At 31.2% G+C, this 72,089-nt stretch overlaps 1 protein-coding gene across 1 annotated transcript; it reads right to left on the bottom strand.

Annotated features, from left to right (window-relative positions):
• Positions 1-19,772: 19,772 nt before the first annotated feature.
• LOC130811492 (axial regulator YABBY 1-like) lies at positions 19,773-27,810 on the bottom strand. Its single transcript, XM_057677814.1, has 7 exons — positions 27,269-27,810; positions 26,895-27,113; positions 26,247-26,403; positions 24,039-24,087; positions 23,216-23,291; positions 22,855-22,935; positions 19,773-20,126 (listed from the first exon to the last, which is right to left on the bottom strand). Exons 1-7 carry the CDS (start codon positions 27,434-27,436, stop codon positions 20,043-20,045), a joined length of 834 nt encoding a protein of 277 aa, XP_057533797.1. The 5' UTR covers positions 27,437-27,810; the 3' UTR covers positions 19,773-20,042.
• Positions 27,811-72,089: the final 44,279 nt, after the last annotated feature.

Here is a 72,089-nt window from a genome sequence, read left to right as displayed (position 1 = left end):
AATAGATTGTTATGATTCATGGATATCCAAGCAAGGAACACTCATTTAATCTTGCTATGGTGTATTCTTAATTTGAGAAACACTCACTCAAATTAATCATACAAATTAGTATGTTTAGAACTCTCAAACTCACTAATTTCTTCAACGATGAGAAATTAACCTCAATATTGAGAAATCATTTAAAATACTTCACACAAATATAAGAACAAATGCATAAGACAAAGCTTTTGATTGGAATTCAGAATGATTATTTTTATTTATGAAAATAAGGCCTTTATATAGACTTACAAACATAAGAAAATTCTAGAAAAAAACCCTTCACTTGACTATAAACAATCAAGTGATTACATTAAAACCTAATCAAAAATCTAAGAAAGACCTTTCGAATTCTACTATAAGAATTATATTCTTCTTTATTAAAAGAAAACAAAACAAACATACTAATAAAAACATAATTTAAACACCTCAACTTCCAACCATTGAATGATACTAATTTGTCCCTTGTGATGCTCGAGATCCAAAAACTCTTGATTGCTCTTGGAATGCTTCAAATATTCTGATAATCCTCTTGAATTCCACCATTAAAACTGAACATAAACCAACCATGCTAAAGGGAATGAGGAGCCGAAATAATTCCACCATAATGAAGGAATAATTCAGAAAAAGACAAAGAATGGAATTAAACACTTGCCATATTTATTAACCGAATAAATGAGGAAATAATCTCCTCATGAATATTCCCTTTTTAAAGCTAATTGAAGGCTGATTTTGACTGGCTTATGTAGGTAAGAAATTCAAATAAACATCCCTTTTTATTGTATGAAAACCGTAGCTCACTTGCACCCTTAAGGACACGAATTCTGATGCTCTTTGAACTGCCTACAAAGACCTTGAGATACAAGTCAAAGCAAGACTCGTAACGAAAGGACCATGTAACCCGTAAGAATCACATGATGACTCTTCAAAGGATTTAGCTAGCATTAGATCTTTAGAATGTTCTTGGACTGATTTTACATCACCATACCACCTCTCAAACCCTAAGACCTAGTAAACTAGTGAGTAGGAAGAGTTTTGAGAAGTTGGTTAAGAGTTGGAACGCAACCTTGATCTTGTTTGTGAAGGAAGTGAGAAAAGAAGAACGTTCCACACAAAGCTAAGATAACTTTCCACAAGGGAGAAAATAGATTACTCCCTATAGCAGGCAGACCTTGGGAACATGTGACCGTGGATATATTTCATTTTTAGTTTAACTAAGACTCAAAGAGGAAAGGATGCCATCATGGTAGTTGTGGATAGATTTTCTTTAACACCCGAATTTCCTCCCTTCCTTCACGAAACCAGAATCGTGAAGGAAGGGAGGAAATTCGGGTGTTACATTTTCAAACAAGCACACTTTATTGCATGTCACAAAACAGATGGTTCTAAGCACATTGGACATTTATGCTTAATTGAGGTATTGAAACTACATGGGGTACCAAGATTAATAGTATCAGATAGGGACAACAAGCATCTGAGTTTTTGGGAAATAGTGTGGAAATTACTGGGAACAAAACTCATGTTTAGTACTGCCTACCATCCATAAGCAGATGGCCTAATAGAAGTGACTAATAAAACTTTGGGAGCCATCTTAAGGACTTTGGTTACTAACAACACTAAGGATTGGGACACATTATTGAGTCATGCAAAATTTGCTTATAATAGGAGCCCTAACACAGCCACAAAGTATCCTGCATTTGAATGTGCGTTTGGAGTTAATCCCTTACTACCTTTTACTTTGATTGATCTACCTAAATAAGAGTAAGTGCACCTTGATGCAAAGCAGCAAGTAGAAGCGTTGTGGAAGATTCACAAGCAAGTGTAGGCTAACATCATCAAAGCAAACCTGAAATACAAAGCTAAAGTTGACAAGGGCAGATCAGAGAAAAGACAACTTCAGGTTGGAGATCTTATGTGGGTGCACCTCAGGAAAGATAAGTTTCTATACAGTAGGAAAACAAATTGTTGCCTAAAGCGGAGGGATCCTTCAAAATCATTGATCAAATAGGAGCAAATGCTTTTACATTTGATATGCCTGAAGAATATGGTAGTAGAATAACCTTCAATATTGGAGATTTAGCTTCTTACCATGGACCACAAGAATTGAGGTTAATTCTTTTTTAAGAAGGGGGAATTGAGCCATGTTCAAATCCGAAACAACCTAAACAAAGTGAACAACCTTCTACTCAGTCCACACAAAAACAGGCATGCACAGACACACCAACATTCAAGTACAACAAAGAGTAACAACAAGACATATGTAAGAGCTGGGGGGAGGTTAGCCAAACTGAGAGTCAGCAACCAACCTCTACAACACCAGGGGAAACAAAGGCCATTATAGCGTGTTTAGACACATTCAAGATCCATGGACCTTTCAAGAACCATATAGACCAAGGCTCACAACCAAGGACTGATGCACAACACCCTTGATTGTTCTTCAAGCCAACAATTTGAACACAAAATAAGTCTATAACTGAATTCTTAGAATTTAGTGAATTGTGTAAGATGCAAAAACAATGGATTCACTCACCAATGTTTATGATCTTGATCATACTCTCAAAGTTCACTCCCTTAAGAAATGTAGGATAGTCTCTAAATTGCTTCACTCACAACTGAAGAGGGAGACTAAATCACTCAGGCTCACAATAAAAATAGGCTATGTTCTGTAAGAAACAACAAATGTGTTATCATAAAACTGAAATCTAAATTGTTTACAACTATGAGAATCCTTTATATAGGCCTCAACTAAAACAATAAAGGTTGCTAATGTTTTTCTTTTTTATCTTATGTAGCTTCATTGGTTTCTTTGCTTGTTCTACTACATCCTTCTAAACCCTCCCATGAATATTAGCACAATTCAAAGATAAAGGTAATAATGGATCTTCACTATAAACACACTCAAAAGGGGAGTGTTTAGTACTATAGCTAGGACTTCTTTTGTAAACAAATTCTGCATGGCATAGTTTGAGATCCCAGTCCTTAAGAATCTTGCTTATTAGTGTTCTTAAGATAGATCCCAAAGTCTTGTTTGTCACTTCAGTTTGTCCATCAGTTTGAGGATGATGGGCTGTACTGAATAAGAGTTTTGTGCCTAGAAGTCTCCATAGAGTTCCCCAAATACAACTTACGAACTTGTTGTTCCTATCAGAAACTATAGTCCTAGGTACCCCATGTAATCTCACAATCTCTATAAAGTACAATCTAGCTATGTGTTAAGCATCATCAACCTTGTTGCAGGATACAAAGTGTGCCATCTTAGAAAATCTATTAACAACTACTATGATGGAATCCCTTCCTCTTAGTGTTCTTGGTAAAGCCATAACAAAGTCCATGCTTAAGTGTTCCCAAGGTTTGTTAGCTACAAGTAAGGGAATGTATTCACCTTTGTGAAAGGTGATCTTTGCCTTAATTCAACCCTCACACCTGAGTATATGCTTACCTACAGTCCCTAACATCTTAGGCCTGTAAAAATGTATTGGCTTACCATATCTAAGGTCATCTGAATCCTAAAGTGCCCACCTAAACTACCCTCATGCACCGCTTTCACTAATAGCATTCTTAAAGGTGTCTTAGGTATGCATATTCTATTACTTTTGAAAAGAAAACCTTGTTGTGTGTAGAACAACCCTTAAGGTTCTTTCAAACAAGTTATGTAAAGGTGTTTGAAGTTAGAATCCTCTACATATTGATCTGTAATCATTTAAAATCCCAAAACTCTAACCTCAAGAATAGCTCATAAGTTGTGTCACCTACTTAAGAGCATCTGCTATCACATTAGTCTTACATGTTTTGTATTTAGCTGAAAAATTCAATGTTTGTAGAAAATCCACCTATCTAGCATGCCTAGGGTTAAGCTTTCGTTGGCCATGTATGTTTTTTAATGATTCATGGTGAATCAAGAGCAACCTCTGGTTCAAGACCAAAGAACAGCTGAGCTTCAGAACAAAAGAGATCCAATTCAAGATGTCTCGGTCACAATTGAATCTGCATATGGGCCACACTTACATGATTCTGCAGCCTACTTAGCAATCCAAGACCAACTTCATGTTCACACTTACATGGACCTATATGGCTTGCACATGAAAGGAGCACGTGTAGGAAAAATCCTAATAACCATATTGGCACTAGTGCACACCTAGAGTTACTTTAGTGCAAGACTGAAGTTATGCCAACTGTATATAAATCAAAACAACATTACATTTTGTTATTTGTATCTAAGAGTAGTTAGCTGTTGTAATGTTGATAACTAATTTCTTTATATTCATTAAGGATAGAGGCCAAGACTATATATAGAGCCTCCCTCATGCATTGTAAGATTCATTCATCATGTTCTTAAAAAAATTACTTCTTCAGTTTTAGAGTTGTGCTTTCACAAAGTACTTTCTGAATTCGGATCTCTTGCTTGAATTTGAGAGAATCGGTGTTTCAAGAAGATTTATCCTTCATCAAGATCAAAGGATTGATCATTGAGTGTTGAGTGAGGCAAAAGCCCTATGATTAGTGTCTTTATCAGGAATAGACACTCTTCAAGATTGTTTGGATTTCATCAACACTTGGGTATTCTGATCTTTGGGGCATTCTAGTGTGTGGGACTCTAAGTGTGGGCATCAAGATCTTTGAAAATCTTCATCTCCCTCTCAGTATTGGTGCAACTTGGTACCACAGCCACAGTTGGCTTGGAAAATTTCAACCAAAGAAAAGGAGACAAACGTGTAATCAGGATGAATATTTCATAACAGGTTCAAAAGAGTGCACAAAATGTATTCTGGTAAGAAGTTTTGTTTTAGAAGTGTGTGCGTGTGATTATATATCACGAAGGCATTTAGGTACCCTTCTGTCTAGATTATTTTTTTTAATCCTTGCAACAACATCATCAATCTATTTAGACATTAAACCATTCAATTCCACAGTGGTAAAATATTCTGCCATTTCAAGATTTCTTTTCTTGAAAACCCTTTTTGAATTTTGTGCATCAGTTTTGTGTTTATTCATTATTGTTTGTGTAATTTCATATAAAATGGATGTAGAGGAAAGGCTTGACGTTCTTACAAATCTTTTGCAACAATTAGCCCTGCCCATCACAGGTATACAAAATAGGGAAAGACAACACTAAGAAGCACATGGGGGAAAAGAACCAATAAGGATAAAAACCTTAGGATATTTTGAGTTTAAGGACACATGTAAAGGTCCGGTTTAAATGATCCGGAAATCCATATGAAAATACAAATTCCGGTTCACTCTTTGGACTCCAGAGAAGACTTTTCTCTAGGACCGTCAACGTTCCGTCAATAAAGAAATATAGATAAAACATAAAGCAGTACTAGCGTGAAAGATAACAAGTCAGTGGAAGCCCTAATATACAACTCGAGAGCCTATAGGATTCTAGACAACTATTTGAAATAAGCAGAAGCGAAAACAAAACTACACTATCTCCTGTTACATAAGTACAGAGTTTCTTTCTACACATAATACAATACAAAAAGATAATAGCATAGTCTTGATGATTACGGGTTCTAAGTCGAGACCTCACTCCAGACCCCACCTGCAATCAACGTACTAGTCGTCGTATGACAACACACAGTAGGTTCCAAAGAAACAAACCAATACACGTCAGAGACTTCATACAAACATCAATCAGGTTGAATACAAGCAAAATGTTCATCCTAGCATGCATACATTTATTCGATGCGTCACTGTAAACAGTATAATCCAACTTTGGGTCAGGTAAAGTAAGAACAGGGGCCGTAGTTAATCTTTCCTTCAAAGTCATGAAGGCCTGTTCACATTCATCAATCCACTCAAACTTCTTCTCTTTCTTCATCAACGAAGTCATAGGCCGAGCAATTCGTGAGAAATCTTTGACAAAACGACGGTAATACCCAGCCAAGCCTAAGAAACTTTGTACTTCGGTAACGTTCTTTGGTAACGACCAGCTTCGAACTGCCTCTAATTTCGCCGGATCCACCGAAATACCCTCTTTAGAAACAAAATGACCCAAAAATGATACCTTTTCCAGCCAGAACTCACACTTTGACAATTTTGCGTACAACGTGTTTTCTCTCAAAGTTTGCAGGACTAAACGTAGATGTTCCTCGTGTTCATCCCGGTCTTTCGAATACTAATATGTCATCAATAAAGACCTCCACGAACTTATCCTAGTACGCACTAAACACTTGGTTCATTAAACACATGAACGCAGCTAGAGCATTTGTCAACCCAAAAGGCATCACGGTGAACTCATAATGTCCATAACGTGTTCTAAAAGCTGTTTTATGTATATCCCCTTCAGCTATTCTTAGCTGATGATAACCCCATCTTATGTCAATTTTTGAAAAGATCCCGGCTCCTCTCAATTGATCAAATAAGTCATCTATCTGGGGTAACGGGTATTTATTCTTAACGGTTACCATGTTTAACTCTCTGTAGTCGATGCATAATCTCAAACTACCATCTTTCTTCCTCACAAACAAAACTGGAGCGCCCCAAGGTGAAACACTAGGTCGAACATAACCCTTATCCAATAATTCTTCAAGCTGAGACTTTAATTCCTCCATCTCCTTCGGAGCCATACTATAAGGGGCCTTAGAAATCGGTCCAGTCTCAGGTACCAAGTCTATCGTGAAGTCAATTTCCCGTTGAGGTGGCATACCGGGAATCTGGTCAGGAAAAACATCCAAAAATTCATTCACTACAGCCATATCCTTGGGATCCTCCTCCTTCTTTCCTCCTTGGCTGATATGACATAAGTACAAAGGGTGTCCTTGCCTCACGAGTCTTTGCAATTCTAATGTCGACACTAATTCATCTTGGGCCCCTTGGGAAACTTCCTATATCTAACGTTTTCTCCTCGTGGTCCTTCTAACAATACTCTCGGCTCTCTACATTCAATAGTGGCTTTATATCTTCCTAACCAATCCATCCCCAAAATTACCTCTAAGCCTTCCATATCTATTACATATAAGTCACTAGGAAAGACAACAATCCCTATCTTCAAGGGTACATCCTTATACAGTCTATCACAACTGTACAATTTTCCCGATGGAAAAGCCACCGTATAAGAAACTTTTTCAAAAGTTCCTAAATTCAATTCTTTTACTTTACTCTTTGCAAGAAAAGAACACGTAGCTCCCGAATCAAATAATACATTCATAGCTATAGAATGAATGGCGAACGTACCTGTAACCACATCCGTCGCTTGGTCAGTTTCCTTTCCGCTTACCGCAGATACTCTTCCATTAGCCGGCTGTGCATTCATTCCTCCCACTTGATTGCCCCCACGATGCATTTTCGACTCCTCAACCAGGTTCCCATCTATCCGGCCTTGCCTCCCACTAAAAGGTCTCTGAAACCTCTGACCAGCATTGCCACTATTTCTATTCTCGTACTGTCGGTTAACTTGACTGCCGGCGTTGTTTGAATTCTGTTGCCGGTGCTGCCCACCCAGCTGTTGACTTCTACCCCTTTTCTTTATGTAGCATTCATACTCTCTATGGCCTCTTTAGTGACAAAAATTACACTGAACCAGATTTCCGTCACAATATTTTCTCAGATGGTTTTTCTTGCACCTCCTACAGAAATAATTCCTCTCATTGCCATCTCGATCCAGATCCACCTTCTTGAAAACTGCCGAAATTTCTGGCTTACTTTTGATAAAAACCTGCTGGAGTCCCTGATGCCTGACCAGCACCTTCTTTTCTCTTCTCGGGGATATTACCTTTCTCTCTTTCCTTCTCCTTCCTAGAGATATTTCCTATTTGAGACGCTCGCTTGTACATCTGTTCCAGGTTGTTATAACGATCACTTTCGATATGTTTTTGAATGTCATACGACAATCCCAGCTCAAATCGCTGCAATTTTTTCTCCTTAGTGGGAACATCATCAGGACAGTACTTGAGGTACTCCATAAATTTGTGGTAATACTCATCAACAGTCATACCACCCATCTCTAACCGCGCAAACTCGTTCGAATTATCTTTCCTTACGTGCAGCTGATAGAATTTCTCTCGCATGGCCCTTTTAAACAATTCCCAACCAAAATCCCCCTCAGCCTGCTCCAACAACCCCGATCTATTGTTTGCCCACCAGTAGTCGGCCTTTCCAACCAAATAAAAATGCAGCCTGATTGACTTTCAATTCTTCTGGGCATTCTACTACATCAAAAAGTTTGTCAAATTCTCTTAACTAGAGTTCAAGCTCCGACGGTTCCCCTTTACCGTCGAAAGTCGAGGGTTTATTCTGACTAATCCGTTTGCTCATTTCAAATGCTAATTCCGACGTAGACCTCTCTCGTGGTGCACTTACACTTGTTAACGCTTTCACCAGATTTCTTAGCGTACGGTTAGCATCATTACTAGACAATCTCTTTCTTGACAAAGGAGGCATCTTCTGCAAGCAAAAAGAAGGTACTAATCACAAGAAAAACCTAAGGATTCGAAAGTTCTGGAGAAAGGACAGAATTCTGCTGAATTTACTTAACATACAACTACTTATTTACTAGTTCTTAGGTATATTTATTTCTATATGTATATAATATTAAACTTAATAAAAACATTGTAAAAGTCACTCAATATATAATGCACATCACACCTCATTGGAAGAAACCATAAACATACTATGATTTTTTATTGATATAACCTGATGCGTTTTAACTGATTCCCGCAAAGCTTTTACATTTTTCATATAGGTAATAACTTAAAAAGATATAACTAAAGGAAAATATTGAAGAAAAGAAGGAAAACATGTTAACGCCAAGCGTCCCAAGTGTCAGCACTCTCATCATAGCTTGCTAAGTCAAAGTCCTCATCATCTGCATCTTCCCCAGAATCAGAGCTGGAGTTCGAGTGCGCTTCTTCTGATTTACTATCACTATTCCTAGGGTGGCTTATTGGTACTTCCTCCACGTCTTCTTCGGGATCCTCTTCATCTGAGCAACCCCTATCAAACCCAGTCCCATAGCCATACAGATCATAGTGCGACCCCCAATTGCCACTCTCATCTTCGCTGGAAATCTCTACATAAGTAGGTGGTTCCCGCTTAGGCTCCCACATTTCGACATCACTCTCCGACTGAACCTCGGTTTCCACTAGTAGAGGGTCGGGTAGGTTCCGCTCCTTCAACGGTTCCATGACCACATCAGCGTCGTCCGATATGTGGGGCTCGCCCTCCTCCTTGGGTTTTACATTTTTCCTAGATTCGGATAAACGATGTAACTCATTTAGGTCCAAATCTAAATCATAACATGCCCTATCAGCTTTTGCCTTAACCATACGCATCCTCTCCCTATAATCTCGGATACTTTCACCATCCCTTATTCTTCATATATCAGCATTTGAGACTTCTCTCCAGGCAGTCTCTGGGTCAAACATCGGTACCTCACTAGACTCCCTGGGGGTGTGTGAGTCCAAGGGTGTTTTTCCCTTATCCATAAATCCTGATTCTACACGAAAGTACAAAACATAACATTACTATCACGAAATAACTTACAACACAAACACATTTCAACAAATTTACGTCCTAAGGACTACTCCACAACTCTCTACTAGGTTGTTTATTCCTTTATCATCTGAGGAACGTTGGCTTTGATACCAATTATAACGGTCCGGTTTAAGTGATCCGAAAATCCATATGAAAATACAAATTCCGGTTCACTTTTTGGACTCTAGAGAAGACTTTTTTCTAGGACCGTCAACGTTCCGTCGATAAAGAAATATAGATAAAACAGAAAGCAGTACCAGCGTGAACGATAATAAGTCAACGGAAGCTCTAACATACAACTCGAGAGCCTATAAGCCTCTAGACAACTAATTGAAATAAGCGGAAGCGAAAACAAAACTACACTTTCTCCTGTTACATAAGTACAGAGTTTCTTTCTACTCATAATACAATACAAAAAGATAATAGCATAGTCTTGCTGATTACGGGTTCTAAGTCGAGACCTCACTCCAGACCCCACCTGCAATCAACCTACTAGTCGTCGTATGACAACACAGAGTAGGTTCCAAAGAAACAAACCAATACACGTCAGAGACTTCATACAAATATCAATCAGGTTGAATACAAGCAAAATGTTCATCCTAGCATGCATAGGCTCTAATACATTTATTATTAATTAATCCCAACTTGTAACATTGCCCGTCCTGTTCGGGTCGTTCAAGTATACACCATTCATTATTAGATAATTCGAACTTGTAACGTTGCCCGTCCTGTTTGGGTCGTTCAAGTATAAATCCAAATCTTTTTGGAGGAATACACTTGGGAGAGCTAATCCCAAGGCAACCACCGACCTAAGATGTTGCCCGTCCTGTTCGGGTCGTCAAAGGCTAAAGTATGCATACCCCCATGGTGACCGTAATGATCCAAAACTTCCATGTGAACAATAATAATAATCCAAACCAATATGTTAACCCCTTATGTGAATTACCATGCCTCGATTGAAATGAAACAACACTACTTGCACAACCACATAAACAGTATGGTCTAAGCGTGTACCTTTAAGCGCTGCAAACAAAAATTTCGCCCTCTTATGAATCAAGGTCCTAAATAACACACACACAAAACGATCACGTATTAGGACGTGTTTACACATTTAATCCACTCCATACTCTAAAATATCACTAAGACTTGATAATTTTTAATTGTTTACATCCAATTCCCAATGGTTCCAAATTTCAAATTCTGACCAGAAATTTAAGGGTTATTTCGGACATATTAGAAAATTCAAATGAAAAATCCGACTTCACCATTGCGTTCGGAACGCGTCAATTACCTTGGGTACCAAATTTCATAATTTCTAACATCCATTTACTATTTTTAATTATTTTAAGCGTTTAACGAGTTTTTAACGCAACGGTGCATAAAACAATGGAAAACGACTAACGTTTCCGAGTCGGCACCTTTAACGAGGCAGAACAGTTGCTGCCCGAATACATATACATATTTTTTTTTAATTCATTATTATTATTATTATTATTTATATACATTATCAACCCTTTTTCTTTTAAATCTCATGACCAAAATAATTCTAGCAAGATCACATTCATAAAATCCTTCAAGAGACTTGAAATTTCATAAATTATGATAACTAAATTAAATACTTAATTCTCTTAAAAAATTAAATTTTGTAGAGAATTACAAAACCAAATCACCCTTTTAAATCAAGACACATATATATAAATATAACACAATCCTTCAAACAAATCAAATTTTGCTAAAGGATTATTAAACTCTTGGATGACTACATTACTTGTTCCATACCATCTAAATTACTACTAACTAATTGAAATTTAGTTAGAGAAATTTAAACCATAAAAGAAATTTATTTAAATATCAACATAAACTCAATTCTTATAACAAATTTAAACTTTGTTAAAGAATATAAATCAAGAAACATAACTTAATCCTTTTAACCAAAATTAAGGTTTATTAAAGGATTGTTAAAGAAAATTACATAAAAATATACTCGATCCTCCTCAAAGTCATAGGATATCATCATACATAAAATATAATTCATCTTAGAAAACCTTTTATATAAAATCTATAACTAGCAATTCAATTAAACTTACCTCTTTGATCAAAAGATTGAATGGAAAAACAAGAGAACAATTTTTTTTTCTTTCTTTGGAAATGCCAAACCAAAAGAGCACAAAGGAGAGAATTTTTTTTCTGATTTTCTTTGTTCACTTGGGAGCTTAAAAAGGGTGAAGAATTCAAATGGTGTTCACAAGGATTAATAAGCAATTAAGGAATGAGCTTAATGTGCCATTATACACACTTATGAGAGAATCAACACACCACCAGAACAGCAATACAAGTTGGCTAAAATTAAACTAACAAAATTAGCTAATGTCTGGCTTGAAGGGATTCAAAAGCAAAGCAGGAAGGAAAGGGAGAGAATCAACACCTGGGACAAATTGAAGAAACACCTATAGTGAAGATACAAACCACACAACTATAGGCAGCAACTGTTTGTCCAGTGGCGTACACTAAGGCAAGGCAATAGATCAGTTTCAAAGTATATCCAAGAATGGGAAAAATTGTCTGTAGTATGTGAGGTGAATGAACCAGAAGAAATGAGGGTCAGAAAATTCATACGGGGTTTGAGAGAAGACTTGAGGAGAAAGTTAGAACTAACTCATAACTTAACCTATAACCTAGCGTGTAGCAATGATCTTACACTTGAGAAATATTCAATGAAAAAGTCTAGAACAACAAGCACCTACACCTGGCCATTCAAAACTAATAACCCTAGAAGCACTTTGAACTAAGAACCTCACCAGCCAAGAATCCACTCCTCCCCAATCCATTTAAGGAAAGAAATGCCAAAGACATTATGCTTTAAGTGTCATGGACATGGACACATCAAGAGTGAGTGCCCTAATGCTAGAGCTTTTACCTTACAGGAGTGGATTGAGATCAAGGAAGTAAGTAGACCTAGGACTATGCTAATCAATAAGAATGGGAAAGAAGTAGTCTGGCCTTCTACTTTAGAGGATGACCCTGATGATTCCTATTTTGTGAATGATTAAGGAACTTTGGAGAGGTTTAATGATACTAAGCTTAGTGAGGATGAAGCAGACAGGGAATTAGTCTATCTTGAACAAGAGCAACAAAATTTGCTAATAAGGAGAAACTTCCATGCAACACCAAAAGTGAAGAACTCTGACCAAATAGAAAATATCTTTCAATCCAAATGCAAGATTAAGAACATGATATGTGAGTTGATTATAGATTTAGCAGTGAGTCTAATTTTGTGAAACAGGATTTAGTTCAGAGTCTTAACTTAGAAACAAAGACACACCCCCACCCATGTAAATTGAAATGGCTAGATAGTAAGGCTAGTGGCTTTGTAAAGAAACAATGTTTGATTAAGTTTGCCATAGGATCATACCAAGACAGAGTGATGTGTGATGTGTTAAACATGACTACCTATCATGTGCTGCTAGGCAGGCCACGGCAGCATGATAGGAAGACCATTCATGATGGGTACACCAATATCTTGTGGCATAAGGGAAAACTAAAAGACCTTATACCTTTACCACCTCACGGAACCATTCCACCCCCCAAGAGCAAACCTTGTGTGTCCCTAATGAGCAGAAAAGTGAGTAAGAAAGAGATCAAGAGAGAAGGGAGGGCTTTCCTGTTATTCAATAAGGAATTCTGAAAGGATACCGCACCATCTAACCCTATGATAACCACCTTGCTTGAGCAATATGTATATATTTTCCTAGAGGACTTGCTTAAAGGGTTGCCACCTTTTAGGGGTATTAAGCACCAAATTGACCTTATCCAAGGGCTACACTCCCTAATAGACCTGCTTATAGGACCAGTCCAGATATAGAATTACAAAGGCAAATACAAGAGTTGATGAACAAAGGGTTGTAAGAGAAAGCATGAGCCATGTGTTGTGCCAACATTTCTTATACTAAAAAAATATAAGACTTAGAGAATGTGTGTGGATATTAGAAGTGTGAATAACATCACCATCAAATATGGGATTTCTATACCCAAAATAGATGACATGTTAGATGAGTTGTTTGGAGCTCAATGGTTTAGCAAAATAGACTTAAGGAGTGGCTATCATCATATTAGCATGAGGGGAGGGGATAAGTGGAAAACAGCCTTTAAGATTGATGACAGAAGCACTTAGCACATTCTTGAGATTGATGAATGAAGTATTAAGGCCATTCTTGGGAAAATTAGTTGTAGTATACCTTGATGGCATCCTCATATATAGTAGGGAGGTAGAAGAACACCTAGATCACCTTATGCAATTGTTTGATGTGCTTAGTAAAGAACAGCAGTTTGGTAAGTTGGAGAAGTGTTCTTTTCTAATGCAAGATGTACATTTTCTTAGGTTCATAGTATGTAGTCAAGGAGTATTTGTGTGAACTAAGGAGATTCATGAGTTAACATCATTCTATAGGACATTCATAAAGAATTTTAGCATTGTTATGACCACATAATAGAGTGAACTAATAAAGGAGTATTTTTTTGGACTAAGGAGGCTTAATAAGCTTTTGAAAACATTAAGGAAACCATGTGCAACCCACCCATTTTGATTACATGACTTTAACAAGCCATTTAAAGTTGAATGTGATGCTAGTAACATAGGCATAAGGGCAATGTTAGTTCAAGAAGGTAGACCTATAGCATATTTCAGTAAGAAGCTTAACAAGAGCAGGTTGAACTACTTAACCTATGAAAAGGAGTTTTATGCTATTGTGAGAGCATTAGAACATTGGTCACACTGCCATAAAGGACAACCCTTTATCTTACACTCAGATCATGAATCTCTTAACTACATCAGTAGACAAAGGAACTTGAGTGCCAAACATGCTAGATGGGTTGAATTCATGTAAAGCTTTAATTTTGTTGCTATGTACAAAATAGTCAAGTCAAATGTCATTGTAGATGCCCTGAGCAAGAGAGCACACTTGTTAGCTATATTGGAAGCTACGGTATTAGGGTTTGAGATGCTTAAGGAACAATAACCTGCAGAGCCTGACTTTAGCACTGTGTGCCAAGAATGTAGTCACCAACCTCAAGGTTTGTTTTAGATCCAACAACGTTCCTCTTCAATGGAAATAGGCTTTGCATATCCAAGACTTCTCTAAGGATAGCTTTAGTTAAAGAAGTGTATGAAGGAAGTTTAGGGGGGGACTTTGGAATACAAAACACCCTAGATATGCTAGCTCAAAACTTTATTGGCCCAAGATGCGAGGCACTGTTTGCAAGGTCATATTGAGATGTGAGGCATGCATTAGAGCTAAAAGCACCTTCCACAAAGGAAAGTATAAGCCATTACTTGATGCACAAAGACCTTGGGAGCATATTAGAATGGACTTTATAGTTGCAATACCTAGAACATAGAGAGGCTAGGATGCTATTATGGTAGTAGTTGATAGATTTTCAAAGATGGCTCACTTCATAGCATGCGATAAGGTCAACGATGCAAATAACATAGCTAGACTATACTTTGCAGAGATTGTAAGAATGCATGGGGTCCCTAGGACCATTGTGTCTAACAAGGATAGCAAATTTCTTAACTCATTTTGGAGCACCCTATGGAGACTGCTTAACACTAAGTTGTTGTATAGCACATCTCACCATCCTCAAACTGATGAGCAGACTAAGGTGACTAACAAAACCTTGGAATCAATCTTGAGAACTCTAGTTTAAAAGAACTTAAAAGAATTGGGATCGTAAGTTGTGTCATCCAGAGTTTGCTTACACTAAAAGTCCTAGTTGTGCTACAAAATTTTCACCCTTTGAGTGTGTGTGTATGGGGTAAATCCCTTGCTTCTTATATCACTAATTAACTTACCTTTAAATGACAAGGTTTATGGAGATGCTAAACAGCAAGCTAAAGCTATGTTAAAGATCCTTAGGCGGACAAAGGACAATATTGAAAAGTCTAATGTTAGGTACCAGCAAAAAGCTAACAATGACAGTAAGGGAAAGAAAACATTCCAAGTTGGAGACTTTGTATGGATCTATCTGAAGAAGGAAAGATTCTATAAACAAAAAAGGAACAAATTAATTCCAAAAGCAACTAGATCATTCCAAATCATTAGAAAATATGGGGATAATGCTTACAATGTGGCTCTGCCTAAAGATTATGAAGTCTCACACATATTCAATGTAGGGGAGCTCAGACCTTACTATCGTGCACATGAATTGAGGAAAATTTTTCTTGAAGAAGGAGGGAATGAACCAAGAGCAACACCAAGAGAAACCTCTAGTTCAGGACCAAGCACAATTGAGCTTCAGAACCAAAGTAATTCAATTCAAGATGTCTCATTCACAACTTAATCTGCATATGGGCCACACATACATGAAACTTAGCAGTCCAAGACCAACTTCATGTTCACACTTACATGGACCTACATGGCTTGCACATGAAAAGAGAACGTGTAGGATTAAGCCTGATCCAGCAAGGCACAATGATAACCATACTAACACTAGTGCACACCTAGAGCAAGTTTCGTGCAAGACGGAAGTCATGTCAGTTGTATATAAATAAAACAACATCACATTCTGTTATATGTCTCTGGGAGTAGTTAGTCATTGTAATCTTGATAACTAACTTGTTTATATCTTTTAAAGATATAAGCCAAGGCTATATATAGAGCCTCCTTCATGCATTGTAAGATTCATTCACCATATTTTTTCAATATAATTACTTCATCAGTTTTAGAGCTGTGCTTTCACAAAGTACTTTCTGAATTTTTCATCTCTTGCTTGAATTTGAGAATCAGTGTTTCAAGAAGATTCATCCTTCATCAAGATCAAAGAATTGATCATTGAGTGAAGAGTGAGGCAAAGGCACTGTGATCAGTGTGTGACCATTATGTTTGTCAAGGACAAACAGTCTTTGATAATTTTCATCTCCCTCTCAATATTAGTGCACATGATCAGTGTATAAGATAAAAGGCAGCACCTTAAGGTACTACCGCTACTGGTCTACCGTCCTATATCAAGAATGCTTCTATACATGTGCCACAAGCATCACACTCTACTTCAAATGATTTTGAAAAATCAGGCAACTTCAACACAGGTGCCTTGCACATAATCTCTTTAATCAATTCAAATGCCTTTTAGGCTTCCGCAGTCCAAGTGAATGTGCCTTTCTTTGTGAATTATGTTATGGGGGGCATGACTGAACTAAAGTTCTTGATAAATCTCCTATAAAATGAGACCAAACCATGAAAAAAATCTAGCTTAATTGATAGTAGTGGGTGTAGACCGATTCTTTATAGCTTCTACCTTTAAGGGTTCTGCTTTTACTCCTTCCTTTTCCTAAAATAAATCCTAAAAACCCCATTTCCTACATGAGAAAATTAAAGTACATTTCTCCAATTTTCCATACAATTGTTGCTCTAAACCTCAAATAGATGCCTTAGGTGTTGTGGGTTTTCATCTAATTGCTTATTGTATATAAAAAACGTCATATAAGTACACTATAATGAATTTACCTAGAAAGGTTCAAAATCTCATTCATTAATCTCATAAAAGTGCTTGGTGCTCTTGTGAGACCAAAAGGCATCAACATCCATTCATAAAGCCCATACTTAGTCTTGAAGGTTGTTTTCCACTCATCTTCTTCCTTCATCCAAATTTGATACCACTCCTTAAATCAACCTTGATCAAACACTGAGCCCCTGCAAGTTCATCAAGCATATCATCTATTCTTGGTATAAAGAACATTAATAAAAGGCTTTTAGCCTCGTTTGCTAAAAGTCCAATAATCAAACAATATTTATAACACACTCTAATACATAGAGAATTACTCTCAAGCTCTTCATTCAAGAATACGTTCATCAGGTTGCTGTATATTTTTTCTAAGAGTAATTTTTGTTCATAACTTGTAATCTTATTCATTTTAAGAAAGAAAAAGAGGAAAAGAAACATCTATGGTTCATTAGTATTAGAGGTTCTAGTTTGATAGCATTGTGGCTACTAGGAGTATTTAAAAGATAAGTGTGACCTTTTTTAAAAGCTTGTATCCACAACCCTATATGAAAGTGAATATAGACTAGTTATCCAAATCTTGCGAGCTAGGGAAAAGCTCAAGGGTAGGGATTAGGTTTTATTAGAGGACTGAACTCTATACATCTTTGTGTTCTTTATTCTTGCATCTTTACGTTCTGTTTTATCTTTTGCTGAAACACGGCCCATGCTTACACTACAAGAAAAAAGATTTTGGGCAACAAATTTTGCTGTCATTGCCTATATTTAAAATAAAGGCAACGAATATTATTTTATTGCCCAACCAACAAATAGGGCAACGAAATTTAATTTTGTAGCACAAACTATAATAATAGACAACGAGTTTTGTTTTTGCCGTACAAAATAGGCATTTTATGCAACCAATTTATATTTTTGTTGCTTAATTAATTTTTTTTTGGCAACAACTTCTTTTTAGGTTGCACAATATTTATAATATGGGTAATAAAAATAAAAAACTTATTTTTTATGGTATAATTTTGTTGCACCAACTAAAGATAAGGCGGGAAATGGTTCCCTCTATTATTTCAATTATGTTTCTAGAAAAAAAAGGGAGAACCCTTTAACTCCCCAGTTCCCACGCAGCTTATTAGAATTAGAAGAAAAAAAAAAGAAAATGTAAAACCAGTATATCTCCCCCATTCACTTCCTGGTTCAATCTTGGTACCCATTCAATCTCGGTTCTCCAAGATCAACAAATTAGCATACCCTATTCACTTCCTGTTTCTCCAAGCTCAACGAAAATGGAAGTACAAAATTTTAATAGTTTCAAAGCCCAATTGCCTTGTCAAAGCCCTGGCTTGTTATTAGTGAAAACTTGTCATACTCTATTCAAGCCCCAAGAGTATTCCATGACCCTTTCTTCATTTTTCACAATGAATGCCAACTATCACCTACTGTAAATGATCATAGTGATGGTCATAGTCATCATCCCAATGTTTCGTACAAAGTCAGGATCCAAGGGGAGATATAGCGGGCAAATCATACCCTTACTCCCTCAAAGGATAGGGCAGAAATAATGTGCCCAGTCAAGAGAACCCCTATGTAGTGAGAGCTACAATTATGGAACCTACTAGAAATAATAGAACAATACAATTCTAACCCTAAGACCAAAACACGTACAACCTACTTTCCTCTTCGCCCTCTTTCTGTAGTGTAATTGTCAATTATATTGAGTTCCTTGAACTACATTGATTTCTAGACTATTAATCAAGCTAGCAACCACCGAATAGCTAGCGCAAGTCGGGTGAACATCGTAAAACCATGCCTTTGTTTGTTATTGAACTTATTTCTTATTGTTTTTATTTCTAGTTCATTTATTAAAGTTATTTAGCACAAGAGTCTTCATACAATTATTCTTGAGTGTATATTAGAGATAGAGGTTGAATCTTTAGGCCCTATTCTTGTGTTATATCGGTATAAATTGATGTACACGTAAAAAGTGAGTGTCGACCACGCACTCATCATATTACGAATATGACAGATAGAGATGTAAAAACTTAGCTCGACCTGATGAGGTTAATGCTTTGCTCAGCTGAAGTGTAATATTTAAATTAAGAGCTTCAAAGACATATTTTATTAATAATATTAATCAATATTGAGTAATAGTAATACAACTTTTTATAAGTAATTATTTTATTAATAAAAAAAGACATATGAATAATAATGTAACTGCTGGCATAAAAATCCTCTTGGGAAAAAAAACCATAGAAAAGGAAAATTGTGGTTCAATTATATGTGAAAAGAGCCATAGGACTAATAGTGTAATGCTAATACACTATAACAAATTTAATTTTTTGTGACATTGGATTTATAAGATGCATTAAAAAAAATGCTACTGATTTATATTTTTAGTGTAATAATTGTTGATTTTATTTTAAGTTAATTCCACTATAAAGTGATTTAGTGACACTTTATTTGGTCTTTTGTGGCATATGTAATTGTTGATATATTCTATATTAACATTTATGAGAAATATCACTAGATCTTATGTTACAAAAAAGTTTTAGTATGATTTGTTATTATATTGCTAAAGGGTCTAATAAATGTCACCAAAATTCACTATATATACTATTAGAAGTTTAAAATGGTAACATTTAAATTAAATATTGCTAAATATATCACACTAAAAACAAATTATGTTGTAGTGATACTTATGAAATAAACAAATCAAGAAGAGATTTAGAAAAGAAGTTTAAGATTAACAATAACATAAACATAATATATAACATGCTCAGTTTAATTTACCTGGTTCATCCCTCTTAAAATTAACCCTAGAGGTAAGTAATTAAATAAAAAGAGAGAGGAGCCATGTAAAAATAAGCTAGTGAAATAGTGATAAAAAAATTAAAAAAAAAAAAAGAAAAGGCTACAGAAATTTAAACACATAGTAATAGTAATAGGTGAAGTACTAGTACTAGAGTGAGTACTTGTTGACATAACTGATGCTGGCTTCCTTTAATGACAATGTTCTTATGACTACAATTTAGTTGTGCTAGATCTTAGTAAGGACCTACACCAACATTCACATTGGCTTGAGGTGCTAGGAACCCATCTTTAATCAGAACATCATGTTCATCTCCTTCCTGCATTTATTTATAAATTCAATTTAATTATATGCATAGATTAAAAACATGCACAATACAATATACTTTCTCGGAATTTTAATAGCTGCTACATAGGAATTGTTGTTTATCAATTTGATTTTTGACATATATTTCTCTATATATAATGTAAAACATACTTAAGTAAAATCTTGTTTTATTCGTCTTAGTAGATATTTTCATAATATTAAATTTTTAAAGTTTTTTATCATATAAAATTAAAGATATTATAAATTATGTATTAGATAACATAAACAAATGTAGCAACTATAGAAAAAGAAAGTTTCAACTACTTTTATTTATATAATTCTATCAACACTAGTTCAAATTAAAACACATTGTCAACACTTATGAAGTCATAATAGTTCAAAGTTGAATAATAATTATCGCTGAACGATTGATGCATTATTAATGAAATTATAAAAAACAAGTTAAAATTATAGATTTTGTGTTTAAAATTGGAACAATTATATAATTTTATACTTCAACGATAAGAGGTTAATAACAACTGTGTCAGTGTTTTGAAAGACAAGAGTTCTATAAGATTAATCATTTTAGCAAACCTAATACGAATATTAAAATTTGTATAACATGAAGATTTGATCCGTAGATCTCAGGTTTTATCTCTACTAATATTACAAATGCACCTTACATGGTTTTGTGATATATTACACTTTCCGTTCCTTGTTCCATAAGGATTGTTTATGGAGATTAAGAAAAATTGAATTTTTTAAATGGTGGATATATTTAATGTATTAAATAACAAAAATTTCATGAAATAAAGAAAAGATCATAAATTTAAAAAAATTAAAATAAATTTAATTGCAACAAAAATATTATTATAGTTAATTGCATTAAAGTTCAAGTTAAAGAATTTCTTATCAAAATACTCTAAGTTAATTACAGTAAAAATATTAAAATAAAGTTAATTGCAGCAACACCAACAAAAATATTAGAAAATATTAACGATTTATAATGAGAAAATGGGATCATCATCTAGAAACGGAGAAAACAAATTAGAAAGAGTACATAGTTTATCAGTACAATGGACTGTGTATTTAAATAAAAGGGTTCGACCCCAGCTCCCTATGTAGCTTTACCACTGCTTTTAAAGAATTTACTCTATAATAGTAATTCAAAGGTCTGGTAGTTTTCCATAATTTCTATCAGTGAGTGTTTACTTTTGTAATATATATTAATCAATTATATGCAAGAAATATTGGATGTATGCCTTTTCTTATATAGTAACACAATATAAAGTTAAATTTTAAATCAGAATAAAAACGAAATAATAAGTATGACTATGCATAGTACAATTCATTGTTCGGATGATATAAAACAATAATTAATACGTTCTTAATGATATCTTCGTTTGCTGAATTGGATCGTTTTATTTGTTTTCCCTTAAAAATATTTGAAAATTTTCGGTTAGTGATCTTGAATTTTTAATTTTTTTACAAATGTTTTTTAAATTTACGAGGTGACCCTTACGTTTTAACTTTTCCATATGGTAGACTAAAAGTTAAATTTTTTGTTACATTAAGTATTTATTTTGACTATATTTTGAAATACGTGGTTAATTAGGGTGATCACAACGGTTTTTTTTAAAATTGTCATTAAATTGGGTAAAACAACGTAAAGTTAACAAAAAAAACTATGTTTTGTCTACCACGTGGAAAAGTTGAAAGGTCAAGGTCACCACATGGATTAAAAAAAATATTTATTTACCACGTGAAAAAGGCGAAAATTTAGGATTTTCACATGGAATTTCCCAAAATATCTCTATGTATATATTCGAAACTTTTGACATAATTATTGTTTATACAAATTTTAATATTTTATCAATATTTATGGTCGCAATATAACTTTCACTAACTTAATTTTAACAATTTTATATTGCTTACTGTCATCACATGTTTCTCACTAATTACTTTAATTAAATATTATTTTAATACTTATGGTGTTCATATTTTCACTAATGTATTTTAATATTTATTCATGTTTATAGTCCTCAGTTATTCTCCATTAACTTTATTATTCAATAAAATAAAATATCCACCATCAAAAAGATTTAATTTTTCTTAATATTCGTGAATATTCCTTATAAAAACATCCATAGGGAGTGAATGAAGTATTATTTAAGCTTTTAATTATCCTATTGTTTTTATCAAATGTTGGTTTTGATAAATAGAAGATATTTAATTATTTTTTTCAATTATGATGATCAATGGTAAAAAACATTTGAATTTTGTTTCTTGTAAAATTAGTTTATTTTTCAAAACTTATGACATGACTAAAATAAGATTATATGTTACTTATGGATATAATTTTAGGTGATATTTGAAAAAATGTATATATTTTTAATTATAAAAGCATAAATTAATAATTTAAAAATAACAAGGTTTGAAAAGTTGTTTATAAAATCTCATTTTGAAAACTTATTAAACAATAGTGAAATTGAACAAATTTAAATTTGAATTTTTTTTATTTGACAAATACTAAATTTAAGTCAATTTTAGATATTCAAATACAATTACTATTGGCAAACATAGCATTAAGAATTTTATGTACCTTTTTTAGCAATATTTATTTCAAATACTAAAAAATGACATGTATGGATGTGGGATAAATAAGAAAGAGCATTTTAATTTTAGTTTTTCTTTTTCGTAAAAAAGGTGAAGTACTTGTTAGGGTTAGGGTTAGATAGTACCTGCTGCTGGCGCACGTTAGCCTTCTTCACGGGTTGATGGTCAGGCATAAGTCCGAAATGAATGTGTGGAAAGTGGGCCCACTTTTACATGCCAATAGCAAAATCAATATTTTTTCATCAATTTGTGAAATAAAAAGTCACATATATGATTTTAAAATAATTATCAATAAAAATGAATGAAATTTAATTTGATTAATTATTTTATGCTGTCAAAAATAGTTATTTTTATTAAAAAGAAAAAAAATAACACATTGAAATGATAATTCAATCTTTTTATAGCATGAAAAAACGGCAAAATTAAAACATATACACAAATAAATAAAATAAAATAAATAAACAAATGGATGTAGAGATTATTTACATTCTTGGCAGCTGCACTGAAGGCCTCTCTATGACTAATATCAGGATTTCCAGCTTTGATTCGCTGAATTTCATCCCTACCAAAATTCATTTTCGCAAATCATTAGCTCATAGTATTAGTTAATACTCCCTTAGTTTCATTTCAAATGTGAAATGTCCCATTTAATTTTTGTATGTTTGCCAATACACTTTTCAATACTTGATAATGATATTTGTGTATATTAAAAATTATAACAACTAGATATTAATAAATACATGTTGAGACGAATCAAATAAGATCTCATTTGACTATGTTTTATTGCATTAATTAAAAATAAAATACAAATTAAGAATAATTGATGAATAATAAACAAATGGGATATTTTAACAGAAATGGAGGAAGTATCTGATAACATAAGTTGCATTAGCTTATTTACAAGTATATATATTTCATTCGTTTAAAATACATGTAACTAAAAGTGTTATTTTCTCACACAACGACATATCACAATCAGTTGCAAGTATTTAAGAATTAATGTAATATATAGTAAATACATCTAATTATTAGATAAAAATAAAATGGTTTATAATCAGTAATAATAATTAATAAGCTCAAACATAATATGAATGTATTGATCATATTTTCATTAAGTAAGTGAAATATTTCATTTAGCGAAACTTAATTAATATCATGAAACACAATTTTATTAGAAAGTGAACTATTTTCATTTAGTTAATTCAAATTCAAACTTATAAAAGTAAGCAATGAAATATTCTAATATCTTATAAATAGGACTTATATTAATAAAAATATTAAATTAAAGAGTTAAGAAAAGAGTACTAACTTGATAAATCTGTTATAGGCAGATGGTACTCTCTGTCTCTTCTCTTGGGCTGATAACATTTATCATCAAGACATGCAAAACACACATATAAACAAACAAGACAAACAAAAATACATTAAATAAACTCACTTTTTTTCTGACAGTTATTTTCTTTTCTTTTCTTTTGCATTCAATTCATACATTTATTTATTCATCCATTCATTCATTTATTCATTCCGATATCTCTCTCTTTCCTTTTCCCATTCTATCTCTTTCCATGATTTCTCACTCTAAATCATAACTTCATCATATCCTTTTGTTACCATTGTCTATCTATCTATCCATCTAATATCAATCCCATCAACCTCTTATTCTTGGATTTTATATGTCCCTTCTCAAGGTGGTGTGGGGCACATACACTTGGCCACCTATCCTTGTATTATGATGATATTATTATTACTTATTTGCTAGATTTTCATAAATTAATAGTTAAATTCATTTGTCCTCTATAAAGGTATAGAGAAATTTAATTAAACCAAATGTTAACATGAAGTATAATTAACTTGTTTTTAATCAGATTTGTGGGACTGATTAATTAATATTTTCTCTGTATTTTAATAGTTGTTATAATTTCTTTAGCAACTATTGTTCATTTAAAGATCCTATTTGTCATATATTTTTCTATGTACAATGTAAAATATAATTAAGTAGATTTTTATTTAATTTCTCTTGGTGCATATTTTCATAATATAAAGTTTTTAGAATTTTCATTAAATGAAAATTAAATATATTAAAGATTAAAATTGTGTGTTGGTAGCATAAACAACACAAATATAGCAACTATTAAAACCAGAGAAAATAGACAAATTAATATCATTACTCATTTATTTGTTGATTAATCTAGCTCTTCACTCCTTCATGCATCCAAATCATTCATCAGTCTTACATACTATGTTTCCTTAAAAATTAGGTATTGAAAAAAGGAATTTGAAAATTTTTAGTATGTTAATTTAAAATTTGATTTTTTTCGATAAGTCGTTTAATCAACAACATACAAACTAATTACTTGCAAAATGATCTATATGATTTTTGTTCTTTCAATGGCTTGGTATGTTGATGTGGTTACGATTTGTATTGCACTAACTTTGTTAGATTTCAAATTGTCTCGTTAGAGTTATATTTCCCACAAGTCTTTTTCCAATTTTTAAGGATAATTTCCATAGCCTAGTTAAACTATTACAAATTATGGAAGGTAAAGTGAAGTGAAAAATTTATCAAGGCATCATCCATTGGCGTTGACTAAACTCAAAAATTTTTAATCTCAATGATAATTTCAAATCCCATCCAAGTCAAAAAAAAAAAAAAAAAAAAAAAAAAGTATATGAAGACTCTTTGATTATGGACTTTTACAAAAAAAAAAAAAAAAAAAAAAAAAAAAAAAAAAAAAAAAACCTTCAAAACAACACAATTAACTGTCAAATTTCATCGTAAAACTCAATCGGTAATATAAAAGAACTAACCTATGAAGTTATAATAGTCAACCCCTTTAATTTTCTAACATGGTATTAAATGAAAGTTATTTTCCAACAAGCTTAACTAAATGGCCGTTGACAAATTAAGAAGAAAGTGAAATGTACTTCAAGAGAAAGGTGCAAGTTAAGCAAAATACAAGAAACGTGTATGCATGATAGTCCAATTGAAATGAAATGGGCCTTTTTATGTACATTAAAAAAACTTAAGAACTAGAAAGAGACTCAGAGGAAAACATGCATGAAAGTCAATATAAGAAATATAAAAAACAAAACTTGGTTTTCATTCATCTTGTTTTACAATAAATAGTGTACTGAAATCTCAACTTTACATGCCTAATTAGGGCTAAACACCTGCATATTATTATATTATAATGCCGTCTTTTTTTAAGTACTGTTGCTAACCAAAGATCATAAATGACAGATAAGCTAGGTAAGTACTTCACTTATTAGCCTTATGTTGCTGGTTTTCTTGATTGAAAAGCAATATCATATCCCATTTCATATTATAAGAGAGTCTTATTAAATTAACCAGATATCATATATATATATATATATATATAAAGAGGAGAAATTCAATAAAAAGAGTGTTAAAAATAAGAAGTATAAGAAGAATTCTACACCCTTAATTAATATGATAAAAAAAATCTAAGATCCCGATCGAGCCAAAAGTAAAACTAAAGTGTTAGAGATGACTTACGTCTATTAACAGGGGGAGGTTTAGGGATCTCTTGAAGATGAAGGTGGTGATGGTGATCAACTCCTCGAACTGGCATCATATTATTCATGGTTTCATTGAACATAGGTTGATGATGACTGTTTATCACTATGTTTGGTGGTGAGCTCTGTATCTCTTCCTAGTAATTCATTCACAACAATTCAAATTAAATCATATCTCTTCACCCATGTCAACCAAATAATCCATAAGTTCGCCTCATAAAATTTCTATAGTCCAATTTACAAAATGTGAATAAATTATACTTAATTCTCAACATTTTTATAACCCCCGGCCCAAATCTCAAGTCATTCAAAAAAAAACTTAATGTTGTCAAGAATTCTTATCCTAAAAGTATAAATATTTTACAAGTACTCCATTTTTTAAAACTTATATTATTAAATTTTGTAAATAGAAAAGAATTGGACAAAATAGAAAAAAACGACCCTAATTACATATAGAAAGAAATAAGCAAAAGGTTCTTTCTCCCCTATACGAAAAAGTTAAAAAAAATATATTAAGTTTATAAATAAAATATATATATTTATTATAAATAAAACGCGAAATAAAATGTTTTACAAAGGGTGCCAAATTTTTCAAGAGGGCTTTGAAATGAAGCAGCAAATTTCATACCAGAAGATTGTGAGGAGAGGTGAAGAAAGGAGGAGAGAGATGATGATGATGATGATGAAGAAGTTGATTGGGGGTGACTGTGAGTGTCGGTGGTGGTGGTTGATAAGGCGGCGGAGGAGTAGCAGTTGGTAAAAGAAGTGCCTTCACTGATAACAAATTAGTGCAATGTCCACATCTCACAGTCACAGTCTTGAACAAGCTGCTACTTGGCACACTCACCTGCTCATCACCATTTTTCATTTTTATCACTTAAAATCAGTAGGAGAATTATTATATATATTCAATGAAACAGTCTAATCTTTTTTCCTTTTTATAACAAATAACAATAGAAACACAAAATGAGACCTAAAAAATTGAAGAGGATGATGACTTACTGCAAGCACAGTATCACAAAAGCTGCATTGAACATAACAAAGCTGATCAGAAGGAGAAAGAAGATGGTCAGGTGATGGAGAGTGAATTTGAGTGATTTGGGAAGTATCCAAACTTCCACCATTACCTCCACCTGCACTTCCTGTTGTTGATGATGATGAAGATGACATTTTTTTTTTAATCTCTCTAAAACCAGGATGTGATTTTTCTCTTGATATGATATCTTTTTGATTTGATATTTGAAAGGATTGATGGACTCACTGACTGATCGGTGATGTTTTATATGTACCAGAATGTTTTTATATACTTTTTTTATTTTAAAATTGATTTTTTTTAATAAGTGAGTGAAGTCTGAAGAAGGTTGGTTCACAGATTAACCGCCCTTCTGTTTTGGGGATCTGCTATTTCTTTCTTTTCTGTTTCTCTCTCAACAAATGAGGATTGAGAAGAAAGGCATAGAATTATGTGTGTTTTGTGGGTTATGATAATACCAATTATATAGCTGTGGAACTTGAAAGCTCCCTATCCACTCACTCAACGATTCTTTTTTTAAGTGCTTTCTGCAACAGTTGTTTCCATTAATTTATTAGACTAGTATAGTTATTAGGGAACACTGATTTTTTCATTTTGATTATTAATGATATTTGGAATGCATGGGCGTAATTGTTTTCATAAAGAAACCGTTATTATAATTACCAATATCAAATTCCACAAGATTTTCTATATTTGGGAAATAGTGAAAATTTTATCAATTTTATCCGTCATGTGAAAGTTTGAAGTATTAATATTTGGACTATTATATACAAATATATTTAATTTCTATGAGCAAAATATACTTATTTTTCCGTTCTAGGATTGGATACAATTAAACTGGTGAATAAGTCTAAATTAGTATTTAGGGTTTTGCCTTATGAAAGGTTAATGTCGCTGGTTGTTTGAAAGTTTGTTCTTACTATCTTTTCAACTTCAATCCAAATACCTATGATTCTTGCACAAATAGCACTGGTTAGATTGGTCCAGAATGGTTTTTCTGCAGATGCTAAGTCATTAAGCATTCAACTGTATGCCTAATAAACTCTTACCCAAGTACACAGTGACTCTTAGCATCATTAATATTAGAGCTTCTTTATGGTGTGAAGACCAAGTTATCATATAATCCCTTTGTCTTATACTTCCACCGTTTTTTTAGTTGCACCAAACCCATTTTTTACACTGTTCATCATTCGATAGTATTTTACATATTGTGGATATTAAATGAGAAAAAAAAACATAGTTATATGGGATCTTGTTTTATTCATCTCATCGGATATTTTCATAATATCGAATTTTTATAGTTTATAGTTGAGTATAATTCTAAAAATGAGCAACCCGACCTACGCATTGGACTGCGTAAAAGGGTGTTTGGGTGCAAGTAAAGAAACAGAGGAAGTACATTAAATGCAAAGTAAAAAAACAGAGGAAGTATATTAAATGCAAATAATTAGAAGAAATGTCCTTAGTTCAGTCGCTTAGTTCTCAATAAATATTACTTGAAGTTCAATAAATATTCGAGAACAAATGCTTGCACTATTGAAGATTAGATACCTGATATTCAATGTCTAATGTTACTATGTATACTCATAGTATGTCTCTGTTCATTGCTCCACGGAATGTCTCTTTTGACCTCATCATATTACCATTATTTACATTGAAGATATACCCCAAGGATTTCGTGTATAGAAGACAATAATTCTCCATGTGTCTCTGTCTTATTGGCTCAGAGCCATGCATTAAATGTCAAGCTCGAGCTTTCTTAAAAAGGTGAAACCTCATCCTATTCCTAATGAATATGTATGTCAGACACAAAATGATTATAGAAATGATACTGTAGAGTCATTGTGTTGTCTCTACTTTATTAATTACCCAAATCCTAGCAAATTTCTCTATATCACTTAGCTTTTTCCATATGTTAAACTCTCCAGGTCTTTAGTAGTTCGTCCAAAATCCAAAACTGATGACTTTCCTCCAATAAATGATGGTTTAGAGAATGGTCTCCAGCCCATATCACCACTGGTCCAGTTCAGATTGTCTAGGTACTCTTTTAGTCAAGCAAAACCCATAGTCCAGTCCAGTTCTTATCAGATGACTCTTGACCCATATCACATAGGGTCTAGTTCAGACATATAGGATTGTCTATTGATCCAAATTACCTAGCATCTGGTCCAGACACATACATTTACGATTAATATAAAGATAAATGTAAAAAAATTAGAGAATCTTATTCAGGGCGATGAAATGAAAAAGAAACATTTGGTACTTAAAATATACCTGATAAAGCTAGTTCCAACTATAATTATACTCCCTCTGTCCCTTGAAAAAACACCAAAAATTATGTCGTAAAAGTTAATTTGTAGTTGGAAAGCAAGATAATAAAAATTAGATTGTAGAATTATTGATTGGTTAAAATAGGGAGAGAATAAGTGCGTAGGAAATTAAAAGAAAGATATACGGCAAATTCCCAAAAGAGAAAAAATTCTAATTAAGTGAAACATATTAAAATATAAATAAGCGTTTTCTCATGGGGAATCGAAGATTTTATTATAATTTGAGAATTTGAAAATTTGAAAATGATTATCCAAACCTTATTATTTTCAAATTCTTCATTATGATTTCATAATTGAAATCCATAATTTAAAATAAAATATTTGTTTCCAAATACTAAATTAAAGATGTAGCTGATTACTATCATTATTATTTCATTGATATTTTTGTCAAATTTTCTCTGACTTATATATATCCTTCAATTTAATCTTTATTTTAAATTTACTTAACTATTGATTTTTTATTTTAAAAAAAATTTAAAATTTGGTTCTCTGCATTTTAGTGGAATTGAATGCTATTTTATAGAGAGGTCGTTAATAAACCCTTGTTTTATGGACAAGTACACTGTCTCAATTAAATATAGTTGAGAGTACATTTAATTTAATTATTTTAATGTTTTCTTAGTCATAGAAAATGTAAGCCATTCTCGCAAAGTTTTTTAGAAATTGGTCAAACAGCCAGGGATGGCAATCACGCAATGGTTAGAATTTGGCTTGGATTATTCACCCTTTGATTCTATTATGAATAAAACTCGAATAGCGTTTTCGAGTACACCTCCACTCGAAGTTAAATAATCGCATAACAAGATTCTATCGATTCTACAAATACTCCACAAAAATGCTAAATTGGGGCTTAGCCAACACAATCAACTAAATCCCTGGACCCTAATTTCTACTTTTTTGCTTTCTAACAATTAAATAGGGACGTTTAATACAATATGACTATTTTATGAACAACATTCGTTGGAGTTTGGACTCTTAGCTTTAATGAAAATTCATATTACTACCTTAGAGCTATTTATTTTATCTAGATTATTAGTTAAGACTTGACTTTATTTGGTGTTACTTATTAATTATTGAATTGGTATTTATAATTGATAAGTATTTAATTATTGACCGTAAAAACTGAATTTTTTCATTTGTTGTTATAAAATGATTAGAGCTTTAAAATTGTTACAATGGCTTTGATAATCCTATTAAAAGATTAGCATTGCTTACTTTACTAAGGAGTATTGGTTAATTAGTGATTATATGATTAGTGTATATCTTTTTGTCTTTTTCGATTCATAAAAATAAGAGAAAAAAGAAAATAAATAAGAAATATATATGTATATTTTGTATAATAACAAAATCTTTTTAATATTAAATGAATTTTAAATGTTAGTTTAAAATAAAAATGGCTAAGCATTATACATAAGCAATTACAACTTATTTTGCAGAATTTTTGATCATTCAATTCTACATGTCAAGTTCCCAAATTTTGTTTGAATATATTTATTTTCAATTTATTTTTAATATGAAGTTCAACTTTGTTCAACTTTGTTCTAATTAAATTCAAATTTGGAGTTGGATGTCTAGTCGACTTGGGTCGAGTTGATTCCCAGTAGCATTGGAGTGGCAGTGGGGTCAAAGTATTGGCCGAATTATTTTGTCATAAACAAGTAAATAAATTTGAAATTATCATAATTTAAAGTAAATTAAAATTCTAATTCATAAATAACTAAAACAAATAATACCCAAATTATATACATGTAAAATTGATTTTATCTTTATTTTCAGTAATTAAAATTGAACTCAAATCAAACATACTCATAAATTGCAATTTACACAAATAAAATTGATGTTATCATAATATTATGTCCAAAACAGACAATAGACGTGCAGATGCAGTTGGCGGTTCATAGATGTTCATCTCGGTAGGCGACAGCATCGGTCAGCAGGGGTGGGGCTAGGTGGCAATTGGAAACAGAAAGGAGGTCGGGGGAGGAAGAACCGAAGAAGCAGGGTCGAAATATTAAATATTAGAAGGAAATTGAATAGTCAATAATTTCCTTCCTTTAATAGTCATTAATTGTAATTATTATCATAAAATATTAATAAATTTAAAATTAAAAATTACCAAATGTAAGTGTTGCAACCCGGTGGTACTGAAGTAACCATATTTATCAACTAGTCTTAGGTTTGAGATAAGTTTTGAGATAAGTTTAAATGACTTTAAGATAATTATGTTTACAATAAGGTTATTTTCGTAATTATATTTGAAATATTTTAATAGGTCAAGGTTTATTAAAATTATCTTTGAAATATTTTAATAGGTCAAAACATTTTGAAATTAAGTTTGAATATATTACACGTTTTATTACGTTTGGATATATTATGTTTCATATTTGAATTTGAATTTAAAATATGTGTTTAAGATATTTAGTTGATTAAATGTTAAAGTACAAGATAACACACGTTTTGTTATTAATTAGTACATGGTTAATATTTGAATTTAAATAATTTGTTAAGTTAATTAAAGAGTTTCATATAAATAAGATGGTAATTTAAATTGATACTAAAAATAAGAAATAACAATTTAAATTAGTGCTAAAAATAGAAATTAATTTCAATAATTATTTGCACATTATTTTATCTGGTTTTGCTGAGTTTTCAATATCTTGTATAAGTTCTAATGTGGCAGCACAACATTGGTTATCAAAAACAAATTATAGCATACAATGACGAAAATATATGAGATGTCAGTGCAACGTCAGTTTGATTTAAAGCTCAAGGTCTTGAAGACTGGCATATATTATCCAGATCAACGAAATTGACGAATGAAACTTTCTTGCTCTTCAAGGATATATTGAGGCGTGACATATATAAATAAAAGGCTTCGTTCAAGAATTAAGGATGCACCTCTTCTTACAATTTTCTCTCTTAACTTAAGATCTAGTATTCTCTAAATATTCAAAAGAGTTGTAATTCTTAATTCATCTAGCTCTTACAATTTGTAATAGGCTTAAGTGTTAAAAAGAGTTTGATTATTTCATAGTTTAATACGCCTAACTTAGAATACTTTTCAAAGTGTTTAACTTGTAATCTCTATTGTGAGATTTGGGATTTGCTTTTATTAAAGGGACTTGTAAGATGTTCTTCTTCAAGGGGAAGAACATGGTGAGAGAAGATAGTGAGATCTTTTAGTGTGTCTTAAAGTCTATTAATAAAAGGCGTTGAAATCCTATGGATTGAAAGAGAACCCATAGGCGAGGAGTAGGTTATTTAGAATCGAACCTCGTTAACATATCGTGTGTTATTGTTTAAGTTTATTTTCCGCACATACGTTATAGTTCTATTACTCGACCTAAAACTGTCCCAGAAAACAGTTTTTGAAAGGTCACTCAATCTCTTGAAACAACCTTCCAGACAAAAATTTTAAACGGTTATACTCTCTATTCACACCCCACCCCCCTTCTAGAGAGTATTCGACCTCCTATCAACTTTCAATTGGTATCAGAGTTGAGTTTCACATATAAAGATTAATATCTTGTGATGGATTCGATAGGAGAAGGGTTATTTGCTCAAGGACGTTCGTGCTCTAGGCCTCCTTTGTTTTGTGGAACAAATTTCTCTCATTGGAAAACTATGATGAAGTTGTTCGTGATTGATCAAGATATGGAACTTTGAGACATTATAACTTTAGGACCTAAGGTACCCATGAAAAAGAACGTTCAAGGAAATGATGTGGTAAAGTCCGAATCCAAATATTCACAAAGTGATTTGGAATCCATTTCCATGAACTATAGGACAATGAATCAATTATGTTGTGCTTTGAATGATACCGAGTTCAATAGAGTTTCTTCATGCACAAGTGCTAAGGAAATATGAGATAAGTTAGTTGTGACTTATGAAGGAACAAGTCATGTGAAAGAGACTAAGATCAACATCCTCATGCATCAATACGAAATGTTCAAGATGAAAAAAGATGAGAATATTAATGAAATGTTTACTCGTTTTACATTGATTACTAACAGTTTGAATTCTCTTGGTAAAACTTTTACTGATGCAGAAAAAGTCCAGAAGGTCTTGAGGTGTCTTCCAAGATCGAAATGGGGTCCAAAAGTCACCGCCATTGAAGAAGCTCAATACTTGAGAGTTCTATCACTTGACGATCTACTTGGAAAGCTCACAACTCATGAACTTATCCTACATGATGATGGAGAAAGTAATGTAACACCTTTCGTGAAGAATCTAGCACTAAAGGCAAAGAAGCATCATGAATCCTCAAGTGATGATGAAGAAAGTGATGATGAGGAAGATCCATTTATCTTGATCACTAGAGGTCTAGAAGGAATCATGAAGATGCGCAAAAGATTTAAGAAATTTAAATCTAAAAGCAAAGGTAAGTCTTCTAACTCTAACTCTAATTCTAGAACTAACAAACTTGCTTGCTTTGAGTGTGGATCTACAGAACATCTTGCAAAGGAATGCCCTAAGAAGAAAAGGGAATCCTACAAGAAAAACAAGAAGTAACAAGCAATGGTTGCTACATGGAGTGATTTCGAAGGATCAACCGAACCTCAAAGTGAAGATGGTCAAGCTCACTTATATCTTATGGCTAATGATGATAAAGATGATGATCTAGAACAAAATTATAAAGAGGTACTTGACTTTCTTAACTCTTGTTCTAAAGACAAAATAGTTAAAGCTCTCTTTGACATGTTTCAAATTAAAAAGATCTTAAAAGTTGAGAAAGATATTTTAGAAAATAGAATTCGTCACTATGCTGAAGGTTGTGAAGACCTTATAAAGAAAAATGAATTGCTAAAGGCTGAAACAGTAAAATTTGAAGAGACTGTCAAAGTCTTGAAAGAATAGAATTTTAGCCAAACAAAAAAGCTCATTGATCTTAAGAATGAAAATAATGATCTTGAATCCAAGCTCAAGACTCTGAGACATGAGTCTGAGAAAAATCTACAAGCATCCACAAAGCTAGATAACTCCGAATCTAAATTTACTAAAATGCTTACACGCCAAAAAGGATTCAATGATAAACGTGGTATAGGTTATAATAATGTCACACATAACTACAAGAGAAAAACCAAATTTTTTAAGAGTGCATACAAACATAGACGCACACCTACTTGCTCATTGTAACACCCCGAGATTTTAATAAAGAAATTATTTAATATTTTAATAACTTTTAAAGATTTTACAATTATATTAAATTATTTCTGAATTAGTTAATAAATTTCTTGCATACATGAATGTAAATGTTAACTTATATATATATATATATATATATATATATTAAAAATATAGTTACGATTTCTTAAATAAAGAGGTTCGAATCAAAATGATTATTTATTAAAATGTGTGAGCCCACGAAGGTGAGTTCCTTAGTTGGGTCTCACAAGAAAATAAAAAAAAAGATAATAATAATAATAATGAGTATAAAACCGTGAAACCCTAAATGCTCATGGGAGAGCCGTCTTTTCCTCCTTCCCCTTCTTCTCCCTCTTCTCCTTCTTTCTCTCTTCTTCCTTGCGCCACCAGCGAGCAACAGCTGCGCTACACCAGCCGCTACACGGCCCACAGAACACCACCAGCAGCACCCCGCCTTCCCTCCTCACTCGCAGTGAACAGCCGGCAGCCAACTCACGAGTAACCGCCAGCTGCTGGCCGATTTTTGGGCCTATTTCCAGTCGGTTCTGGGCTTTGGCACCACCTCCACGAGGTTCATTCTCCTCTTCCCCTATTTGATTCCTTCTTGTTCCAATTGATATTTATAAAGTTTGTGAGGAAAGTGTTGAAATTTTTATGATTGTTATTGAATCTTGTTATGAGTGAGAATTGGATTGATGATTTGAATGTACTTATGAATTGGGTTTTTGAAATGTGGATGAAAAGTGTTGAATTTTGTATTATTTTTCATTGAATTCTTTTGTGGTTAAGAGTTTGATTGATGACTTGAACATATTCATGATTTAAGGTTTGAAGTGTGATTAGAAATTATGGGATTTGTGTTGAATGTATATTAGTTTGGTTCAATCCTATCATAGATAATAGAAATAGTGTTATCTTTGAACATGAAATAATTAGAGTTTGATTTAGAAATGAGATTTCTAGTAGTGTGTGTGGTGTATGCTACTTTGGTGGTGTGGTAATTAATCGAATAGCCTTATAAATTATTTTAAGACTTGGTTGATTATCGTTGTGGTGATTAGTAATGATTTTGATTATAGTTGACTATAAAAATGGTTTTGGTTGTTAATTGGGAGTAGTAGTTGCTAATTGTTAGTGACTTAATTGTTAGAGTTACTAATACCTCATTGGGTTGTTATTGAAATCATAAACACATAATTGTAATGATCCATGAACATAGCGTCAACTGTTAAGAATTATTGAAGTTACTTGTATGATGTCTTGATTTTAGCTCAACCTTGGAGAATATAATAAATGATATTGCTATGCGATAACCTTAAGATTCGTTCTTGTCGTCATATTAGCACTACACTAACATTGTGAGACTTAAGTCTGAATCGTCGTTTTTATTTCAAGATAATGTGAATCGTTATAACTCAAAGTTAGCTGGTGTAATGAAACACTTGACATAATCCTTTTATTCTTTGTCGATGGAAAAACTTGTGTTATTGTCGAATTGACGATTATGCTTGGTGTTGAATGAGATGCGTACGTGTTAGAAGTAATTGAAATCTTGTCGTGAATGGATGATTGTGGTTACTTTGGCTTTTAGCTGGTATGACAAAGTAGTTAAGGGAACTTATTAGTTCTACTCATAACTTATATAGGTGCCCATTTCGTAAGAGGAAAGTAGAGCCTTAGTTGGGTGATTTTGTGACTTTTGATCGTGTAGTAACGCTTACAGGTACGTACACGCAGTAACAACTCTTATATGCAATTTTTATTTAAGACATTATTGTTCATTGTAATAATATGCACAGCATCAAAACTGAGATAATAGCGAGTACCCCTTATACGAAACGCCGTCTATTATGAAATCCTTACGCTTAGAATAGTTATAGAGAATGAAAGTGTTAGTAGGAGGCGGGGACCACCCCCCCTTATTTATTTAAGAATTAGATTATGCCTAATTAGAGTTAGAATGACTCCTTTATAGGTGAATTTCATATTCTATTGAGTGGCTCAGTGGGTTTTGGCGCACTGCTATCCCAGGGCGCTCATTAATAGTTGAGAGTGGAAGTTATTCCCATCTGATAAGGTACTAGATTATGATTAGCTGGCGTGACTTAACTGGATTATGTCCGATTATTTTATTAGTCCTCTACGTGAGGTTCGACGGGACCACCGTAAGGGGGGTATGAGCATGCTTGGGTCATTGGGCGCCGGATAGCCGATACCGCCCTTTGACCGAGGTGATACCATGCGGGCCTTGCAAACCCCAATATGGTGGCCTCTTCACTGGTTTAGTACCCCAGTGTGTTAGTTTTTTCCGAAGGTAGGACCCGAGAGGGTCAGCTGGAGGGGGGCATGAGCTCATACTTTGCCATGGGCGCCGGATGGCCGATAACGCCCTTGGCCGTGTCACTATGCCAGAAAGTAGAGAAAAGATCCACTGATAGAAAACTATTCAGTGATAGAAAGTTTATTCTTTGATCGAAAGTTATTTAATGATAGAAGGTTCATTCTTTGGTAGAAAGCTTATGCGTTGATAGAACGTTTACTCTTTAGTAGAATATTTACTCTTTGATAGAACATCTACTTATTGATAGAATAGTTTATACTAGTGAGAAGTGTGCCTAAGTTAAGTTATCTCAAGGGTATTACAAACTATGATCACACTTACCTTAAGATAGACAAGCTCTATAAGGTCATGTGTTAGGCATTCTGTTAATGCCTTGGTCGTGTAGAACTATACGTGGTTTGCAAGAGTTTATGATTGAAAAAGAGGAGCGTGAAGACCTGCATTCTACTCAAGAACACATGGTTTGAGTTGGAAAGCACGTAATGAAATTTAGAAGTATAAGTGGCCGATAAACGGTTACTATTCGTGCTCGCATCTTATGAAATCATCTTATGTTGTTTTATAATATAATGTTATCTAGTAGGTGGTCTTATTATTTTGATGCTAGTTACTGACGTGTACGTGTTTGTGTTTATGTTTGACTATTGATGACTTTCTATGACTGTCCTGACACATTAGCCTTTGGTCGAATGTCGAGCAGCAGGAGGATTATAGACAGGCGCAACAGGTATTGGAGCTTCTTTTGCATTGCATTGGGGGAGAGTGATGAGGGCGAAGCATAACCTGAGTCATACCTTTATCTTTCGATTTTGTAGCTCTTGTTATCTTTTGTAAGCTTTGGTTGTATATGTTGTGTTATGAGGCCTTGCGCCCTACCTTGTATATTTTTATTCCGCTGCGTAGCATATAAACTCTGTATGGTTTTAAGGAGTTAAGTCTTTCTAAAACGCAAATGTCGACACTGGAACCACGATCCATGCTTGGTATGTCGATTTGGGAAGCCGGCGACGAATCATTCCGCCGTGGTGTGAGATTTTTTTTTAAAAAAAGCAATGATGCCTTAGATTTGTTTAATGCTTTATTGTGCTGATGCTCTACCACATGATCGATTTTTAGTAGAGATGCTGCCGAAATTTTCACGCACCTTTTTAAAATTAATATTTAACGTTTATATAAATTCAATTCCTTTGTCTTTTATGTAACACCCGAATTTCCTCCCGTCCTTTACGGTTTTGGCTTCGTTAAGGGGTCGGAAATTCAGGGGTGTTACAGGTGGTTACCAGAGCCAGTGGTCCCTATTTTCGACGATTTGTGTCCTCAAATTCGTTAAGAAATTGCTTGAAGTTAGAAGTTATTCGTGAGAGTTTGGGTAGATATGGGATAGGTGCATATATTACTTATTCATGCATAATGATAATCATTGCACGTGCATAGATTAATATATAGTTTGTTTAGCTTGTTATGAGATTCATTCTTATGTGTGTTATTATTATAATTAAAAGTTATGATGGTGGTTTGAATGATGACACGATTTAACAATCAGTAGATTTGAATTATGCACTATCAAGCAATAATGAAATTCTTGAGTATTTGGTTCAACTCACTAGTTGTATTATAAGTAGTCATTATGGAGATATGAAGTATGAATGATGAAATTCTAGAGAAGTTGGTTGCATCGGGAACTTTCTCTTGCTTGTGATGATTATATGAAATTTAGTCTTATGTGTCTAAACATTTGTTCATGTTAATTGTTTTCATAAAGCTTACGAGTTTTGATATTGATTCTGTACATGAACCCACTGTTTATTTATCTGCTTGAGCATTCCATTTGTCAAGTGCATTCGTTCATCAAAACATAGAAGTGGTGATCATAATTCTCTTGAATATGTTTAATGACTGTGCAAGCATGATTGTAAGTAGTTTAAATTAGAATAAGGATAAGAGCTAAAGTGTAATAAGAATTCGATATATTGTAAATGAAAGAAAGGGATCTTGTATGCGATATCCTGTAAATAAAGTTTTAATCATCAGTTGATGATAATAATGCAGTCATTGTTAAAGTATAGATGCGTTAAAACCTAAATATAAGGAGAAGTTCGAGAGCACGTTAAGAGTTTATAGTTTGAGAATTCAACCCCCAATTTCGAACCATGATATATAAGAGTATTATTGATATGTTCTTCATATAGTGATGAGTTGAAGTTAAAAGATTGTTTTCAACGTCTCAAAGTGTTTAAAGACAATGCTATATTAGTTGGACTAAATTATCAGATTAGTATTGTTGTTCAAACTAGAATTACCTTAATATTTTCATTTGAAGTTATAATTCTTACTAGGTTGAGGCTCTCAACCTTTGTAATTAGCTATAGAAACATTGGTGTTGAGTTTTAGTGTATCATAATCGTGTCTAGCAATAAACGTTTTCATTCTCGTACGGTGATTGAGACTGATGCTTTAAATTGGTTAATGTAATATATAATATGTATATATATTTGTTAGTTCTAAACCCAACATTTTATGCTTGTAGTGAGACCTTAAGGGTCAGTTGAAAAAAATAATAATAATAAATAATAAATCATTCGCAAGTCCTTTGAGTTTTGTATAGCGTTGAGATATGGTATATCATTCATACATAAGTCCGTAACTTTATATTAAAGTGCATAGTTAAAGAATAATCGTCATAAAAAAATTTGTGTGTTAAGGGCCTAAGAATCAATTCGAGGGAACACTATTGAGTTAAGACATTTTGTCTCATTAAATGCTTACATAGAGTGACGAATGTTTTAATCGGATGATAATGTGAAAAAGAATCATGACGGCTTTAAAGCGTTAGCTGGATAAAATGATATTTGAAATTAAAAAGGAATCAGCGATATTATAATTTGTTTTTCCTCATGGCCTTCTAGGCATTTATAAGACATAAGGATAAAATAACCTGATGATGAGGTGGATTAAGCGTCTTTGTGTACGTAAGATAAAGTTAAATGTTTTAAGTATTTTAGAGTATCTCTTTGATCACCAATTCAATAGTCCTGCCAACGTATTGAAATGAAAGACTTAGATGAGATTCTAAATGAAGCTGACTTTATGCAAGTTACTGTTTTAATAATGATTGATGCGATACGTGGTAAATTAAGTTGGAGAGTTACTAAAGATAATGAGGTCCTAATAAAAGTCAAGAGGTGTTTTAAACCTAAACATTGAAGAAACGACAATGAGTATGCAAATAATTACAATTGAGAGATGAATCGAGATAATGAATTATGTCTTAAACGATTATTATACACAATCATTATTATGCGATAAAGAGAGTTAAATAATATTTGCACTTGTGTTAAGAAGAGTTTTAATTTGATGTTACTAAATCATTGAATCTTAATAAGCATTTGATGAAAAGAGTTTTGAAATTTTGACGTGTTTTAATACAAACAGTTATGTTATAGTCGTTAGTTCTAAGTTTCGCATCTTATGTCAAAGGGTGATTGACTCCCACTTGTTGCGAAGGAATAATTGTAATGCATAATCTCAAGTGTTGCGTTATTTTTTTAGCTTTGTGTTTTTGTACTTTAGTATAGTGTTAGGATTGTTAACGTAGCAGTCATATGGTTGCGATAACGGTCTTATAGTTAGAGGTAGTATTGAGATGGAAATGTTGTGATGTAGGTTGGATATTGTGAAATTAGTGTTGGTATCGCAACTTTATCAAATTGTGTGATACATGACTGCTTTGCTATTAATATTGAAAATTGCGGTGATGTAGGTGTGTTCATCAATTATTTTGCACCTTGCATTTTTTTTATGTATACATAAAATGTCATCTTTGTTGATCATCACTATTATTATTACCCTATTAGTACCATTAGTATTGTCGTTATACATGAACATGATGCATTACTTTAATCATATATTAGCTCGTGATCTTAATTGATATAAATTATATACTTTCAACATATCTAGTCGTAGGGTAAATGAATAGCTGAAAAGTGTTGGTGACCTTTGACATTGCCCTTCATGATTCTAAATCATCCTCATATTGTCGTAATTAAAAATTTGATATTATGATGTATACGGGTGTTATTATTGAATAATTACGATATGTGTATTAGTATCATGACTGTGAAGGTATAATTATTAACTATAGTAACTTGCTAAAACGTGTTATATATAATTTGATGATATACTTGAAACATGTATTATGTTGAGTTATTAATTTGAGTTGTTAATCTATTAATCAAGTCATGATGTATGATTTAATATGTTATAAAACTGTAACAACTGTTTTTTTTTTAAATAATAATAATAATAAATAAATAAATTTCAGAAATTAAAAAAAAATAACTCCCCATTAACAATAACTCCCCACTTCTCCCTCTAAACCTTATAACCAACCTCACTTACCTATTATAAATTAAACCAATTACCCTTAATTTCATTCACATTATTACTCACACTTCCTTTTTCTCCTACAAACTCTTCCTCCATCTCCCATTTGCTTAAAAATTCAAGTCGAGAAAACGCAAGATTTCGATATTAAAGACAACAGATTCGTAGACAGAGATCATTAGGAGCGTACGTTGTTTAGGATCGCGTAACAAGGTAATTCTCAATGTCCATCTAATTAGGACTATCCCGTTAGTATTATGTGCTAAGTGATAATTAATGTGTTTAAATGGGTGCATGATTTGATATGACATTATTTTATATGATGTTATGTTTTATATATTCTCAAATTATAATTACTATTATTTTTTTTGGTCAAACTTGAATTTATAATTTTTATTTCGATAAAATTTATATTATTATTTTGATAACGAAATTAGATACGATTTAAATTGGAAGAGAAATATTTGTGATATTAATTCCTATTGCCACCAATTGATGTTAAAATGGTGATTTGGAAAATGAGATTTCAGTTGGATATTCTTGAGATATATTTTCGTTAGGAAAATTTATGATCCTAAAATAAAATAAATAATGTATGTTTGATTACATGTTTGTGTGCTCACGACTAATTATAAAAATCTATTAAATCACGTAAAGTGTAACTCGAGGGAAATGAAGCTCTTATATTTGTTGTGATCCAAGTATAAGGGTGATGAACAGGTTGCCCTGTTTGGTTAGTATAGCTGCCGACAGGTATTATTAATATTATTTCTGATACTTGATACGATGTTTGGTCTTCCTTCTATTTGTTGTGATCCAAGTAGAAGGGGTGTGCACACTAGGGTTCCCTGAGACTACTCTGCTGGCCTTAAATTATTTGGGGTGACGACCTCTTGATAAAGTAGGTATAGGGGTAAAGCCTCGGCTACTGGCGTTCTCGTTCCCTCGAATTAAAAAATTTGATTATGTGTTTGTCATTATTAAATATCAAACTAATAAGTTGGTTTATGTGATATTATATATATTGTTTTCTCAAATTGTTTTTCTATTAAACTCAGCTATATATTATTTTCTAAAATTATTTTCAATTTAATTATATTTTATTTTCTCAAATCATTTTCAAACTTAATCGTCTTACGGGATGGAGTTGGAATTACTCAATTTCCTGATTTTGGGAGTTTTTCCCTTGTTTTTCTTGCATTCTTATGTTGCAGGTTATTAATTGCGTGGGAATCGTGGAGTGAGGATCACCTAGAAACATAGCTTTTGTTAGAGTCGTATTTCAGTTTAAATTTTACCTTAAGTTGTTTAAATTTTATATGGACATAAATTGCGTTTCAGTTTTCTCTTATGTTGTAAGACCCTTTGTTGGATTTAAAGTTATTAAGTTATTCCTTAGTCGTTAAGCCTTACATTTATTTTATTAGAAATAGATGTGGCGGTAACACTCCCATGAGTAGGTTTTGGTTCATGTTTTTCATTAAAGGTGTTTTCAAAAGTCCGACCTATTCTTAGGGTGTTACAACGATTTGATCATATATGATTAATGAAAGGAGCATTTCATCTTAAGTAAAAGGTTAAGAATATGTTATGGTAAGTAAAGTTAGCGGTGAATCGATTGAGGAGTTGATAACCAACTAGTTTAGTAAGATTCAAGTATCCCTAGGTCTAGGGTGTCTAATTATAACAGGAGTTAAGTGTGGAGCAATTTCGTGCACTTTACTTTTAGGACTTTGTTGTTTTGATATTTTATCCCCATTCATGGTTTAAATTATAATAGTTAAACCATCCGCACATTTCAAGATTATAAAAAGTACGACCTTAGGTGGTCACGTAGAAGTGGAAAGGTTGTTTGAAGAATAACATTAGATAACAGGACATTTCATGTTGTTACGAGTTCAAGTAATACATTTTTTTTTAAAAGCCACATCTGCTAGATCTGTTACTTTTGTAAACATTGAGGAAAGTTATCTTACTAGAACATATTGAGACCTAGATACTAAGGTGTGTAGTACTGAGATCAAAGATATTAAATAATTAAAGTTTCATGGTCTAACCACACTATCCTTGCATATGTTTCAAGGTTAGTGAGTTACAGGGTCGTAACTAAGTTTTAAGGGGGGTAGAATGCGGTAAAATTTCGCGCATTTACACGCATTTTCTCCTGCGTTTTCACGCATTTTTATCTCTATGATAACAACCTATTATAAACTTACATGCTTTTGTTTGATTGTTTGAACCTATCTGTGTGATATCTACATGCTTTGATTGATTGTGTGAATCAATTGGTGTGATATTTGCATGCTTTTGATTGACCGTGTTGAGTCAATTGTATGATTTTTACATGCTTTTGATTGATTGTGTTAAGTCAATTGTGTGACATTTACATGTTTTGATTGGGTGTTGAGTTAATTTAAATGATTATGAATGCTCGAAACGAAATATGTATGAATATTTGGATAGAGTGAGTATAATACTGTCAATAAGGTCACGATTTTTGAGCTAATTCCTTGGGCTTAAAATCGTTAAGACACCTCCTTGAGTTATTAGAAATATAAATTTTCACAATTAGTACCTTGGTCGCGATAGTTTGGGGGACAAAACTCCTTTTAAGGGGGGTAGTTTGTAACACCCCGAGATTTTAATAATAAAATTATTTAATATTTTAATAACTTTTAAAGATTTTACAATTATATTAAATTATTTCTGAATTAGTTTACTAAATTTTTTGCATACATGAATGTAAATGTTAAATTATATATATATATTAAAAATATAGTTACGATTTCTTAAATAAAGAGGTTCGAATCAAAATGATTATTTATTAAAATGTGTGAGCCCACGAAGGTGAGTTCCTTAGTTGGGTCTCGCAAGAAAATAAATCAAAAAAAAAAGATAATAATAATAATAATGAGTATAAAACCGTGAAACCCTAAATGCTCATGGGAGAGCCGTCTTTTCCTCCTTCCCCTTCTTCTCCCTCTTCTCCTTCTTTCTCTCTTCTTCCTTGCGCCACCAGCGAGCAACAGCTGGGCTACACCAGCCGCAACACGTCCCACAGAACACCACCAGCAGCACCCGACCTTCCCTCCTCACTCGTAGTGAACAGCCGGCAGCCAACTCACGAGCAACCGCCAGCTGCTGGCCGATTTTTGGGCCTATTTCCAGTCGGTTCTGGGCTTTGGCACCATCTCCACGAGGTTCATTCTCCTCTTCCCCTATTTGATTCCTTCTTGTTCCAATTGATATTTATAAAGTTTGTGAGGAAAGTGTTGAAATTTTTATGATTGTTATTGAATCTTGTTATGAGTGAGAATTGGATTGATGATTTGAATGTACTTATGAATTGGGTTTTTGAAATGTGGATGAAAAGTGTTGAATTTTGTATTATTTTTCATTGAATTCTTTTGTGGTTAAGAGTTTGATTGATGAATTGAACATATTCATGATTTAAGGTTTGAAGTGTGATTAGAAATTATGGGATTTGTGTTGAATGTATATTAGTTTGGTTCAATCCTATCATAGGTAATAGAAATAGTGTTATCTTTGAACATGAAATAATTAGAGTTTGATTTAGAAATGAGATTTCTAGTAGTGTGTATGGTGTATGCTACTTTGGTGGTGTGGTGATTAATCGAATAGCCTTATAAATTATTTTAAGACTTGGTTGATTATCGTTGTGGTAATTAGTAATGATTTTGATTATAGTTGACTATAAAATGGTTTTGGTTGTTAATTGGGAGTAGTAGTTGCTAATTGTTAGTGACTTAATTGTTAGAGTTACTAATACCTCATTGGGTTGTTATTGAAATCATAAACACATAATTGTATTGAGCCATGAACATAGCGTCAACTGTTAAGAATTATTGAAGTTACTTGTATGATGTCTTGATTTTAGCTCAACCTTGGAGATTATAATAAATGATATTGCAATGCGATAACCTTAAGATTCGTTCTTTTCGTCATATTAGCACTACACTAACATTGTGAGACTTAAGTCTGAATCGTCGTTTTATTTCAAGATAATGTGAATCGTTATAACTCAAAGTTAGCTGGTGTAATGAAACACTTGACATAATCCTTTTATTCTTTGTCGATGGAAAAACTTGTGTTATTGTCGAATTGACGATTATGCTTGGTGTTGAATGAGATGCGTACATGTTAGAAGTAATTGAAATCTTGTCGTGAATGGATGATTGTGGATACTTTGGCTTTTAGCTGGTATGACAAAGTAGTTAAGGGAACTTATTAGTTCTACTCATAACTTATATAGGTGCCCATTTCGTAAGAGGAAAGTAGAGCCTTAGTTTGTGACTTTTGATCGTGCAGTAACGCTTACAGGTACGTACACGCAGTAACGAACTCTTATATGCAATTTTTATTTAAGACATTATTGTTCATTGTAATAATATGCACAGCATCAAAACTGAGATAATAGCGAGTACCCCTTATACGAAACGCCGTCGATTATGAAATCCTTACGCTTAGAATAGTTATAGAGAATGAAAGTGTTAGTAGGAGGCGGGGACCACCCCCCCCCCCCCCCCCCTTATTTATTTAAGAATTAGATTATGCCTAATTAGAGTTAGAATGACTCCTTTATAGGTGAATTTCATATTCTATTGAGTGGCTCAGTGGGTTTTGGCGCACTGCTATCCCAGGGCGCTCATTAATAGTTGAGAGTGGAAGTTATTCCCATCTGATAAGGTACTAGATTATGATTAGCTGGCGTGACTTAACTGGATTATGTCCGGTTATTTTATTAGTCCCCTAGGTGAGGTTCGACAGGACCACCGTAAGGAGGGTATGAGCATGCTTGGGTCATTGGGCGCCGGATGGCCGATACCGCCCTTTGACCGAGGTGATACCATGCGGGCCTTGCAAACCCCAATATGGTGGCCTCTTCACTGGTTTAGTACCCCAGTGTATTAGTTTTTCCCGAAGGTAGGACCCGAGAGGGTCAGCTGGAGGGGGCATGAGCTCATACTTTGCCATGGGCGCCGGATGGCCGATATCGCCCTTGGCCGTGTCACTATGCCAGGAAGTAGAGAAAAGATCCACTGATAGAAAACTATTCAGTGATAGAAAGTTTATTCTTTGATCGAAAGTTATTTAATGATAGAAGGTTCATTCTTTGGTAGAAAGCTTACGCGTTGATAGAACGTTTACTCTTTAGTAGAATATTTACTCTTTGATAGAACATCTACTTATTGATAGAATAGTTTATACTAGTGAGAAGTGTGCCTAAGTTAAGTTATCTCAAGGGTATTACAGACTATGATCACACTTACCTTAAGATAGACAAGCTCTATAAGGTCATGTGTTAGGCATTCTGTGAATGCCTTAGTCGTGTAGAACTATACGTGGTTTGCAAGAGTTTATGTTTGAAAAAGAGGAGCGTGAAGACCTGCATTCTACTCAAGAACACATGGTTTGAGTTGGAAAGCACGTAATGAAATTTAGAAGTATAAGTGGCCGATAAACGGTTACTATTCGTGCTCGCGTCTTATGAAATCATCTTATGTTGTTTTATAATATAATGTTATCTAGTAGGTGGTCTTATTATTTTGATGCTAGTTACTGACGTGTACGTGTTTGTGTTTATGTTTGATTATTGATGACTTTCTATGACTGTCCTGCTATGACACATTGGCCTTTGGTCGAATGTCAAGCAGCAGGAGGATCATAGACAGGCGCAACAGGTATTGGAGCTTCGTTTGCATTGCGTTGGGGGATAGTGATGAGGGCGAAGCATAACCTAAGTCATACTTTTATCTTTCGATTTGTAGCTCTTGATATCTTTTGTAAGATTTGGTTGTATATGTTGTGTTATGAGGCCTTGTGCCCTACCTTGTATATTTGTATTCCGCTGCGTAGCTTATAAATTTTGTATGGTTTTAAGGAGTTAAGTCTTTCTAAAACGCAAACGTCGACACTGGAACCACGATCCATGCTTGGTATGTCGATTTGGGAAGCCGGCGACGAATCATTCCACCGGGGTGTGAGATTTTTTTTAAAAAAAGCAATGATGCCTTAGATTAGTTTAATGCTTTATTGTGCTGATGCTCTACCACATGATCGATTTTTAGAAGAGATGCTGCCGAAAATTTCACGCACCTTTTTAAAATTAATATTTAACATTTATATAAATTCAATTCCTTTTTCTTTTATGTAACACCCGAATTTCCTCCCGTCCTTTACGATTTTGGTTTCGTTTAGGGGTCGGAAATTCAGGGGTGTTACTTGTTCGGAAATTCAATTGCTTTGGTTTCGTCCTACTTGCTCATATTATTGCATAGAAGGACATATCAAGTTTACATGTTCGTACAGACGTAAGGACAAATATATTATTAAGAATTCCTTTCCTCTTGAATTACGTGGACAGATAAAGCAAACATGGGTTCCTAAAGGGACAAGACCACCTAACATGGTCTACCCCGAATATGCTCCCAAATTTGTCACTTGGATAGCCAAGTAAAGTTGAAAAAGGTTAATTTTTTTTGTAGGAAAAGCAAAAATGGATCTTAGATAGTGGATGCTCGAGATATATGAGTGGTAAAGTTTCTTTATTTTCTGAAATTAAAGAAAGATGCAATGGCTCAATCACCTTAGGAGATAAAGGTAAATGCAAAATTTTAGGTGTTCGCAAAGTTGGTAAGAATCCCTCTAAAACTATTGATAGCGTCTATTTAGTTGAAGGTCTAAAATTTAATTTTCTAAGTGTGTCCCAACTATGTGATAAAGGTAATGAAATATTCTTTGATAAAGAAAAATGTGTTGTTAAAAACGCTAACACCGGAGATACATTTATTACCGCCCTTAGACATGATAATGTTTATGCTTTGAATACTAACGAAGTTGCAGCTCAGAATTTCAAGTGCTTGAAGGCTGTGACAAATGATCCAAAACTATGGCATAGACGTCTTGGTCACATCAATACTCATACCATGCATGAGTTGGTAAGTAATGATCTAGTTAAGGGACTTCCAACTCTTGACTACAAACACAATCCTACATGTGACGTATGCATTAGAGGAAAACAAATAAAAAGTTCATTTAAACCGAAGAAAATGGTAAGTACTTCAAGACCATGTGAACTTTTACATATTGATCTATGTGGAACAATGCGTGTATGGAGCATACAAGGTAAATCTTACATTTTAGTTACAGTTGATGATTATTCTAGATTTACTTGGATTGATTTTTTGAATGATAAAAGTGAAGCCTTGAAACCGTTCTCAAGACGTTGTAAAGAAATGCAAACTCAGCTGAATCTTCCAATAGTCTCGATTAGATTTGATCATGGGAGAGAGTTTGATTAACTAGGCTTTGATTCCTTTTGTGAAAAATACGGTATAACCCATAACTTTTCAACTCCTATAGGACAACCCAACAAAATGGAGTGGTTGAAAGGAAAAATGAAACCTTAGAGGAAATGGCTAGGACAATGCTTATAGAGAATGGATTAGCCAAAAATTATTGGGCGCTGTTAACACAGAACATTATGTCTTGAATAGGTGCCTCATTAGACCCATACTTAAGAAAACCCCCTACGAGTTATTCAAAAAAAGAAAACCAAACATAGCCTACCTTAGACCATTTGGTTGCAAATATTTTATCCATAATAATGGTTAAGATAATCTAGGTAAATTTAATGCTAAAAGTGATGAAGGTATATTTCTTGGATACTCAATGAATAGTAAAGCCTATAGAGTCCTAAATAAGCGTACAAGTATGGTTGAGGAAAGTATACATGTAGTATTTGATGAATCCGACAATGGAATATTGAGTGAAGGATTTAAAGAGTTAAACCTTAATAAACATTTTGATCATATAAGTGATGAAGAATTGGATGCCAATGATCCGAGTGAAGTTAAAAGGAAAAACATGCAGGATACCATACAAAGTCTTGATGAGGTTGAAGGAAAACAGGCTATAAACATTGAAGACTCACAACCTGATCTTGAGACCCAATCTCGAAACCTGGAAACAGCTCTTGAACGTACTGCTTTAAATACGCCAATTAGAAATCCCTAAATGGAAGTAGGTAAAAGTTCTTTGAATGATTACACATCATCTATACTACGGAGAAGACTTAGAATGTCATCTCAACATCCTCCAAAAAACATCATAAGTGATCCAAACAAAGGTACGCAAAATCATGCATTTTCTGCTTTTGTTTCTCTTTTAGAACCAAAGGATATTAAAGAAGCAATACTAGAACCAGAGTGGATCATTGCTATGCAAAATGAATTAAATGAATTTGAAAAAAAAACAATGTTTGGGATCTAGTTGAAAGGCCTCTAGATCATACTATCATTGGAACTAGATGGGTCTTTCGCAACAAGTTCAATGAGGATGGAGACATTATAAGGAATAAAGCAAGGCTAGTAGCTCAAGGTTATAATCAAGAAGATGATATAGATTATGACAAGACTTTCGCTCCAGTTGCAAGGTTAGAATCTATCTGTATTATGCTTGCTTTTACTTCATATATGAATATTAAACTATATCAAATGGATGTAAAATGTACTTTCTTAAATGGCTACTTTCAAGAGGAAGTACATGTTAAACAACCACCTGGCTTTGAAAATCCCAATCTACCTAATCATGTGTTTAAACTAAACAAAGCACTATATGGCTTGAAACAAGCTCCAAGGGCTTGGTGTGACAGATTTAGCTCACATTTACTTGAAAATAACTTTTCAACGAGGTAAAATTGATAAAACGCTTTTCATTAAAACTAAAGGAAAAGATATAATTGCTGTTCAAGTATATGTTGATGATATATTGTTTGGAGCTACTAATGATTCTTTGTGCAAGGAATTTTCTGAGATTATGAGTAAGGAATTCTAAGTGAGCATGATGGGAGACTTAATATTTTTTTCTTGGACTAAAAATAAAGCAAAAGAAAGATGGCATATTTATTTGTCAAAGTAAATATGTTAGAGATTTTCTAAAGAAGTACAATATGGATCAATGCAAAGTTGTTAATACGCCTATGAGTGCAACACTAAGTTTAGACCAAGACATAAATGATAAGAGTGTTGATCAAAAGATTTATAAAGGTATGATTGGTTCTTTATTATATTTAACTGCTAGTCGTCCTGATGTTATGTTTAGTGTTTGCTTATGTGCTTGTTTTCAAGCTAACCCAAAAGAATCTCACTTAATAGCAGTTAAGAGAATCTTTAGATATTTGCATGGGACTAAAGACTTCGGTCTGTGGTACCCTAGTTGTGAAAATTTTAGTTTGATTGGTTTTTCAGATGCTGATTATGCTGGTTATAAAGTGGATAGAAAGAGCACTTCAGGATCGTGTCAATTCTTAGAAAATTCATTGATTTTATGGTATTTCAAAAAGCAAAATTCAGTTGTCTTATCTACAGCTGAAGCAGAATACATAGTTGCAAGTGCATGTTGTTCTCAAATCTTATGGATTGCACAACAACTTTGAGATCTTGGGGTTGATCTTAAAGGCATTCCAATTAAATGTGATAATACAAGTGCAATTTGTATTACTAAAAATCCAGTACAACATTCACGTACTAAACACATAGAGGTTCATCACCATTTCATACGTGATCATGTTGAAAAAGGTCATATTACTCTATCTTTAATTTCTATAGAAAATCAATTAGTTGATATATTTACAAAACCTTTAAGTCCTGATGGCTTTGCATATATTCATATGGAACTTGGCATGCTAAATGATGTTGCATGAACTAAGGGGGAGTAAGGATTAAATAGTAAAAGTAAAATGTTACTAAATACTAAGTATGTATTTAGGGGGAGTATTTCATTTTATTTACATGATCTAAATTGCATATATATGTGTTTATACATGTTTTTGAGAATTGAAAATTAAATTTCAATTTCTTAAAAAAAATTATTTGTTTTTTATATATACAAAAATGGAATTTATATTTAAGTACCTTTAATCAATAAAGGATATTTAATTATCTTAAAATATCCCTGATAACTTTTTGATGAAAGTCAAAAAGGGGGAGAAATTATGTACATTATGCCTTATATGCTTTGCTTTCTTTGCTGCTGCTTATTAGTTGTTGTTTGCTTGTGTTACATGTTGCATATTGTTAATTCTGTTAATTCTTGTTGCATATTAGTTTTGCTAGATGATGCATGATGATTGTTTATTGCTGGAAGTTGGATGCTTTCATGTTGATTTCATTTTTATTGATCTAGTAGTTTATATATCATTTTAAAAAAGGGGGAGAAATTTAAAAAAATTTTAAGAAATTTGAGAAAAATATGCTTATTGATTTGTTGTTGATTTTGTTGATTGTTTATCTTAATTCTTAAACATAGTTACTTGATGATACATGTTTGATGATACGTTTATAGTTAACTAGTGGAAAAAACCTCATTTGATGCGTGTCATTTGCTGCGGTTTTCCTTAGACGCAGCATTAAATAGCAAAAAAAATAACGTTATTGTTTATTGTTCTTATTCTTGTTTATGTCGTTTGATTATCATAATACACTTTGATTTCAATATTGATAATTATATCTTTGAATGTATCATGATTGGATATTTGTTTACATGCATGGATAATGAGAAGCATGAAAATTTATTGGTTTATTCTACTCCGATTTGAAACTGTTTTCAAAGTCTTGAAAACATTCTGCTTAATGATATCTTGTTATTCTTATCATGTTTTTTAATTCATGTTAACTTAGTAATATGATTTAGAAAAATATGGATTTGACTTTCATCAAGGGGGAGATTGAAGACTCAACTAAATAATGATAATTTAAAACACATATTAATTAAACAAATAAATTTAGTAATTACATTTAGTTGTTTAACTCGGTCTAAAATCATATGGAATATAAAGTGAATAGTTTTTATATTTTAAGTTCAAAATATTAAAATATGTTTAAATGACTTAAGTTTATCTTAAAGTTCAATTTACAAGTTTTGAGATAAGTTTAAATGGCTTTAAGATAATTATGATTACAATAAGGTTATTTTCGTAATTATATTTGAAATATTTTAATAGCTCAAGGTTTATTAAAATTATCTTTGAAATATTTTAATAGGTCAAAATATATTAAAATTAAGTTTGAATATATTACACGTTTAATTACGTTTGGATATATTATGTTTCATATTTGAATTTGAATTTAAAATATATGTTTAAGATATTTAGTTGATTAAATGTTAAAGTACAAGCTAACACACGTTTTGTTATTAATAGTACATGGTTAATATTTGAATTGAAATAAGTTGTTAAGTTAATTATAGAGTTTCCTATAAATAAGATGGTAAGTCAAATTTTACTAAAAATAGGAAATGAAAATTTAAATTAGTGCTAAAAATAGGAATTAATTTGAAAATTATTTACACATTATTTTATCTGGTATTTGCTAAGTTTTCAATATCTTGTATAAGTTTTAATGTAGCAGCACAACATTGGTTATCAAAAACAAATTACAGCACACAATGACGAAAATATATGAGCTGTCAGTGCAACGTCAGTTTGATTTAAAGCTCAAGGTCTTGAAGACTTGCACAGATTATCCAGATCAACGAAATTGACGAATGAAACTTTCTTGCTCTTCAAGGATATATTGAGGCGTGACATATATAAATAAAAGGCTTCGTTCAAGAATTAAGGATGCACCTCTTCTTACAGTTTTCTCTTTTGACTTAAGATCTAGTATTCTCTAAATATTCAAAAGAGTTGTAATTCTTAATTCATCTAGCTCTTACAATTTGTAATAGGCTTAAGTGTTAAAAAGAGTTTGATTATTTCATAGTTTAATATGCCTAACTTAGAATACTTTTCAAAGTGTTCAACTTGTAATCTCTATTGTGAGATTTGGGATTTGCTTTTGTTAAAGGGACTTGTAAGATGTTCTTCTTCAAGGGGAAAAACATGGTGAGAGAAGATAATGAGATCTTTTAGTGTGTCTTAAAGTTTATTAATAAAAGGCGTTGAAATCCTATGGGTTGGAAGAGAACCCATAGGCGAGGAGTAGGTTATTTATAACTGAACCTCGTTAACATATCGTGTGTTATTGTTTAAGTTTATTTTCCGCACATACGTTATATTTTTATTACTCGACCTAAAACTGTCTCAGAAAACAGTTTTTGAAAGGTCACTCAATCTCTTGAAACAACCTTCCAGACAAAAATTTTAAACGGTCATACTCTCTACTCACACCCCACCTCCTTCTAGAAAGTATTCGACCTCCTATCAACTTTCAATGCTTTTGACCCATGTTTATTGAATAATGTGTAATAACTGATATCATATGATTGGGATACCTTGATAAACTTTCACTATAATCATTTACTACCATTTTGAATTCAGCTTATGGTAGTATTTGGTCAATCTTTCTCAAGTAATAGTTTATTCATGTTATCCACTAGAATAGAGTAAACTAGAGTTATATAAGATTTCTTATGTTCGACTCGCAAGTAATATACGTACATCGTGATAAAATAAACATTAATATCACTACCTAAATCTTGGCATTTTCAAATTTTTTTATTTATAATTTTATATTTGAATACGTAATGACTTATTTAAATTTGCTTATTATTATTTAATTGTATATAAGAATTTTAATAAGAAATCAAATATTTACACATTATGAGTGTATAGTATGCATAGAATACAACGTAACATCAAAGTTTGACTTGGACCTTGCCTTGACACTTAAAAGATTTGAACTCCCACATAGGACGGGATACACAGGGAGTTTTCATGTTAAAAATGACAGGAAGTAGTGCATATTTTATTCTCTAACAATTTTAATCCTTCATGAGAGATCATGATCATTTAAAGGTCAAAAATCAATTCTGATATTTGTTGATCCTTCAATGTTAGAAAATGATAGAAGCAACCAAAGTTTCACAGCTCATTGGCCGGGCAACTCCCGGATTTGCCCTTTCTGATTTTTGTATTATTACAACTTGATATTTGGATGGGTGTCGGAAATTATAAATATATATGATTAATTTTATTATTATATTTTTTTTGAACAAAAAGAATTTCCATTGCACCAAAATAGAGATATTATTATTATTATTATTATTATTATTATTATTATTATTATTATTATCATTATTATTATTATTATTATTATTATTATTATTTTATTTGTTATTATAAAATCGTATTCCGTTTCATATAGAAAGACTTTACAAAAAATTGGTGAAGAGTTGAGCAACAAACTAAACACCCACATCCTTTTATTATTATTATTATTATTATTATTATTATTATTATTATTATTATAAGGTAGGTTAAGGAAAAGAGAAATTAGGGTGAAAATCAAATTCAAAATCTTTTATTAAAAAGGTGTGTTTACTATTCAATTGAGACAATACTAAATTCTGATGGAATTACTATATTCCTTCTAAACAACTCTAACTTCCGTTTCGTAATTCATTTTCTTTTGAAATAAGATCAGTAGCGTATTAATAAGTAGATATATCATTCTAATTTGCAATTTAAAATTAATGTTAATAAAAATTTAATTCTTCTTCATATGTCAATAAAAATAAAACTCTTATTCCCAATAAAATTATTATGTTCTTCTGAAAAACATTTATACGTTACACTTTGACATGTCCTAATTAAATGCAAAACTTATATTTTTTGGTTAAATTTAATCATCTCATATTTTCTCATCAAAATTATATATTGTGAAATCTTTTTAGATATATCTTAAAATATATTTTTAAATTTTAACTTTTTATAATTTTGACTTATATGTAATTAAAGATCTAAATAATTAAACATTACATTCAATTGCTTAAAAGAGTTAACGTTTGCATTTAAATAAAAGTAAAGCCAAGAAGTGAAAATTTAATTATTTGAATAACAAATGAAACTAGTATCAACTTAAAAGGAAAATTTAGAAAATTAAAAATCCAAAATAGACACATACAATACAAGTAATGAAATGTATAGCTGTAACATGTGAATTTCTAAAAAGGTTCAAGTAGAGCTAGGTTGTTTAGGAGTAGTACTAATTATAGGTTCAGCTGAAAATATATACTTCACAGTCCACTCCTACAAGTTCAGGCATTAATTTACAGAACTAGCTAGGTGCTGTGTAGGTCTTTCTACAACCTACTACTACTAATTTAGGGTTTTGTCTAGTGAGATAAACAAGAATAGTTACTTCCTTCTATTGTAGAGAGAGAGAGAGAGAGTGAGTAGCTATATGTAAGTGTTGAGTATTAAAGGAAGAAATTGAATGGTTGGCATTCCCGATGAGTGGGCTCAGAAGCGGCAGAGGTGGGGGAGAGGGACGAGATAGAGACGTCTCCATGTTGGGTTTACTTTCCTTCATTCATCTGTTCTTTTCAACTCTCTACCGGCTACCTCTCTTTTTCTTTTTTTCTTTTTTTTTTTTCATATGCAGTAGTTTTTTTTTTCACAGCTTTATACTTCCTTTGTATCTTTACAATATCATCATTTCACTTAAAAAGTTTAACACAAAACAAGTACTTCCGATCCATTAATAAATAAATTAGATATCATATCCCCTAATTTAAATTTTCCATTTAAAAAGGTCAATAGTCTCTCTAATTTTTATTTGTTGCTATATATAATAATATCATGTAAGAAAAAATGTTACTATTCTATAACAACTAATAAAAGTAAGACAAAGTAGAAAACATTAACTTAAATATTTATTTTTTAAACCTTTCTTCTAAAACTGTTATTTAGATACTATTATTAACATCTTTTAAAATGTGTTAAGACTCTATATTACTTTAACTCAGATACATAATGCAAAATAAATGCCCAAATAACATAGATTTGAGTAAATAAAATATATTCTAGCTCTACTTAAATTGATAATTGAAAAACAAAATATATTTTTAACACAAACTCTAATATGTGAGAGAATGACAATCTAGAGCAGCATAATCCTCAAGCTGTACATCGGTGGGCTAGTGGCTATCTCAATTATCATTAATATGTGCTACACATAATTATATGTGCAGAAGTACATTATCTTCTCCCTACTAGCTTAACAACCAATAAAAAACGAACATTAATTATATATATATATATATATATATATATATATATATATATATATATATATATATATATATATATATATGTATATATATATATATATATGTATATATGTATATATGTATATGTATATATATATATATATATATATGTATATATGTATATATGTATATATGTATATGTATATATATATATGTATATATATATATATATATATATATATATATATATATATATATATATATATATATATATATATATATATATATATATATATATGTATATATATATATATATATATATATATATATATATATATATATATATATATATATGTATATATATATGTATATATATATATATATATGTATATATATATATATATATATATATATATATATGTATATATATATCTATATATATATATATATATATATATATATATATATATATATATATATATATATATATATATATATATATATGTATATATATATGTATATATATATATATATATATATATGTATATATATATATATATATATATATATATATGTATATATATATATATATATGTATATATATATATATGTATATATATATATATGTATATGTATATATATGTATATGTATATATATATATATATATATATATATATATATATATATATATATATATATATATATATATATATATATATATGGAGTATAAAATTTAATCAGGTGAAAACAAATTAAAATGGTGAAAACTAAAAACAAATGTTCATACAAGCTTAAAAAATGCATATATTCTGGCGACAATTTTATAAATATAATTAAACATTTCCTAAAAGGTGTACGTACATGTTTAAAAGATTTACATATTGATCCAAGGACAATTTGTAAATAACTCAAATAATTTTCAAGCAAAGCATGTAATAGGGGCCTAAACTTTGATATAAGTTATACTTGAGGGCAATGATGTATCTAGGATTTGAGGGATGGGAGTGCACAATTTAGTTAAATATATTTTTTAGCAACTTTAAAGTAAATTCTAAATGCATATTAGATAGTTTAAGATAAAACATTGTAGGATTTGGAGTGAAATTGTTATTCCTGGATTACAAGAGAAAGAATATCATTTTCACATGGAGTGAGAATGTGAAGGACTCTTTGGTTCATAAATTGATATTAGAGTACAACATTCCATTGCCTCCATGCCATTAAATGGCTCTCATCTATGATGGATTTTGGAGTGCCAGATATACGCAATGTTACTTTTAATAGTGATAGAACTTATAAAGAGATTGTTTCCGATTGACCTTTGGTAGCAAACATTATGCGCAACTTCAAGCAAATAAGAAAGTACGCATGAAATAATGAGTCATTTTACTATAGACCATTATAATCCGAAATCAAAGAATTAGATCTTTAGCCCCATTTAAAATATAAATATTTTGTATATAAACTAATCCTTTACAAAAAATAATTAAAACCCATAAAACTAAGTATGAAGTCTAATTTAAGTTTTTCAAAATTTCTTAATTATTTCCACCAATTGAATTCGAACAATAATTCACAATGATTTTAATTGTATGAAATTCAATCTATCAAGAATTAAACCATTTTATTACAACAATTTCAAATATTTAGAAATAAAAGGAAAAGACAATAACTAAAAAACAATCCCTAAAAAGAAATAAAAACATATGTGCATAAAGTCAAAATTTAGGGCTTTGCTTTTGAACCAACTTATAAACAAATAGCTTATTCACCTTAACCTTTCGATCATCAGATTGCGGTTTTATTTGATACTAGTATAGAAAATTGTGTAATGCACGAATTTGTTAATATGTAATATATATGTAAAATAGTTTCAAATAATAATACAAGTATATACTATTGTTATTAAATTTACCAAATACATATATTTTAAATCAAAAAATAATTTCTAACGTATTTTTAAAATTATTTACTGAATAAATAACTTTTTTTCATTCAATTAAACATATTGAATCCTAAGTCAACTAAATAGAATTACTACAATAAGCATACAAATACTTTACCTAATTTAGTTACAATTTTAAACAAAAAATATCATATTCGAAATTAGGTAAATATTGTCATGTAATCAACTATTATGCACTAAAATAAATACATTTGTCAAGTTTCTTGAAAAATAACATTTATCATTTTTTAATATTTTAATTAGTATGTATGATTTTCTTTTTTTATTTTAAGTCTCTCTATTTGTTATTCCCCTAAAAAAATCTTTTTATTTATTTTATAATTTTTTCTATATGATTAGCCTTAGTCACCCTAAATTTAACATTATTTTTAATATTTGTTCTCTGCACATATTTTTCATTAACTTTATTATAACATTTTTATAATTCTTATGGTAATTCTATATGTTTTTCAAAAATTTTATTTTAATATTTTTATATTTTCGGTCTCTATGTTTTTTCACAAATTTTATTTTATATATTTTAAATGTTTATAGCCTCTAATTTTAAATTAACTTTATTTTTAATAAAATAATATATTTAATATATAAAATTTGAACTTTTCTTATAATAATAACGGATGGAGTACTACAAGTTACTTTTGTTTCCTATATACATAATCAGCACACCGTTTTTACATCTTTTATTCAACCTATATGTTTTATTCGTTTTTTCTTTAACCTTAAGTGCCACATACTCCTATCTCCCCTAAGATGGCTATTCAAGTGGTGTTTAAACAACAATCCAATAAAAGGAAAATGAATTCAAGCTAAGTGGTTTTTATTCAAAAATAAAGAAAAAAAAAAGGAATGTAAGTATTTTATTAGGGTTAGGATTAGATTTGATCTGGTTGACACTATAATCAGACTTAACTAAGAAAGTTTGTTTGGATCTCTTTTTGACTAAACTGTTATAGACATTAAACAAGACAAAACCGTTCTAAAATAGTGTGGTTTGGTCCGATTTACGTTTTGTAGTATTTTAAATGTAAGACTTAAGATTAATGCTATCATGACCTTTATGTATGTAAAGATAAAATTATTGAAAACTAATAGTATAGTTTATTAATTTTGATGTATAACAAGAAGTGACAAACTTAAAATGGTTGTGCCATTTATTAATTTTTGATTGAATTAAAAATATTAAAAATAACGAGAACAATTTATGAAATTCCTCGAATCCCATTTTAATTTGAATCAACCCCCTCCTCCACCTCCTCAATGAACGATTAAAATCATTTGTAATTTTTGTGAATATGTAATTAAATATTACATTTATATATAATAAATTGAGCTTTTTCAATTTGATATATTTGTTTTATGTGTTTATATTTTTATTTTATAATTGTAACTAATATAAAATATATACAAATATAAAATATATGTAATTAATATAAACATAAAATATAAAATATATATAAAAATTTAAAATATAAAAACATTATACACAAGGCGACGGCATGGCTATGAACAAAGTTGGTCGCCAGACATGTCAGACGGCGACGAAAGCAGTGGTCGCCAATCAGTCGTCAAGAGCTTTCCTTTATGGTCGCCTGTTTTGCTTTATGGCGATGGGTGCTTTCGTCGCCAGCTTGTCGCCAGGTCTTCGATTTAAGTTGGCGACGGACGGGCGTCCATTTGGGGCTTAGCGACGAAGGAAATAGCGACCACCGCCTATCCCGTCGCCCGGCTGTCGCCAACCCTACTTTTTGACTATTTAGCTATCGAAAGGCGATGAAACGGTCTGTCGCCAATTTAATAGTTTTTTGTAGTGAATATTGACATTGCAATTCTATAATCAAAGAAATAATTAATTTTGATACATAATAACACGTGACAAACTTAAAATGGTTGTTTCATTTGTCATTTTTGATTGAATTAAAAATATTTACATTGCAATTTTGTAATCAAGAAAATAAATAATGATGGTTCAATTAAATATTTATACAATCTAATCGTATCTTTTTATAATACTGAACCTCAAAATAAAAATAAACAAAATAAACTAATATTCAAAATGAGTCAATTACAATATGTTAAGTACCATTAGTATGGCAAATCCTTTTACATATACAAATACTGAATTCCTTTTTCAATTATAATTCTGCATTTGACAAAAAAAATTAATAATTATTATAATTAGTCTACATTTATGAAAAAAATATGTACTATTACAATTAGCTAATTAATTAATTAATTAAATAAGAATTTTAATAAGTTTAATTGTTTCAAAAAAACATTTTATATGTATGTAAAGAAATATTATTAAAAATTATATTAATTTAGTTTATTAAATGATGTTTGAATTAGGTTAAATTTAGTTAGGTTAAAATTAAAATCAAATAAATTTATTTAAATCAACTGAAAATAAGCTTAATTCATTCATGAATAGTTAGTTTATTTTATTTAATTGAAGAGACCATCAAAAAATATATTTTAGTATAATTTTCATAGTTAAATTAGTTTGAATATTTTAGTTAGTTGTATTGTTATTCAAAGTAATTATTTTTTTAAAAAATATCGTATTATATACTTTTCTTAAACAAAAGAGTTTAATATTTTTATACTATTCTTTAAAAATTTAATTAATAGATTTTCTTCAAATTAAACTTCGTATCTTACATGGACTTCTAAACTAGTAGTGATATATAATTATGATAAAATACACAAATTTTAAAGTGTAAATAAGTCACTATGTGTTTACGATTTAATTCAAACTAACTTTGTGCTTAGATGGGGTTATAATGTTATATGTTTTTTAATGTAGTAAATATAACTAAATTATAAAAGAGAAAAATAAATGATATTGTAGGTAGGATTCGTTAAAAAAGTATAATAGGCATGTGGGACATACCACAGTAGTATGTTAATCAAAATCAAGGGTAAGAGTGGAAGTTTTAGTAAGAAAAAACCTTTCTTGGAAAAATTATGAATCCCTATGAAGTTGCTCTCCATGCATCAAAATTAGCAAAAAACTAGTATATTGGAATCAGGGTGGATTCGTAAGTTTTAGGGTTTATGAGCTAATTGTATCATATAAATCGTTATAATTTAAGAAAAAAAAAATTCAAATACTAATATATGATAAAATCTCTTCATTTATTAAACTAATAATATATGACTTTTTATTTACTCCCATATAGAATAATATACATATGTTTAAGGTAATTAAAATAATAAATTAAATACGCATAACAATAAAAATTAGGGATCCTTCTAATAATAATGCATTATAAATTTCTTTGCAGATGCTAATTAACGGTTATGATTAAAACTATATATTACCATATTTCTTAGCTAAAAGTATGCTACTAGCCAACTAGTTAGTACTACATATATAACATGTGTCCAATGAGTTTTAAGTATGCATGCATCGTCAGATGATTGAGTCTGATTCCTAATCCTGGCCAACCGTTGTTTTGCATTTAAATATTTTTAACAGATCAGTAACTTTATTTTGATTTAAATATATTTTTTATTTGGACAAAATTTTTTTTAATTTATATTTATTGAGAATTATTTTACTTTCTACTCTAGTGATTTATTAGCCACTAAAACTACATCTATGAAATGTTTATTTTTTGCGCTTAAAATTAAATTCATATTTTTAAAAGTGAATGAAATACTAAAATTTAAGAAGGAGCTTAAAGGACAATAATAATTATAAGTAGTAAACAATCAGTTTGACCAAAGACTAATAGAAAAAAGACCTGTCTTTTTATGTTTTGTTCTTTGTCTTGTTTTAGAATTAGGTTGTATTATTTAAAAAATAAATAAACTACTATTGAAAAAAAATAAAAGTTTGTAGGGTCTTATTATGAATATGAGCTATGAGAAGTCACTACACATTTTAATGATCCTTTGTCCTTCCATTATGTATTACCCGTGCATTATCATCAGACAACTAGCATTAATCAAATCAGTACAAACACTTGTTCTTGAGATAATTTCTTGGTTTTCAAAAAGATTTGAAAACACCTCAACATTTCCTCAATCTACTTGTTCATTTTGGGACCTCATTTTTATGTAGTACATGTTGAGCCCGGCCTTTATAAAAATTCACGTTCCTATAATTAATTATCATACTTATATCTATTTATTAAAAATTAGACAAATTCTTTATTAAGACCGTTTTATTCTGAGATGGCCTAATATGGGCTGATCCAATATCAAATTAAAAAAAAAAAAAAACTGAAATGAAAAAAATGCTTTTTTACTTAAATTTTATTAAAAAAAGACATTAATTAAGCTGCTTATATTGGCTCATCTCACCATAAGACGATCTCATACAAGACTTTTTGTAAAAATTATTCTCTCTTTACAAAATACTCCATTTACTCTCTAATTTTGCCACATTTTCTTTTTTCACCTTATTTATTGAGTTTATTACATGTTTTTTGGAAAATAATTACACACTTTGTTACTAATACATATCAAAACAATTTATCTCTTTGCTAATTTAATTATTCATACACTTCACAATTTTTGTCTTATTCTAATGTGTTTAACGAAAGATCATTAAAAACATCAGTAAAAAATTTATTCTAATATATATTAAGCGAAATACTACTATATGAATTATTAAAATTTTAATATGTTTAGATCGTCCATATTGACTATACAATCTTGATTTTTAAACATCATTATCATCATATCCAGTGTATCCTACTCATAGAAAACTATAGTCAGAGTCTGGGGGAGAGAAGAACGACGACAACTCTTACCCATAGAGGAGAGTGCGGTCAAAGAGTCCCTCGGCTCGAGAAAGATATTCAGAGAGAGAGAAACCTACAACTTACAAATAGAATAAATAGAATATGTACAAATAACTAAAAATAAAGATAAAAGTAACGAAGGAGGTAAATAGCGATAGTTAAAGACAATGAACAATAATAAACGCTCGGTAAACGGGTTTAGTAATCTAAGATGTGGATAAACTGTTGTCAACTGTCCCTATCCTTGGTCAGGTCCTTGGAGAGGTGAAGTTCATGCATGTCATTTTCAATCTGAACCTCCACGTTCTCCTAGGTCTTTCTCGACTTTTTTTGCCCTCTACTATGATGTATTCGATCCTTCTTACTGGGGCGTCATGTGTCTTTCTTTGCACATACCCAAACTATCTCAACCAATTTTCCCGCATCTTGACGGAGAGAGGTGCAACCCCTAACTTCTTCCTAAACTTCTGGTTTCTTATCCTATCCATAACTCAAAATAGTTCCTATACCTCTATGAGAAAGCTCTTATTTCTATTATAGTTTGTCCCAATTCAATGGTTTCACTTTTTCTATTAATCTCTTTCAAAAACTTATCCTTAATCTCCCTTTTAACCAGTCATTTAAACAATTTACTTTATTTTATTTTATTCTAGAAATGTAAAATAATTTTTACACCAAAATTTTACGTGTTTTCAGAAGGCGAAAAACAGAGTAATTTATCTTTTTACTATATTTTATTTTGGGACATTATCTACTATTGATACTCTTTTTATTCTCTCTTTTATATTTTTAAGTGACCTAACTATTTAACATATCATACCCGATTCTCTAATTTTCGTAAATGGGGTAAAATGTTTGAAATTAAGGGTGTAGTTAATATATCATCTAATAAAAGTTGAAAATGGAATTGTCTTGGTAAATCTAAATAGATGTGGACTATGGTAGTCATGTCAAGCAATGTGACCCAAAACATTCCATTTGATGTTAGTTAGATAGGGCATAGTAGTTGAATAAAAGAGAGAATCTTGGGGGGGAAAATTATCCTCCAGATAATTATAAGGTAATAATTACCCAATACTTTGATGCAAAAAAGTATTCTATAAAATAATGCTTTTACATATTTAAGATTTGACCACTCATGTCCTCTTCTTACCCCTCTTACATAGATCAGTTACATTATAGTAGCATGTCAGTAGGTGTGTCATAGATCACAAAACACATCCTCTCTTAATCTCAATTCAAATATTATTTCCTGTCTTTTTTACAGTATGCAATAAATACTCTGTCCTATTCATCTTAGGTTTTCTATTTATTTTTGAGATACTATTTATTTATCACTCTTAAATTGTATTTTATTATTAATCTATAAGTTATAACATAGTCATGTGGGATCTTGTTTGATTCGTTTTAATGTAAATTTTATTAAATTCAACTTTTTAAAATTTTTAATTATGCATAATTGGATATTTTAAGGATTGAATAAGTGTATTGGATGGAGTGTATAAAGTAAATAAGATACTTAAGATGAATAGGAGGGAGTAATAATATAGGAGTAATTATTATTAATATACTTTCGTATAGATCCTCCACACTATCTTAATATGCATCAAATTAATAATAGCAAAAACTTCTTATGTTTCAATTTATTTGCAATATTAGGATTATTACACTATTTATTCATCATCTTTAATTTGCAATTATTTTTTAATCTACTAGTTCAAATATAGTCAAGTGGGATCTTGTTTGATTTGTCTCAATGTAAAGATCATTAATATCCAATTTTTATAATTTTTTATTATATATAATTTAAGATATTAATGATTGAATTAGTGTATTAAACAGCGTGAAAAAGCAAACCTTACAACTAATTTGAAACGGAAAAAGTATTTTTTACTGGTTGTACTTGATTGTACCACTCAAGAAAAAAATAAATACTATTTTAATACCTTTAAAGTTATTTTACATTAAAATAGCGTGGATCAAGTTAATACAAAACTTTCTCAACATACAAATGCCAAAACAATATTTGTCATTTTGACTTTTCTGCTCAACTTGTTTATTTTTGTCTCAAGATGTAATTGACTTGTAAAACAATTTTTTTGGATGAAAGATACCTACATGTTATAATTTGTTACAATGAAGGGATAAAATGTTATAATTTACATGTCATTTTAAAAAATAACGGGAGCACTAGTGGAAAAAACCTTATTTGCTGCGGTTTTTTGGCCATAATGTGCTGCAGTTTTGGCCCGCAGCAATAGTGATAACAGCAAATGGCCTATTTTAAATGCTGCGGTTTAAAATCGCAGCAAAAAAAGATCATTTGCTGCGATCTTCTTAAAAACCGAAGAAAATAGTGTATGACTATTTGCTGCGGTTTTTAAGAAGCCCGCAGCAAATAATTTTTTTTTGCTGGGTCAGGAGGCTCTCCGCGTGCTGCGGAGATTTGGGCGAGGCGCGGAGTTGGGTCTGTCTGCTTTCAAATTTATTCTTCACTTTTTTTTTTTTTGCTTTTTTCGTTTAATAGTATTAAATAATCCAATAATGTACAATGTAATAAACAATGATTAATCCAATGATAAAGATTGATAATTAAATTACATGATTATAACCTTACATGATATCGTTTACAAGAACAACTACCCATTGAACCATTGATACCACATACATAAGTAATTATTCACATTCAAATATACAACTACATATATACATAAGTAAATTATTCATATTCAATCTACCCTAAAAATTCTAATTAATTAAAATTATTCACATTCAAATATTCAAGTACATACATAAGTAAATTATTCACATTCAAATATAAAATACATACCTTGGTAATGAGATATGATAATCTTGTTTCTACAATAAGATTATGTAACCTACAATTAAAAACAATATCAAAATTAGTATAAAAAAAGACTAAATCCTTATTAAAACACAATGACTTGAAAAAGAACAAGACTAGCCCTAATTTCGTGGCTTTTGAAGGAAAAGCAACAATGGTGGGTTGAAGAACTTGAACAAAGATGGAGAAGGAAATTCGTGCAATGAGTGGTTATTGAAGCAACAAATTTCAACAACACAGGAACTTGAAGAACTTAAACAAAGTCGTGGAGTTTGGAAGATAATGAACGAAATGAAGAGAAAACACAGTAGAGTTGTATGATTTGAAAAACTTGAAGAACTTGAAGAGAGTTTTTGTGGGTTTTTGAAGAAATTTTCAGAAATTGAAGAGCTTGAAGAAGAAGACAGTCGTCGTCGTAGGTTTTTGAAGAAAGTTATTTTAGGGTTTGAAGCAATAGAACGTCAAAACGCGTTTTTTAATATTTTTTGAACTAACTATTTGCTAAGCATTATTTGCTGCGGGCATCAGAAAAACTGCAGTAATTGTAATATATATTTTTTTTCTATTTTTTTTCTATTTAATGCTGCGTTTAAGAAAAATCGCATCAAATGACACACAGCAAATGAGGTTTTTTTCCACTAGTGGAGGTATTGGTTAGTTTCTAATTTAACATATTAATATAGCTGTCCTTGCATTGTTTGGATTGTGTTAGTTTAGTGGTTTATAACTTACATATTGTAAATATTTATTTTCAATTTATTTTTTTATTTATTATTAGTAGAATAAAATTACAATGACAACATAATTGAAAAATACATAAATAAAAATAGTCTATTTTATGATTACAAAGGGCAATTTAATATAATAATTTATTGTTCTATTAAATTATCTTGTGTAATCTTAAAATATTTTAAATTTTTTTTAATTATATTTATTTATTAATTGCATATATTATCAACAAAAAGATAATTTATTTTTTAGAGAAAGTATACAAATATTATCTAATCTTTATATATTCTTATTTAAATTGTAAGAATTAAGTAAAGAATACTTTTAATAACTTATTTTATTTAGTTTTAAATTAATTTAGGAAAATGAAGTGACATGTAATTAATCTTAAACCTATTAAATTGATCTATTTGGTAATACTTTGAGAAATTGATATTTGTCATTTTTCAGTTTTGTGATTATATTTTATAATTTGAATTAATTTAGAAAAATAAAGTGAGACGTAATTGATCTTAAATCTATTAAATTGATTCATTTGGCTATACTTTAAGAAATTGATGTTTGTCATTTTTTAGTACTTTTATTATATTGTATGATGGTAATAGTAATGTAAAGTCCCAATTATATTGGACTATTGGAGTCATCACTTGATTGATTTTTCTAATCCATTCTTGTCACGTTGAGCTCTCCATCTCACCAAAATATTAGGCCGATTTGCTATACGTAAAGATATTGTCAAATTTCATTTTATGTGAATATAATGAAGGATCATGTCTATGACCGTTCTAACATTTCATATTAAATAAGTATAGATTTAATATAGAGATATAAATTGTACGTTTAATATACGGATGTTGCTTGTTAGAGAATAATATACGTTTTAGATAATAAAATAAAATTAGATTAAATACGCTTAATTGTATAATTCTAAATGTCACACAAAATGAATACAAAATTGATTTTGACGGGTAAACAATATTAAGGTAATGTAAAAAATAGCCAATATATATTAAAGTTTATTTAAAAAGCGTTTTTAAAATAAGGTTTTGACATTTGTTACATATAGGCATGATGGTGAGTATGAAGAATGGACTTACTAGCACAATATTAATCTCGATCTAAGTCATGAACTAATTTCATGTATTTAATTTGATACTAATCTCCGAATCGATAATACTTTGTAGTACTCAATTCCTAAATGCTATTCTAATCACGCATCAAAAGTTGTCAATTCGTAACTCACATTTTTAATTCATATATTTTGATATACATGTTATCATGCGTTATAGATGTTAAAAAAATTATTGTTGTATTTTGCATGTTAACATCTATGAGTCATACAACTGTGATATTTGTTAGCATCATGTATATTTTGTATGATTATAAAATTTTAATCAATGTAATTTGTTGTTAAATTCTATTAAAACATATTTAATTTTTTTAAATATTGTATAATTAAATTAGCTTATTTTATCTAAATTAAAATTAAGAATTAAAATTAGATTTTTATTTGTAAATTTTACTGTTTTTCCTTTCCCAAAAAATTTCATAATTTAAAAATCAAAGGTTTGAAGTTTACATTTTTAGAGTATTTTTTTTTTTAAATTTTGATGATTTCTTCTTTAATTGTTTAATTTATCAATTATATTGTTGAATTGGTATAATTTCACTAAATTCATGAAATTTGAGAATTTCATAATTATTCTTCACCCTACAAAAGTTATGACATTTATAAAAGTTTCGAGTGGTTTGACCCCTAAAATTCAACATTAAATGTCGTTTTTTGTCCCTTTATTCAAGGTTTTTTTATTTTTTCTATTTTTATTATTTTATTATTTTTTATTTTTTTAAAAGAAGAAGTAATAATAATAATAATAATAATAATAATAATAATAATAGATACTCTATCAAAGAGGTTTATTTGGGCATTTTGAATTTGGATAGTAAAGTTCAATGGAGAAACCTAGTAGAATAGATACTCTATTCCTAAAACTAGAGTAATTTGCTGGCTCATGGCATTAGGCAAGCTTAGCACCAAATATAAACTTCATAGCATTGGTGTTACTGATGATACTCTTTGTCCATTGTGTGCAGCTACTAGTGAGACTAATGCTCATCTATTTTTTGATAGCTCATTAAACAAATTATATTTGGTGGGGATTCGACAATGGACAAGAATTCTTTTAAAGCTTGCTAGTCGAATGGATATAAGGAAATATAAACATAACAAAGTTCAAAAGCTTGTTCTGCGTGCTATTTACACATTAGTAGCATACTACATTTGGCAAAGCATGAACGATGCAGTTTGGAACGGTTATGTCAGCAGGCCTGAGCAGATCGTGACTCAAATTAAGTAAGAGATTAAGGCCAGACACTAGTGAAAAAAACCTCGTTTGCTGCGGTTTTTTGGCCATTTTTTGCTGCGGTTTTGGCCCCCAACAATAGTGATAGCAGCAAATGTTCTACTTCAAATGCTGCTGTTAAAGACCGCAGCAAATAAGAGCATTATTTGCTGCGGTCAGAGGCAAAACCGCAGCAAATAAGGAGGGGTATTTGCTGCGGTCAGAGGCAAAACCGCAGCAAATAAGTGGGGCATTATTTGCTGCGGTTATGCCCCTGACCGCAGCAAATACTTCTATTTTTTTTTTCTTTTTCCGTTTTATCCTTATAATAATCCAATAATAATACAATGTAATAACAATGATTAATCCAATGATAATCACAGATAATCAATAATAATCTCTTTGTAATAATAAACTCTCGTTCGTATATAATATAATATTATGTACGTACATATATATATATATATATATATATATATATATATATATATATATATATATATATATATATATATATATATATATATATATATATATATATATATATATATATATATATATATATATATATAATATACATTAATGTATAAAAAATAATCTATACTAATTACAATTTATCAAGGACAAATATTAGCAAGATACGCGGCAATCTTGTCTTTTAATTCGCGCATCTCGCCACTTCTCAAAGGGCGTGTTTTTCCCTCGGAATGTCGTTTAAAACCTATAATATAATATAAAAATAAAAGATTAATATAGAAACATTAGATTTTACCAATAATATATTTAATTAAGAACGTAACAAATACTTACGACATCTATATTTTCGACTCCAAAATCCTTCATGGATTGTATAAAATCGTCCATATACTTCAGCGCGTAGTAGTCGCAGTCAACGGAAGAAGAAGGTTGTAGAAAGCACTAAGAGAAAATAGATGTTAGGGTCAAAAACGGTTTAAAACGCATAAAATGGCAACTTAACACGTAATTTCTAGCATATGACTACGATTTTCAATTCTAACCACTTCAACACATTAATATATACCAAATAGTGTTTTGTGTCAAGTTTCTTGCAAAACAAACCAAGTTTGAGCTACTTTACGCGCGAAATTGACAAAAACGCTTAAAAACCCTTAAAATCGCAACTTAACACCTAATTTCTAGCATATGACTATTATTTTCAATTCTAACCATTTTAACACAATAATATATGCCAAATAGTGTTGTGTGCCAAGTTTCGTGCATAACAAACAAAGTTTGAGCTACTTTACGCGCGAAATTGACAAAAACGCTTAAAAACCCCTAAAATCGCAACTTAACATGTAATTTCTAGCATATAACTATGATTTTAAATTCTATCAAATTCAACACAATAATATAGACCAAATAGTGTAGTGTGCCAATCTTCGTGCGTAACAAACCAAGTTTGAGCTACTTTACGAACGAAATTGACACAGCAGCAAACTAGCGACCAGACCACCTTGCACGACACGTGGAGACCAAACCTATGCATCCAGGACCTAGGCTAAAGTGGAAATGGAATCTTGGTACTTGGATCTAGCTATCAAGGTCCTAAACCCATTCTAATAATCCCCGTGGACTCCTAGAAGCTAAGCTGAAGGAGGGCTGCTCGACAGTATTCTAGATCAGAATTCTTTAAGTGTTTGCGGTTGTTTCGTGTTCTTTTCATGATCATTTTTAGTTTTTGTCTGTGTCATTAATCAAAGCTTACGCACAACATTAATCCTTGCATAACCAAGGCCTTAATCAGCCCCGGTTTCGCATCAAAACCAAGTTTGAGCTATTTTACGCGCGAAATTGACAAAAACGCTTAAAAACCCTTAAAATCGCAACTTAACACCTAATTTCTAGCATATGACTAATATTTTGAATTCTAACCATTTCAATACAATAATATTTTCCAAATAGTGTTGTGTGCCAAGTTTCGTGCAAAACAAACCAAGTTTGAGCTACTTTACGCGCGAAATTGACAAAAACGCTTAAAAACCCTTAAAATCGCAACTTAACACCTAATTTCTAGCATATGACTATTATTTTCAATTCTAACCATTTCAACACAATAATATATGCCAAATATTGTTGTGTGCCAAGTTTCATGCATAACAAACCAAGTTTGAGCTATTTTACGCGCGAAATTGACAAAAACGCTTAAAAACCCTTAAAATCGAAACTTAACACATAATTTCCAGCATATAACTATGATTTTCAATTCTATCCAATTCAAAAAAATAATATATACCAAATAGTGTAGTGTGCCATGTTTCGTGCGTAACAAACCAAGTTTGACCTACTTCACGCGCGAAATTGACACAGCAGCAAACTAACGACCAGACCACCTTGCACGACACGTGGAGACCAAACCTATGCATCCAGAACCTAGGCTAAAGTGGAAATGGAATCTTGGTACTTGGATCTAGCTATCAAGGTCTTAAACCTATTCTAATAATCCCCGTGGACTCCTAGAAGCTGAGCTGAAGGAGGGCTGCTCGACAGTATGCTAGATCAGAATTCTTTAAGTGTTTGCGGTTGTTTCGTGTTCTTTTCATGATCATTTTTAGTTTTTGTCTGTGTCATTAATCAAAGCTGACGCACAAAATTAATCCTTGCATAACCAAGGCCTTAATCAGCCCCGGTTTCGCATCAAAACCAAGTTTGAGCTACTTTACGCGCGAAATTGACAAAAACGCTTAAAAACCCTTAAAATCGCAACATAACACCTAATTTCTAGCATATGACTATTATTTTCAATTCTAACCATTTCAACAAAATATTATATATGCCAAATAGTGTTGTGTGCCAAGTTTCGTGCATAACAAACCAAGTTTGAGCTACTTTACGCGCGAAATTGACAAAAACGCTTAAAAACCCTTAAAATCGCAACTTAAGACCTAATTTCTAGCATATGACTATTATTTTCAATTCTAACA

This window comes from Amaranthus tricolor, chromosome 4 (assembly GCF_026212465.1).
Source record: "Amaranthus tricolor cultivar Red isolate AtriRed21 chromosome 4, ASM2621246v1, whole genome shotgun sequence".
NCBI classification, from domain to species: domain Eukaryota; kingdom Viridiplantae; phylum Streptophyta; class Magnoliopsida; order Caryophyllales; family Amaranthaceae; genus Amaranthus; species Amaranthus tricolor.
Note: the sequence above shows the minus strand (reverse complement) of the source record. Positions and strands in the feature narration are given on the sequence as shown.

Excerpts from the sequence above, each read along its gene's own strand:
- LOC130811492 (XM_057677814.1), bottom strand. The coding sequence starts at position 27,436 with ATGTCATCTTCATCATCATCAACAACAGGAAGTGCAGGTGGAGGTAAT. Across the intron at positions 27,114-27,268 it reads TTTGTGATACTGTGCTTGCA|GTGAGTGTGCCAAGTAGCAG; the intron begins GTAAGTCATCAT and ends GGTGATGAGCAG. Across the intron at positions 23,292-24,038 it reads GCCTATAACAGATTTATCAA|GGATGAAATTCAGCGAATCA; the intron begins GTTAGTACTCTT and ends GAATTTTGGTAG.